This window comes from Moschus berezovskii, chromosome 6 (assembly GCF_049115385.1).
Source record: "Moschus berezovskii isolate FMDL1 chromosome 6, NW_MosBer_1.0, whole genome shotgun sequence".
NCBI lineage: Eukaryota > Metazoa > Chordata > Mammalia > Artiodactyla > Moschidae > Moschus > Moschus berezovskii.
Genome location: NC_142465.1, coordinates 120,132,627 through 120,193,574, shown reverse-complemented (window position 1 = coordinate 120,193,574; position 60,948 = coordinate 120,132,627). Strand labels below are relative to the sequence as shown.

Genomic DNA, 60,948 nt, shown 5'->3' with positions numbered 1-60,948 from the left:
CAACTCGGGGTGAGAAGACGGCCATCGGGGATCACGGGCCGGGGGTGGCCGGCCCGGACTGACGACTTCACCCCCGGCCCTCAGTTTCCCAGCGCGGCCCCTCGGCACCGAGTGAGTGGGTGGCCCTGCGGGAGGCTGGAGGCCGTGAGCGCCCCGTGGGGGGTGAGCAGGCGCGTGCCGCTGGGCCTCTGCCCAGCCTGGTTTGGGTATCAAGGCTGAACTTTCTGCTGCCTGCCCTGCCCCCCTCCCCAAACAGGGCACTCACTTGGCCATGGCCTGGAGGGTGGCTGTGCCACGCTGCCCCTGGGTCCCTGGGGGACACTGGTGAAGGTGCCCATCTGCAGTGAACCACTCGCCCCGGCCAGGAGCAGGCTGGGCAGCAGGCCCAGGGCCAAGGTCACACAGAGCAGCTCAGGCTGTGGGTGAGACAGGCCGCCAGGCCCCCGTGGGCTTCAGGACTCTCGGTTCCTGGCCTGAAAAATGGACGGACAAGAGCAGTGCCCACCTGGCAGCTGCCGGAGGTGCCCCTGGGGGTTCTGTGGAGCCCCGAGTGGCCAGAGAGAAGCAGGATGACCAGCAGCACGCCCCCCCGCCCCCCCGGAGGTTATGGCCAGGGCCGTGCTGGCCTGGCCTCCAGGGCATGCTCCCTGCCCCCTGGCCACTGCACAGGGCTGAGTGCTCCGACAGGTGCAGGGGCACAGACAGGAAGTTCCTGAATCCTCTGCAGGTCAAGGTCACTCACTGCAAGGGCCCTCATGAAGCCCGCGTCCTCCCAGCACTGATCTCAGCATCCGTCCCAGGAGCAGCAGCTCAGCTCTGCCCACCAAGCCACTGCCGCCCCCCACCCACCCCCCGGGGCCGGCTCCCCCCGGGCCAGGGAGCACACACAGCCAGGGCTCGCTGAGCCTTTGTGACTCAGTGCTGGGGAAGGGGAGAGAGATTCCCATGGTGAGGGGATGGGGGCAAGGCCTGGCCTCCACCTTTGCGGTGGAGCCGGCTGGACGAGCGGGACACAGGAGGAAAGCAGTCCCCAGAAACGGGGGCTGAGCCCTCGGGGTGCCCTCTGAACCAGCCCCACCTGACGCTGGTCCAGTTCTCAGATTTTTTCTTACATAAGATGGTAAGTCCCTCTCTGGGCCTAAGCTGGTTTGGCGTGGGTTTCTGTCACCTGCAACTAAATCTTCCGGATTAATTCTGAGACTGACTCTAGAAAGGACCTGCACTTTAGGACATGAGGGGCCCCGGCTCCCACAGGGAGTCCCTGGCCCTTCCACCCCAGTAGCATATCCCATGGCAACTCCCACAGGCCCCCACTGCACACGGATACAGTGAGTCCCCTACATACAGACCTTCCAATTGTGAACACGTGTCTGTGCGCCCAGTTCTGTCCGGCGTGAGGGAAGCAGCAACTCGCCCTCCATCTCCTGTTGCCGATGGCCCTTCAGCTCCACCACCTCCCACCTCCCACCATCTCCCTGCTCTGGTCAGCAGCTCCTTTTGCCTGTTCACTTGATGCCAGCCCCTGTATGCCGGCTGTTGTACTGGACTACTGTACTTTTCAGGGTACTGTACTAATTGATTAAAAGCGTATTTTTTTGTGTTTTTTTTATGTCTTATTTGTGTGAAAAGCATTATAAACCTATTACAGTATAGCATTCTGGAGTACGAAAGGGCAGCTCGCTCCAGTGTACTTGCCGGGACAATCGCATGGACGGAGGAGCCTGGCGGGCTACAGTTCATGGGATCTCAGAGTTGGATACAACTGAGTGACTGAGCATGCACGCACACGGTACAGTCCTCTGTACCTGATTGTGTTAGTTGGGTACCTAAGCTAACTTTGTTGGACTTTCAAACCAACTGGACTCAGAATGGAACTTGTTTGTATATAGCAGATTACTGCACAGTCAGGGTGTGAACGCGGGGCTTCTCATTCCTTTCCCTACTTTGTAGCTGGCAAACTCCTATTCATCCTACAAAACCCCACTCAGGACATATCTGAACCAGGAGGCCGTGAACTCTCCCCCGATCCGCCTCTGCTCTGTGGCCCTCCCTCCTTCCCTGTGCCTCCAAGGCCCTCACGTAGTCCCCCTAATCCTCACGCACAGTCAGTGCCTGCTCCGAGTCTGTCTCCCAGCTGGAAAGGACTGAACCCCCAGGTGGATCCTTCAAGGTGATACACATTCCGTCCGGCTGGTCTGCCACTGATGCTGCCCTGGCCCCTGAACCTCTCCCCCTCCACCGTCAGCTATCCACAGCTGCTCGAGGAGGTCTGGTTCAGGTGTGGAGGCACAGAGGAAAGGCGGCTTCCAGGAAGACTCCCTGGAGGGGAAAGAGGCTGGACTCCTGCCTCCAGGACTGGCTGGTGGAGGCAAGGCTGGGCACGCCCAGGTTTGTGCAAGTCTGCCTGGGCCCGGGGTGCTCCTGAATGGGTGTCTTCCAGGCCCTGGGAGGCTCGGGCAGGCTTCTCATGGAGATGGATGGAAAACAATAACACCTACAGGAGGGTCAAATGACAAGACGGTGCCAGGTATCCATGGTTGGTGATTAACAGAAGCTGGGGTGGGAGCCATGACGGAGGCCCAGGGGAGGTGACGGGGACAAGCGGCAGCAGGAGGGGCGTCAAAGGCCGGGGCCCACCATGAGAAGGGCTGTGCCGTGCGCTCTGGGGGGCAATGGCCTCCTGCGGCTGGAGGGAGGCTGGCAGGGTAGGGTTGCTCCTGCCGGGAGTGAGCCTCCCAGAGAAGGGGAGATCAAGTCGAGGTTGTGAACCAGGCAGGGGAGGACTGGGGAATGTCTGGCCCCGGCAGTTTGCTCTCTCTGGGTGGCTGGTCCTGTGCTGGATTTGACAGTGGCCTGACCTTCTCCTGTTCAAGACCAACATGTTCAGCCCCAGTGAGGCTGCCCAACCTATAGCCTCCCAGACAAGGCTGTCCTCTAAGCACCAGTCTCGACTGGAACGGTTGAGCCCACTGGGCCTGGCCTGCCTCCCAGCCTGCTCCCGTGGGGCCAGGCCAGCAGCTGCCCACGCCCTCTGCCAATGGGGCAATCTCACCTGCTGGGCCGCCTGCCTCTCACTGGGTTGTGGGTCAGCCAGGCTAAAGAGCCCGTGGCTCCCATGCCCACGTGTACCCGGCTCCTATCAGCTGCCAGGGGTGGTGCCTGCCCACAGCCCGGGGGTGGTACCTGCCCACTTGTCAGCGCTGTTCCCATGCTCCCTGCCCGCCTGGCCAGGAGTCTGTCCTGTGAGCCCAGAGTTTTAGGCGGGGAACCTCCCTGTGGCTGACTGATACCCCCAGGTCTCTCTTGGGGGTGGGACTCCCTGAGGGTCTAGGAGGGTGGTGAATGCCCCAGGGCCACTGAGCAGGGACCACGCTGATAAAATGGTGTTGACAGTCCACCATCCCTGTGAATGGGCTCATAGGGTGCAGAGGGGATTGAGGAAGGCCCCTGTCCTCAGGGAGACATGCTGTGTGACCCCGGACACGGTGCTGACCTCTCTGGGCCCAGGGCACAGGGATGGGACACCTGACTCAGCTCCTGTGGGGGGATCAGATGAGACTGCCACTCCCCACCCCCCCAGGCAAGTGATGGCAGCAGGGCTTTCATCTGGGGTCCTCTGAAGCCTAGCCCCTGCTGCATGTGACCTCGTGACCTCCGCCACGCAGCTTTCTGAGGCCTGGCACAGGCGGCACCCTCCACTTTGGAGGGCGACCCTGCTGGGGACCCCCCACTTGCAAACTCTGGCCCACAGCAGGTGGCCAGGGCAGAGGGGAAGGGGTGCCATGGTTTTTTTCTGTTTTGCAGATGGGGAAACTGAGGCTCAGAGAGGCAGAGGTGTGGGCTCCCGTGACAGAGCTGAGGGCGAGGGCAGACAGATGCCGGGTCGGACCCCAGCCCAGGGTTTGGACAGGGCAAGGGCAGCTGTCCTGCTGGTGGCGGGAAGGGGGCTGTCCCCCACCTCCCTACAGCCAATGAAGCAAGACACTCATCCAGGGAGTGTGAGGGGAGAAGAGGCCTGGCCTTCCGCGGGGGCGGCCAGTCTGAGGAAGGACCCACCTGCCCCTCTTCCCCCTTGCTCTGGACCCCGCAGGCTGCCAGGGACAGGAATCGGGTGTTGGGGGGTTGGGTGGCGAGCGTCTGCAGGACCACCCCCCACTTCCCCAGCCAGAACTGCGCTATTTGTCGGATGTGGAGCGCCACCTGGTGGACACCTCAGGCCTCGCCCATCCCACGTCGTCCTCTAGTCACTAAGTCGAGTCTGACTCCTTGAGACCCCATGGACTGTGGCCCGCCAGGCTCCTCTGTCCACAGGATTCTCCAGGTCAGAATACTGGAGTGGGTAGCCATTCCCTTCTCCAGGGGATCTTCCCAACCCAGGGATCGAACCCAGGTCTCCTCTTTGCCAGCTGAGCTACCCGGGAAGCCCCCAAGCTCCTCTGTCCATGGCATTCTCCAGGCAAGAATACTGGAGTAGGTTGCCATGCTCTCCTCCAGGGTAATCTTCCTGACCCAGGGATCGAACCCAAGGCTCCTGAACTGCAGGCAGATTCTTGACCGACTGAGCTAGTAGGGAAGCCCATCCCACACAGCTGAAAAAACAGCCGGGACCTTCAAGTTCATGCCTCCTCATGCAAGAACCTACTTGCTGGAAAAGACCCTGATGCTGGGAAAGACTGAGGGCAGGAGGAGAAGGGGGCGACAGAGGATGAGATGGCTGGATGGCATCACCAACTCAATGCACATGAGTTTGAGTGAACTCCGGGGGTTGGTGATGGACAGGGAGGCCTGGAGTGCTGCAGTCCATGGGGTCGCAGAGAGTCGGACACGACTGACTGAACAGCAGCATCATGCAGATGGGGGAACTGGGGCTCGCGGGGGGCCAGGAGCTCTGTGGGTCCCTCAGGGAGGCAGAGCTCGGGACACGGGTCTAGTGGTCATTTCTCTCTGGTTGTGCTCAGGTCTATGTATGTATGAAAGTTGCTCTGTCGTGTCTCTTTGTGACTCCATGGACTGTAACCCGCCAGGCTTCTCTGTCCATGGGATTCTCCGGGCCAGAATACTAGAATGGGTAACCGTTCCCTTCTCCCAACCCAGGGATCGAACTCACGTTGCAAGCGGATTCTTTACCAACTGAGCCACCGGGAAGCCTTGGTTGTGCTTAGGGCTAAAGTGGCTTTATACACATGGGGACCCAGGCCCAGGGCGTCTGAGACTCAAGTCACGGTTGGCTTGGCCACCCCTGCCAGGGGGTCAAGTCTGTCTGCCCTGGCCAAGCGAGAACCCGCCCTGCTGCGCTCATCACCCTTCTCAGACCCCATTGCTGGCTGAGATCTTGGGTTAACACCCTGAAGTGACTTAGCAGCAGCAGCAGCAGCAACTCCTGACCACACTCCTAGTTCATGGCCACACCCCTAGCTCGTGGCCACACCCCCTAGCTCGTGGCCACACCCCCTAGCTCGTGGCCACACCCCCTAGCTCGTGGCCACACCCCCTAGCTCGTGGCCACACCCCCTAGTTCGTGGCCACACCCCCTAGTTCGTGGCCGCAGGTGGATGGGACTGGCTCGGCCTGGTCCTGAGGCTCACCTGGCGTGGTCGCCTGCTTGCCTGGCACCTGAGTGGCTGCCTGGACTCCATCAGGACCAGTCCCTCCCTAAGAACAGAGCACCAGGATCATCATTTCCTGTCCTGCCTTGGTGGCCCTTCTCAGGGCTCACTGCCCAGCTCAATCCTGTTCTGGGACCCCGTGGGCCTGGGTCCTTGGGGACCCTCCTCTGACCCCCACCCTGTCCTGCACTGTTCCCGCGGGAGCAGAGTGTGAGGAGCGTGCCCTGACCCTGAGGGCCCAGGAAGCCCAGGAGTCTCTCTCAGGTGCCCCTGGGCAGGGTGTGTAGAGCAGGTGGGGCACAGGACCTGGGCTGGCCGCACAGGCCTGTCTTCCTGCAGGGCAGACCTCCAGCCCACGTGGGGTCCCGAAGGTCAGTCCCTGGAGCATGTCCAAAACCTCATGCTCCGGGTCCTAACAGGGTTCCGGTTCAGGTTGGTCCTGGGCTCTTGTTTCAGTAGCTGTTCACACATCAAGCTGCAGAGGCCTGGGCCTCCCCTCCTGCCCACCATCTGTGCCCTGGTCAAGCCGCTGGCCCCTCTGGTGTCACCTCCCCATGTGTCTCAAACCTGCCACTTCAGTGCTCTCCTGGTCACCACCACAGGCCAGGTACAACTGCTTCAGCCTGAGCCCAGGGGCCACCACCGCCCAGAGTTCTGCCTCCAAGAGGTCCTCTCCCCTCAGTGGGGCACCTCTGGCAAATGCAGAGCAGCCAGGCCACACTCCTGTACTGTGGGACAGCCAGTGGTGTGACTCGACCAGCGAGGCTGCTGTGGTCAGGCCTGTCTGGGAAACGGTGAGGTAAACCGAGTCTGAGAGGTCTGTCTCCTCTCTGCAGGCCTTATCGGAGCCTTTAATGGGCTCACTTCAGTGTGACTCCAAGAGAGGACACTGACAGCAGCAGCTCTGAGTTCAAGAGCATCTCGAGCCCTTTACAAGGGACAGCCAGCCCCCTCTCTCAGCCTAGGTCCTTAGGACCCCCAGGGACTGCCCACCTGCCCCACCGCCTCTCCTGCCAGTTTCCCTCATGGCACCGGGCTCCACTCCACCAGACTCTGTGCTCACTAATCTGTCCTTTCAGTGGGCATTTATTGCACAACCACTGTGTGCCACCAGGCAGGCATCCCTGGTGGCCCAGCAGTAAAGAATCTGCCTGCAATACAGGAGACACAGGTTCGATCCCTGGGTCAGGAAGATCCCCTGGAGAAGGAAACGGCAACCCACTCCAGTACTCTTGCCTGAAGAATCCCATAGACAGAGGAGCCTGGTGGGCTACAGTCCAAGGGGTTGGGGTTGCAAAGAGTTGGACGTGACCGAGAGATTAAGCACACATGTGCACCCGACACTAGACCAAGTGCTGGGGATAAGGCAGGGACGAGATGACACAGGTCCCTGGAGCTCAGCCTCGTGGGGCTGGGGTCGGCCCACACGCAGGTATATAAGGGACACGGGGTAGGGGCAGGTAGAGCTTAGAGCTGCAGGGAGCAGCCCCGGGACGTCAGCTGGGTCTGGCAGCCCTCCCGTGGACATGAACAGTTTCACGGAACACCAACACCCACGGGGTGATCACGGAACACAGACAGCAGCGTGGACCTCGTCCAGGCCACAGAAACGTTCGGACCTCCCCCCTTCCCGGCTGCAGGAGCGGCCGCTGCTTCCGGGGAGAAGCGCAGTCCCCGCCCCCTCCTGTCGCGGTCACGCCCCTTCCTGAGAGCAGCCAATTGGAAGCGAGCTGGCCTCCCCCGGCCCCGCCCAGCAACCCGGGCTCCTGGTGTTGAGAAGCGGCGGGACTGCCTCGTGGCCGAGACCACTGAACCTCTTGGCCCACCACGGGAAGCCCCGGTTTGCTTTGACAGCTCAGTGGGGACAAGAAAAGTGGGTAGTGGGGAGAGAAAACGGAGGCACGGGGAGCGAGTGTGGCGCCGTTGGCCCGGGTGGGTGTCGGGGAAGGCCTGGGGTGTCTGCGGGAGGGAGGCTGTGGGGTGCCCCGTGCCCCGAGCAGCGCTGGACCCTCGCCGCCTCATCCCGTGGGGTCCGCCTGCTCCGCCCACCTGGCTGGTGTTTGTGGTCCAGGGACCCCCCAGTACCTGCAAGGGCCGCTCTGCTTGTCCTCAGTCTGGGTGAGGAGATGGGTTCAGAGAGGGCCTGGGTCACACAGCTGGGGTGTGGCCGAGAGGGTTAAGGTGAGGCCCCTCTGCGGGGTGGTCTCCTGAGCCTGTGTTCTTTCTGCCACACCCTGGGCCCCCTCCCTGGCAGCAGGGGCTGCTGGGCTGAATGCCTATGGCCCAGAGGGCTGGTAGGTACCTGGCTGACTCCTTGGTGCCATGCATGGCCTGCCCCTGGGGTGCCTCCATCTGGGGGTGACCACAGACCACCTGGAGGGTGCCTCCCCCATCCCCAACCCCACCAGGGCTCCTGCTGGCTTCTGCCCTAGCCTCAGCCCCAAACACTGGGTGGTGGGCCATCTGGCTGGACCCTCAGGTGCTGGGTTCCTGGGCCACTGGTGACTTCCTCGCTCCTGGAACGATCCTGCCCCCACCTGCCCCCACACTCCAGGGGGCTGTGCCCACTCCGACCTTTGGGCAGCCTCCTGCAGGTGCCTTTTCCTCCCGCAAGGACCCCCACCCCCTAGACTGGCTCCATCGCCCTTCCTCTTCCACGCCTGCCCTTCAGGGGGTACCTGTCCTCCTCCCCCCAGCCCCACACCCCGCACCCCCTCCAGACCCCACCCCAGAACACTCCCCCCAGCCCCACACCCCGAACCCCGTCCAGCCCCCACCCCAGAACACTCCCCCCAGCCCCACACCCAGAACCCCCTTCCCAGCCCCCACCCCAGAACACTCCCCCCCAGCCCCACACCCCGCACATCCTCCAGCCCCCACACCCCGTACCCCCTCCAGGCCCCACCCCAGAACACTCCCCCAACCCCACACCCCGCACCCCCTCCAGCCCCCACCCCAGAACACTCCCCCCAGCCCCACACCCAGAACCCCCTTCCCAGCCCCCACCCCAGAACACTCCCCCCAGCCCCACACCCCGCACCCCCTTCCCAGCCCCTACCTCAGAACACTCCCCCGCAGCCCCACACCCTGAACCCCCTCCAGCCCCCACCCCAGAACACTCTCCCGAGCCCCACACCCCGAACCCCCTCTAGCCCCCACCCCAGAACACTCCCCCCAGCCCCACACCCCAAACCCCCTCCAGCACCCACCCCAGAACACTCCCCCAGCCCCACAAACCGCACCCCCTTCCCAGCCCCCACCCCAGAACACTCCCCCCAGCCCCACACCCCGCACCCTCTCCAGGCCCCACCTCAGAACACTCCCTCCAGCTCCACACCCTGAACCCCCTCCAGCCCCCACCCCAGAACACTCCCCCAAGCCCCACACCCCGCACCCCCTCCAGGCCCCACCCCAGAACACTCCCCCAGCCCCACACCCCAAACCCCCCATAGAGATGCCTTTGCGCAACCCCTTCCTCCCTGCCCTCTGTCCCCTCATCCTGCCTCTCCGACACCCCCAGGCCTTCACCTCTCTCCATCAGCTGCCACCTGGGCCCCGATGCCTTCAGTCCACAGGCCAGCTGCTCGGGCCTCCCTGCGGTGCGTGGGGGACAGAACATCCACATGAACCAGGGGCCATGATCTTATCCGTTGCCCCAAGAGAGGTGTGGGAGATGGGTGCTGGGGGAGGCCCCATGATGTGGGGGGCAGGGAGGGGAGAGGGGAAGGAGGGGGGTCAAGGAGGAGGTGAGGTCCTCTCCAGGATGGGATGGCCTTTTGTGTTGGCTCCCCGGAGACCTCAGTGGTCAGCACGCCTTGCTCACCACGCTGCACTGCCCCACCTGCCTGGGGCTTGGCTGCGGGATTGACACCCAGGATTTGGGAAGAAGGCAGAGCGCTGGGGTCCAGGCCCACCTGGAGCAGGCCCCACCACCTTTAAGCCCGGGTCAAGTCCGCGGGGAGAGGGAGCCACTTCCTTCTGAGGGGCAGGTGTCCGCTGTGTAGGCGGCCACGTTGCTCTTGTTAAAGTGGGCCCTCGTGTGCAAGGCAGATGGCAGAGGACCTTGGGTGGGCCCTGGGCCGGGTCTGCTTCCCTGGCCACAGGGAAGGGAGTCCAGAATTCCACCCACCCCTTCTCTGCACCCCATCCTCTCACCAGGGGCAGGAGGACACGCCAGGGTGGCAGGACAGCTGCAGGGCTGCCTGGGGTACACAGGCCAGCTCTGTCTGGCCCCTGTGTGGCCTGGGGACCACTGAGTTTCTCTGCCCATGAAATGGGCTCAGGACTGCAGTCCCCTGCCTAAGAACCAGACATCGCCCCAGCACACGGCGTCCCCAGTGGGGACTGACTTGGGAGTATTTACGCCAGTGGCTGGAGCCTTCCACTCCCATCCCTGGGAGACTCACCCCTGCCATGGAGACCTGGTCGCCATGGAGATGTGCAGGAACTGGGGCCATCTTTGCAGCAGGCAACCCAAGAGGTCCTGGGGGCACTGGGGCCAGAGGCACTTGGTGCTGCCAGGGCAGATGATGAACTTGGGCCACCAAGTAGGAAGCCGGGAAGAAGACAGCCTTGGGTTCAAGAACAGCTGAGGCCGCGGTGGGGTTGGAGCCCCTTGAGCAGACCAGGCCTGAAGGCCCTCTCCTCCTGGCCCATCTAAGACCTCCAGATGTCCAGGCTCTGACATGTAACTGTAGCTGGTGCCACCCCTGCCTCTTCTAGAGAGACTAGCTGAGCTCAGCCCCTTCACCCAACTGACGCTGGGACTCGCCTAGGCCCCCAGGCCCCCCCAAGCCCACCCTGGACCCTCAGACCCTGCCTGATCCGGAAGGTACAACACGGCGGAAACCCATCTCTGCTAAATGACACCAATGGGCATGAAGTTTCTCCAGGTCCTACGGCAAGAGCCAGACCCTGCCCTCCCCTCTCAGCCTGGCGTCTGAGGCCTCCACGTCAGGCCCCTCTGCCGGGGTCGCCCCTATCATGGGGTCTTCATCCTCCCAGGCACGGGGACTGCCTCCCTTCCTGCAGAAAGAGCGGCCTCAGGCCCGCAGGCGGTGCCTGGAGACAGGGTGACAGATATGGCAGGTGGCCCTGCCCCTCACAGGGGTGCTGCGGGTGTGGCCGTGAGGCAGGGGTGCTAACGGGCAGGATGCTACCAGCTGGGTCACCTGGGGCCATGCAGGGGTGCAGCCGCCCAGGGTGAGGGGGAGCGGGGAGGGGTGGGGCGGTGAATGCTGCCCAGTCATTCGTCCGCAGGAAGCTCTCCTGGGGCCCGCCCCCACGAGCTGACCTTGAACCCCAGGCTTCTGGCCCCCGCTGGGGTCAGCCCCTTCCACAGCCTCGGGCCGCAGCGGTGGAGGGCACGCGGCCGGCCGCCATGGCTTCTCCCGCCACGGTGTCGCTGTCGGGGACGCTCAGTGTGATGGCAGGGGCCGCCCCATGGGGCCCAGCCCGCCCTCCGGCCGCCAGGGAAGGGGGGACCGAGGGGGCTGAGAGCAGGGCTGGGCCCAGGGCCAGGGAGGCGGCCGGGCCACGGAGCTGAAGGAGGCGCTCAGCCTCTCGGGGCGGAGGCCACGGCTCGCAGGCAAGGCCCAGGCTGGCTGGGGGGGTGGGGGTCGGGGCCGGGGGAAGGGGTGCTTCCTCCATAAACTGATTACAGAACACGTCTTAGGACCCGGCGGCATAAAGACGCATGTGCTCCAAGCTGGTTTCATTGCTGTGGATGCCATGTGTTAAATGGTATGTATTATTGCACACAGTCACTACATATATCGTATATTAAGTGTAATATATAGTCAGTATCATTGTATTCCTTTTTTCTTCGAATTTGAAACGGAATTGAAGTGAGACTTTCCGTTGTCAGGAACAGTATGTGGGCCTTGGCGCGGTGCCCACCCTGCCGATGGACAGGCTAGCTGTGCCCGGTGACCCTGAGAGTCCCCTGAGATGCTGGAACCTTGTCAACTCACCCGAGTCACCTCAGCCCTGGGGACGGCCTGGTCACTCCGTGCCCACATGGCCAGGCGGGCCTTCGCTCAGTTCTGGTCTGTAGGGTCTAAACGCTGGACTGGCTCTGCCATCATCTCTCCCAGGGGGTCCAAGGTCAGCGGTGGCCCCTGTGAACCTTAAGGCCCATGGTCTCTCAAAGCCCCCCCACCTTGGACACCCCAGAAGTCCCTCAAGTCCTTCTGATGAGTCGCCTCCCAGGAAGGGCAGGAATGCAGAGACCTGTCGTCGGCAGGACACAGCTGCACTTAGTGGCCTGTCGCAGCAGGCAGAGGTCCGAGGGAGGCCTGGCTTCTGTACACTTGGGGACGGGATCACCTCCGGGGTCGTGGTCTCTCGCTGTCCCCCAGCACTCACCCACATCTCTGAACATGGTCCTGGCCTGCCCCGGGGGGCGGGGGTGCTGACAGTCTGGGGGCCCCCAGCCTGCTCTCCACCCTGCTCACCTGCTGGCCCACGATGGGCCAGGAGCCACTCCCTGGTTAGGCAGCAGGTGGCAGCAGGCGCCCAGCTTCGGACCAGGGCTCAGGGCTGGCCCCCAGCTCCCTCGCTCCCCCACCCACCTCCACTACCCCAGCTGAGCGGTCTCAACTGCTAGCTCCTTCTATCCATCAAACAGCCCCTACGAAGTGGGATGGGGTAACTGAGGCTTGGTGAGCAGAGCAGCTGCCCAGGCCTCTGCGCCTGAAGCCGGGCCCTTTCTGCCACCTCCCAGGGCCTCCCAGACAAAGTAGCTGCTTTGTCCACCCTGACTGCATCCAGTTTGTTTTGGGATTCAACTGCTTCCACATATTACTGTTGACCAGGTGGTTAGGTACCATCCTTCCCCATGCCCCTTGGGCCCACATCTGGGGCCCTGTTGGTCTCTGAGGTCGGCCAGTTGGTGACAGAGGAGAGGCTGGAAGTCGGTTGACTGGAAGGTAGAGAAAGTTGCAGGGTGAACCAGGTGTCACCTCCTCCAGGAAGCCACCCCCGATTGCAGTTCTGGGTCCAGGGCTCTTCAGGGTTCTTCTAGCACCTGGGCTGCCATCATCTTGGCGCTGACCACCATAGGTGGCTGTTGTGTGTCTGGCCTGCTCCCTACCAGGCCGTGAGCTCTGACTGCAGGGCCAGACACAGCGAGAGCGTCAGGGGGGTATCCATGGTCACAGTCAGCTCAGAGAGACATGGGCTCCCGTGGCCAAAGGTGGTGCTGGGCTGTGGACATTCAGAGGACAGGGGCTGTGTATTCAGCGCCATGACAGGCGGGGACGAGTCCAAGTGGGGGTCCAGCACCCAGAAGGGCAGAGCAGCGCTCCAAGCAGCTCTGAGGTCTTGCCGTGGGAGTGGGGATGGAGAGACAGAGTGTCCAGGGAACACAATGGCCAGATTCTGCCGCTGACTGACCCAGGGTGACAAAAAGGAGGTGGGCAATGCCTCCCCTTGATGACCCACACAGCCAGCAAACTGCAAACTCCTACACAGGCATCAAGACCCAGCTCATATGGCCCCTGCTTTAGAAAGCCCTCCCTGCCCCTTGGGGGTCCCTGCTGTGGGTTCCCACCCTGACCCACAGGGCAACCGCAGCTCCGCAAGGGCAGACAGGCCACAGACGGGTGTCGGGGTGCTGGCCTCACAGGTGTGGCCATGCAGGGCTGGGGGCCTGCAGGACCCGGACAGGAGGCTCAGGATGGGTGGGGGGCTGGGGCTGAGATGGCAGACTGGGACCATCATCATGGCTGGGGAGGGGGACAGGGGTCCCTCCACAGCCCCAGGCTGCTGCACTCGGGCTGAGGGGGTGCCAGGCTCAGCCCACCTCTCCCCTCTCCGGGACCCTGGCCGTGTCAGGAGCCTCCTCTGGCCTCATCACAGGGTCCCTGTCCCAGACCCTGCCCAGGATCAGCCCGAACCCTGTCTGTCCTGCAGCCGGGGGCCCCTGGGGGCTGCAAAATTGTCCTGTCTGCACATCCTGTGCCGTAGGCAGGAGCCAGCCCGCAGGGCGTTGTGGGGTGACAGGGGGCTGCTCCAGCCGTGGGCACAAGGGCGGGGAGTGAACCCAGGCATGGCAGCCCCTCCCCAAGGGTACTCTGGGTGAGGGCGATGGGTCTCTTCAACTCCTGGACTGGCGTGGGGACAGGCCTGTAGCAGCCGCTGGCAGAGAGCCTGAGACGTCAGCAGAAACTGGGTGAACACTGGGAAGGCAGTCAGCCCGGAGATGGACCCCTGACATTAAGGGCTACTCTGGAAACTGTCCTGAGGGCGCTGGGGACCTCCGGGATCCAGTCAGGCACCAGGTCTGAGGTGGCGTCGGGGGCCGGGCCCTGGACTGTGCTCTCAGCGGCTGACAGGGTCCACACCACCTACAGGGGCCCCTGCGGGGGTCTCTCCACCAATGTGGGGGCCCGGGGATGCCTCTGGAGCCCAGGTCCCACAGCTTGTGCTCAAACGGGGTGTGAGGGGTGGGGGCTGGGGTCCAGGACTGCACCCACCAGGAGGGCCTGAAGGCGGCTGGGATGGCAGACGAGGTGTGCTGACCCCCTAGCAGCCTGGAGGTGGCCCCCCAGTCGGGCCAGACCCACGCCCCCAACACCAACACGCACGCCCTCCAGCGCCCAGCCCCCGGGCTCCCAGAACGAACAGGGCCGACTCCATTTCCACGTTGAACAACTTTATTGAGCTCCGGGTGTGCACGCCGCAGCCTCCCGCCCGCCTGGCCACCCAGTCGCCTACTCCGCGCGGGGGCAGACCCTCCGTGGGACGTCACTGGGCCCCTCAAGGAAGGCAGTAGGTTGTATAGTTATCTTCCGAGGGGGCAACATCACTACCCTGAAACCACACAACCTACTACCTCACCCCGCCGGCACCCGGGTGTGGGAGGGTCCACCGTCCGCCACCTGCCCAGCCCCGCCCCTCCTGGCAGCCCACGGCCCTGGAGCCGTGGAGGGCCTGGCGGGCACCGGGCAGGAGGGCCACGCCGACGGCACCACGGCTCCCCCGCGGCATCCAGCCTGCCTGTGGGCACAGGGAGCGGGCACAGGCCCCGCGGGGCCGCTGTGGGCTGGAGAACGCGCCTCTTGCTTCCTGCCCGTGACAGGGGAGCCCCGGCCCACTCCCTCCACTGACCGGAGGCCTGGCGCTGAGCTGGGCGGGCTGGCCACGCGAGAAACGGGCAGATGGAAGCTGGCCCCGTGGGCCGCCCTGGGGCGCAGTCGTCCCACCCCGGCCGAGTCTCGGCTGGCCCCGGGGCTGCTCCTCTCAGCGTCCAGGGGCTGCCGCGGCCTGGACTGGGGGCCGCCCACGAGCCCCATGAGGGGGACTGGGCGAGGGTCAGGCGGCACGGCCGGCGTGAGGGGAGGGGATTGGACACCTCACACGGTACCACCCTCAACCCTCACCTGCCCAGTTTCACAGATGAGGAAACGGAAGCTCAGAGAGGTCACACAGCACCGCCCCACCCTCAGAGGCCACCGCCCTGCCCCATCTGCCCGCCCCCCGCCCCCCCAAGCCAGGGTCCTGGGTGCTGGCCGCTGTCGGTATTACAGCCACTTCAGGAAAGACAGTAGATTGTATAGTTATCCCATAGCAGGGCAGAGCCCCAAACTATACAACCTACTACCTCACCCCAAAGGGCCGTCAGTCAGTCTCCGCGTCTGGGCTGGGCGGACTTGGTGGCTCCCGGGAGGCGGCGGCGGAGGAGAGAGGCGGGGGCAGGAGCTCGGGGTGGCGCTGGAGGCTGAGGGCCCGGGGCCCTGGCAGGCGGGTCAGCAGGGGTCTGCGCACCCAGGGAGCTGCCCTGCAGGAGGAGACCGCTAACCAGGGAGGGGAGGGAGAGAGGGAGGAGAGGGGACTCGGATGGAGGGAAGAGGGCCGCGGGGCTCTCAGCAGAGGCTCGCAGGTGACGGGGTGGCTCCCACCTGCACAGGAGACAGGAGAGGCCATGGTGTCCCCAGGCGACCTGCGCTGGAGATGCTGGGAGGAAGACTGGCGTTTGTTAGAGATCAGCCTGTGCCCACCACGCCTTCTCATGGCACCGCCACCCGTGATCCTGCCTCCACCCACTGGACTGGGGGCACTCCCTCCCCAGGAGCCTGGTCCTGCCATCAGGGTGACCCAGGCTTCCCCGCCGGGCAGAGACTCTAGAATGTTCACTCCTTCCAGAAGGGAACCTGGCTCTTAGGGAAGGGTGTCTGGGCTGGAGCCACAGACACAGGGCCCGGCGCCCAAGCCTGAGGCCCACACAGGTCACGTGACCATCACGAGGCCACACCACCGATGGGTGGCAGGGCAGAATGCAGGTCATTCTGCTTTCTGCCTGGTAACCCCTCTGCCTTGTAACTGGTACCGCTGGACAAGAACTCTGAGCCATCAGACGCCCCTCACCTCCTCCCACACCCCTTCCTAGTAGGCTGCCTCCTCCAGGCAGGCACCAGGCTGCTCCGTGCCATGTGGTCTTCACAGGCCTGGTGAAGCCGGAGCACTGATCCCGGTGGGCCCCGGGCAGGGGAAGGGCCTGCCCTCTGGCTCGCCCAAGCTTGGCCTTGCTCAGTATCGCAGGGGATGTCTCATACCCAGGCCCAATAAATAGTGCAGTAGCTGCTTTCCGAACAACCCCGAGGTGTATGAAGTCAGTGCCAGGGCCCTCAGCCAGGGATGAGGACGTCAGCACCCACACCGTGCTGTCCACCCAGAGGACGAGACTGAGGTGCAGTCACCGGGGCGTGGAGCCGGGAACACCCCAACACCTGGCTGGCCTGTGGTCACAGCTGTCCTGTCTCTCCTCGAGGCCCCGGAGGGGAATCTGCATGAGAGGGTCTCAGGGTCCCGCCCACTGTCTCTGCATGAACTCCCTGCTGGCAGTCAGGACCAGGGAGTCCCCAAGGACAGAGCCAGCCTGCCTCTAAGGACAGGGGTTGCAGAGAGGGTAACCAAGGGTCCTCCCTGACGGCTGAGGTCACAGGGCATCACAGACACAGCCCTGACCGCATCCCTCCCTGTTAAACAATCCTCCCGCCGTGGCTCCTTACTTCCCAGCATCAGGACGGCCGGAGGGACGTGCACAGTCAGCTGTGCTGTCCCGTGCCCTGGGACAGTCACCACACCGAGGCCAGGGTGGGCTGGTGTCCCGCAGCACAGGGGCCTCCTGGGGGTCCCGGCTGGGCTCCCCACGAGGAACGCTGGCCTCAGGCAGACACTCCCATCTCAGCACCACTTCTTGACCTGTTGGGGTTTAGAAAAAAAGACACAAGCGTCAGACCTTGTGCAAGAGGTGCAGCCAAGCCTGAGCTCTGGCCGCTGCTCCGCGCCTCCTCCCTGGACTCTCCCACCCACCTCCTGCAGATCCCGTGTCTCAGTCCAGCCTGTCTCACTACGGCCCCGCACCTGGGGACACGCCCCGTGGGAAGGCCTGGAGAGAGCGGCCGCTCTGGCTGCCCTGTGCCCGACGACCCCGGGTGGGGAATGAGCAAGACCCAGGCCTCATCCGTGAGTGGCCAGGACCACTGGCATTCCCATGCTGGGTGGCCAGACCTTCCAGGGGGGCGGCCAGGAGAGAAGGGATGGGTGCTGCCCTCCTGTGTGTCAGGCCCTTTGTGGGACCCAGGAGGAGGAGCCAAACTCCCCAATTCACAGAGGAGGCTCTCGACAACGAAGTTGCAAAAGTGAAGCCTCAGATCGTCCCAAGAGCGGAAACGCTGGGGAGGGGGCACCCAGGACTGGGTCTGAGGCCTCAGCTGGGGCTCACTTAGCAAATCACGGCCCCACCTGGCTCCAGCCTGCTTGGCCAGCTAGAGGGCCTCTGAGCCTAAGCTGGGGCCGCTGGACTCGGAGCCAGACCCACTGGGGTCTGTCCAGCCCTGTCATGTGCCAACCACGGAGCCTAGGTGTTCCCGGCCACTAACAGGGATGGAGGATCGGCCCACCAGGCTGCGGGGCTGCTGTCCTGCCCCCTGTCCCTCCATGCTCCCAGAGGCCCGACGTCCATCAGCCACCTGGGCTCATATCTCTGTGCCCCGCCCGGCCCGGCCCCCACTACTTCCCCCTCCAGCCTCCAGAGCAGAAGAGCGCCCTGGGCAGTCCTCCCCACACTGCCGCGCGCCTCCTGGCCTTTCCCCTGGCCTCTCCTGAGCCAGGAGTGACTGCCCCGTTGCCCATGAAGACTCTGCGCTCCTCACACACGTTCCCCTCGCTTACTGCCCCTCGGGAGGCCTGCGGGGGGGTGGGGCTCCCCAGTGAATTCTCACTCTGTCCTGGCTCTGGGACCTGGCCTTGCCCTCCTGGGCCCCAGGTCTCACATCTGGACACCCAGACTTGCGGCAGGCATGCAGCTGACTCAAGCGGTGCCCGTGAAGGTGCCCCCAGACGATGGGGACTTCCTCTTTCCACGAAGGCTGGGCGGGCTCCCGCACGGCAGCCCAGCTAAAGGCCTCTCCAGGTGGGCAAGAGGCAGGCGTATCCCCAGCAGGGTTCCCCAAACTCAGGCTCTGCCTGCCCACCAGGGAACTGCTCCCACACAGCCTGGCTCTTTCTTGAGCCAACGACCCAGGTTTGGTGGGAAGGAAGGAGGGCTGACCCAGGACTGAGGCCCAATCGTGAAGACGTTTTAGAGCTGGCGGGGGCAGGCCTCGATTCCGAGTGTCAGGAGGCATGCTTTGCTCGCCCCACTGCCCCACCGTCCTAAAAGTGACCACGGGTCCAGCCCAGGGAGGGTCAGCAGAGACCTCCCCTCTTCCAGCGGGGTGGCAGGGGTCTGAGACCTCCTAAGGGACCATTCCTGGTCAGCCTGGACGGGGGTGGCTGCAGGAACAGTCACTGTGCCAGGAAAGGGGCTCCCTGGGCAGGGCCGCGGGAGCAAGTGGTCAGCAGCTGCCCTGCCATCTGCCACCGCCGGCCCAGCCCCAGGCCCCAGCGTCGGCCCGCGGGCAGGGCGCCGGGCAGGGAGGAGCCAGGCCAATCGGGGACAGGTGTGTGGGAGGCCTCGGTGGGCAGGTGGCCCTTTCAGGGCCGGGCGGATGTCTGGAGCGAGCAAGGCAGACAGACGGTGTCACCCCGCAGTCACCTCGGGCTTGGCTTGGGGCCACTGGGAGCCTACTCCCCTCCCAGTGGCGGCCCCCCCACCGCCACCCCGATTAGGTTTCTCCCCATAAAGCAGCCAGTGTTTCTGTTCGGCAAGCCATGCCAACAATGGAGTCTGGGAGAAAGACGTGGGGGGTGGCATCCGGGGGCCCAGTCTCCCTACAAACATGGCCCATAAAGTTAACGAGACGTGCGCCCGGCAGAGGCCGGCTGGGGCCGGGCAGAGGCTGGGCAGAGCTGGGCACACACTTGAAAGGGGCACCAAACCTCAGGAATTGAAAGTTGCAATGTAAAATTTTAATGCAAAAAGGCCCCTGGCGTAAGAAGGACAAACTTATGGCGGAGCAGAGGCTTACTGACTTCTGTTTGAGCTCAGCTGAGTGCAGGGCCCAGTAGCTTCAATGGCCCAAGAGCACCTCTGGGGGCCGAGGAATAAAAACTAGACCTGGAACCCGGCCTTCTGACCCCGGCTCTTCCCACAGCCCTGCATACAGCCCGGTGGTGCCATGCAGGTGGAGAACTGGCGCCCACAGACACTGGAACGCCTGCCTTTCTTCTCAGGGAGGAGGGGGCCCTCTCATTGGTACCCTTCCTGCCCAGTCCCCCTGAAACAGACGCCTTGTGCTCTGGGTCAAGGTCTCCCATCCCCGGAAGTCTGTGCCCTGCCCTGGCTGCCTGCTCTCCTGTCTTCCTCCAAGCTTGTAGCTGAGAGGGGGCACACATGGGAAATGTCCACTCCCCAGGGAAGGGGCCAGACATGCACCAGGGACCGAGGGTCACTGCCCACAGAGGTGTGAGTTCGAAAGCCCCCAGGAAGTCCTAGCATGGGAAGCTGGGGGTTTCCTCCTGGCCGGGAGGCTAAAGCTGCAATGAGATCCAGCCCTGCTCTGCAGACACCCCTGCATTCACGGGGGCCATGGGCACGAGCCGGGGACAGATGGCTTTGGGAGCTGCCCGGCCACAGTTCTGTCCCCTGCTCTGGCCTCTACCAGCTACGGGCCTCAGGCAAGTCAGTCAGCACCTCTGGCCTCAGCTGGTTGCTTGGTAAGTGGGGCAAGGATGCCAGCCAGGGCTGTCGGGAGGGAGGTCTAGGTGCCCGTACCCAGAGGCGGGGCAATCACCGGGGAAGCTGCTCCTCACCGCGGAGGGTCTGCTCAGAGTCCAAAGGGAACGGCAGCCAGGAGCCAGAGCCTTCTCCCTACCCGGTGGGTGCCTCCGTCTGGCGTTTAACCATTAGGCAATCGTTTTAACCTCAAAGGCGTGTATTTATCTGAAAATATTCTCAGTCTCAGCCGCAGTCTGGGTCACAAGGCAAGGAGAGGGAAGAAGGGGGTGGGTGGGGGACCAGATGCAACCACATCATTAAAAATGCCCGGCGTGAAACCGCGCCCCGGGGACAGCCCCACCTGGCCACAGCCCCTCAAGAAGTGCCTCCTGCTTGCCAGGGCTCCCTGCACTCCCCCGGGAGGCTCCGGGCCTGGCCGGGTGTGGCACCACCCCGTCCTTGGCTGGGTTTCCCAAGCGGGCAGTGGGAGGGCGCAGTGCGCAAACGCCACTCAATGGTGACAGAATGTCCTCTCCGGGAATCGCGAGAAGCGGGGATCCAGGGAAAACCCGGGGGGCTGTGTGCCCAACAGCCGACCCAGCCTGGAGGCCCTGGTGGGGCCACAGGTGTCCAGGGACGCCGCCCCACCGCTCCCGAGACCCTGGGGTGCGCTTGGCTACGTGCGTGCTGCCCGGCGAGGGCCTAGCCTTGGCCAGCCAGGGACCACCGGCCAGCGCTCGGCCCTGGGGCCGCCCGGCACGCCCCGTATGCCAGAGAAAGAGAAAAGCCCCTGCAACGTGCGCGCCCGGCCTCTTTTCCCGGATACGTCTCTGCGCCTCTCCGGGAAGCACGCGGACTGCCGTCGGGGGCCCTCTTCGCGGGGTCCTGCGGGCGGGCGCGGAGGCCCGGCGGCTCCCCGTCCCCACCGCCGCCCCGGCCGTGGGGCCCCTGGACGCCGCGAGGCTGCCCTCACACGGCCGCCGCCTCCGCCCGGATCGCCGGCGCTGACTCGGGGGGCGGCGCAGGCTCAGAGAGTCGAGAGCGGGGTGCGGAAGGAGACCGGAGAACTCTGTCTCTGGAAGGGAGAGGCCCCAGCTCGGTGCGGGGCGCGGGGTCTCAGGGTCTGGGCTCCGGGGAGCCGGGGTCTCAGGGTCTGGGCTCCGGGGTCTCAGGGTCTGGGCTCCGGGGAGCCGGGGTCTCAGGGTCTGGACTCCAGGGGTCTCAGGGTCTGGGCTCCGGGCCCCAGGGGCGCCGAGGCTGTGCGGCCCAGGCCGCGGGGAGCGCCCCTCCTCCAGGAAGCAGCCGCCTCGGCCTCCCCAGGGCGGGCGGCGCCGGTCCGACGGAAGCCGGGCTGGGGCCGCCCAGGCGGGAAGGCGGGCGACTCTGCGGCCCGGGCGCCGCCGGCCTCCCCCGCGCGGCCCACACGGCCCTGCCCCTGCGCGCGGCGTGTCCGCGGCCGCTCCCCGCAGCGCCGTCATGTCCGGCCCGCTCCGCGGCCCCGCTGCTGCGAGGGCGCCCCTCAGGCTCGGCCTTCCCGCCCGCCGCTCCGGGGCGCTGGCGTCGCCGCCTGCTCGGCGGGCCGGCCCGGGGCGGCGCGGGGCCGGCAGGGTCGGGGCTCCAGACGCCTCGCCAGGACGCCGCCGCTGCCAAGCCCGGGGCGGCCTCCGCCTGGCTCTCGCAATGGCGGGCCGGCGTCCACGTCGTGCGGCTCTGGGAAGACAGAGGCGGCGGCGCGGAGGGCAGGGCGCCCGCGGCGGGAGGCGGCCGTCCACTTAGGAAGCAGCGCTGGCCGCGTGGGCCGGGCAGCGCCCGCTCCAGAACCTTCCTTGAGCCCGAGCTCCCGGTCACCCGGCTGCCTGAGGCCCCACTGCCCCGTCAGGGGGGTCTGGGCGGCCCCCAGGATGGATGCCTCACGGGGCCTGGGTCCTCGCCGGCCTGAGGTCGGGGCAGCCTCTGACCAAGTGGTCTGAGGGGCTCTCCTGCCTTCTAGGGACACCCCGGCACAGCCACCCCACCGTGATCCAGGCTGGCAGCTCCTGCCTGTCCAGTGCAGGGGCAGCTGCCAAGAAACACCCTAGGGGTGCGTGGCCACAGCTCTCCTGACATCCTACAGCACTGAGACCCTGCCTGAGCCAGGCAGAGCCGCCCACAACAGCCCCGGCCTCCTCTGGCGCCTCAAGACTCCTGTCCTGCTTGCCTGACTCACATCCCTTCTGGGGAGCCCCCTCCCCACTTCCGCTGGACAAGCAGCACATCTCTCTCACCCCGTCAGCCAGTGCCTGGTTCAGAACCCCAGAGGGAAGGCAGAGACCAGCAACCCTGCTCTGGGAGCCATGAGTCCGGCCATTGCCACTCCTCCCTGCTCCTGCAGAGGGAAAACTCAGGATGGAGACCAATCTCACTTTAAAGACGGTAGACAGGTTCAGGGGGTGCCAGTGCATGGACCTGGCTGCAGCCAGCAGGGAGCCCTTGAAAAGCAACTGACTCAGGGGAGACGCTACTCACATATCTGGGGGTACACCCAGGCCTGGTGCTCTGATGGAGATGGGCAGGGGCAGGGCCTGTGTCCAGGTCTGGGTCCTGGGCAGCGCCCTGGCCTCTTTCCCTGCCCACCCTGGTACCCCACCCACGCTGGGCGGCAGGCAGGAGCCACGTGGGGCCCAGTCAGTACCCCTAATGGCCAATTTTCTGCAGTGAATTGTCCCTGTTCTCCCTGACACCCTGGGGACCTGTGGATAGAGGCCGCCCCACTGGCTCTTTAGGGGTTTGCATGGATGTGGGTCCGTGGGACACACAGGCCTGCTTGGTGGGCCCAGTACCCCATGGCAGAGCCATGGTGAGAAGCTGTACCTGCTGAGCCTGAGATTGTCGGGTGCCTGGGGTCACAGCCTGGGGAAAGGGTACCTCAGCGACCCCTGCCCCAGGGGTATTCCAGATCCTCGAGGTTCTCCTGGCCCATGGTGCCCCCTGAGAGGATCTGGGTGTCCCTGAGCTATGCCAGGCCTTATGGAGTCTCGGGGTGGGGTGGCCCAAAGCCAACGGGGTACAGAAGCAGGGCGTGTGCCCCACACACACCCAGGGGCGTGCCCTCACTGCCTCCTGCGTGTCTGCCAGGCCTTAGGGGTCGGTCCCAGGGGCACATTGGTGCCCCAGCTGGGTGCTGGACACAGCTCTCAGGGCCGTGTCTCCGCTGGGAGCCTGGGGGATTCCACAGGGAGTGCCCAAGAGAGGGCCCGTAGTGGACAGCCGTGAGCGGATCCCGCAGGCCCGTCTCCCCGGTGACGGCCTGGTGGTCCCCAGTCCTTCTCTCTGGTGTCCTTCCCTGGGTCTGGCCTGCTCTCTGCCTCCAGCCCTTTGGTCTCTCCTTTGCTCTCGTTACACTCCCGTCAGGTCTCTTTTTCCCTCGTCCCTGATGTCCCCCCTGGGGGCCTCCCCCCTCCCTGGCCTCGGGCAGCGGCTGGCTCAGGCCCTGCGTGCAGACACAAAAGCCCTGGGGCGGCGTCTGCGGAGTCTGGCGGGCAGGCGACACCTGCAAACGTGCGAGGCCCAGAGGGCAGAGGGGTCCTGGGCCCTCTCCAGGCAGACCTGGGAGGCAGGCCTGTCCCAGGCCGTGGCACCAGGCAGGGGGAAGGGAGAGGCTGACAGTCTGGCCCTGACCCTCACGGACCCCATGACCCTCTAGGAGGCTGGCAGCCGCCAAGGGGGCCCGACAGTCTGCAGTGCAGGCTGGCTCCTGGGAGGGGCAGGGTGTGGCCAGGGGGCCCCACGAACTCGGAGCACGACAGCTCCATCAGGGCACGGGGCCAGGGGTGGGCCGCAACGTCCTCACATGCCGAGCCCCCGAACTCTGCCCAGCGGTTACAGGTCCCCAGCTCGCGGCCCAGGCCCTCCTGCAGCGGCTGTCTCCTTGCAAAAGGGGCTTCATCCACCTTACATGCCAGGACCAGCCGGAAACACGCCCCAAGTCGAGCTGCCTTGGAGACCCCATAATCACCCTGGACCCTCGGCCACAGAAAGAGGTTGGTGGGAGGGCAGAGCTGAGGGGGCGCGCACCCCCAGCTGAACCCGAGCACGTGAGCAAGAACTGCCTGTCCGACCCTGTGACAGCCCCCCCACACATACACACGTGCGTGTGCCACACGTCTGTGTGCTCTCAGACACACCCAGCCCAGGGTGGGGCCGGGACGGAGCGGGTAGGGAGCTCTGATTTTCAACATTAAAACACTGCCTGACCTGAGGGGGGCACAGTCATCCAAGCTCCAGGCGTCAGCTGAGGATCAAGGCATCCGGGCGGAGGGATGAGGCCTGGGAGGAGAGAGAGATGCTGGTTAAGCCGTGGGAAAGCGCACACCCTACGTCTGCACACTGTTGGCTTCAGCCCTCCCCAAGATCGCGCCCCAAGACCCCACAGCACCCAGCACAGCTCAGGGGCACCCAGAGCCTCTTGGGGGACAGCACGGGCCAGGAGAACCTCGGGGGCCTGAATTTCTGTTCCAGTGATGTACAGACAGATCCACAACCAGCATGAAGCTGCTGAGACTCTGAGGCCTCAGAGAGGTCACCTCTCCCCACTCAGCCACCTCCAGCAGAGTCCTTACCCGGAGGGCCGCCTCCACGCCCTTCCCAAGCCTGTGAAACTGACCCAAAGCCCGTGGTCAGTAACCAGCAGGCCTGGGTTCCTAGGCCACCGAATCCCTCCTGGCTGCCTCACAGGTGCTGCCAACAAACCCGAGCCACCTGGAGCTGAGGCTACTGCCAAGTCCCCATTCTGCACAGGGCAGTGGTGGCTCTCCCCTGCCTCATGCTTTCCCTCCCGGCAGAGGGCGCCCGGCTGGGGAGTTCTTTCAGTGGATCGTGAAAAAGTGGAAGTGTTAGTCGCTCTGTTTGTGTCCAACTTTTTGTGACCCTGGGGACTGTAGCCCGCCAGGCTCCTCTGTCCATGCAATTCTCCAGGCAAGAATCCTAGAATGGGTTGCCATGCCCTCCTCCAGGGGACATTCCTGACTCGGATCGAACCCAGGTCTCCTGCGTTGCAGGCAGATTCTTTACCATCTGAGCCACCTGAGAAGTCCTTCAGTGGATCATAAACTCCTGCAAAGACTGGTTTCCACCCCCAGCCTCCTTGCTGAAGCCACGGGTGCGCTGGGGTTCACTCTGAACTCCCAAATGCCACTAGGAGGTGTTCCTGCCCAAGTCTTACGGAAGGGTAAACCCAGACTCAGGGCTCCAGAGAGGCCTGTCAGGCCGAACAGCTTGTGGGAGGTGGTCTGGGGGCTGCAGGCGCTGACAGCACAGGGTGGTCTCGGGAATCTCTGCACCAGCAACCCCAGTGGGGGAGGTGGCAGGCGGCCTCCCTGATCCTGTCTGCTTTGAGGATTCCGGCCAGTGCCACGGTTGTGCCACAGGGCAGGTGCGGGACTTGGCGGGACCACCGCAGACAGCAATCAGCTGCTGTACTCCCCAGCTCCTGGTGGTGAGGCGGGCACCCCTGGGGAGTCTGGGCAGGGTGGGCCCAGCTGGCTGCCAGTTGGGGCCTGCAAGGAAGGACTGGTGCTGGGGTCACCCAAGACCGGTCAGGCCGCTCACCTCCTGGGCTGCCCTGCTAGCCAGACACGGGGCAAAGACAAGCCACATGGTCCTGGAGTGTCTTCTGAAGGCCACGACAGGCGTCCAGTGTCCTGGAGGTGCTCTCGGACCAGCCATGTTCTAGAAACAAAGTGAGCGAGGCGTCAGCCCCACAGGTCTGGAGGCTCACAGCCCAAGCACAGAGAGGCTCAGCGGGCCTCTGCCCGTGCCCTCGTCCACCCCACGCCGTCTGGCACTGCACCTGCAGACCGCCCAGCCCTCTACACGCTGCCGAGGAGGCGCCTCCACACCCAGATCGGGGACCTTAGAGGCAGAGGACCGCACAAAAACCACCCCCGACAGTCTGACCACCCCCACTGTCGTCCTGGTGCCGGACTCGCGCTCAAAAACAAACCCACCCACTGCTCCCTCACAGCCCAGCCGCGCACATCCTCCAGAGCCCGCAGAGGAAGGAGGCTGGCGGGACTCGAGGCGCCTGCTCCTGGCAGAGCAAGCTTGCCGTGTCATGGAGCCCCACCCTCTTCACTCTGGCCCTGCCCTGGCACCCAGGGCCAGTTCTCCTGCCATCAGAGGCCTAATTCCTACCCATTCTGGAGGTCACCTTCTCCAGGGGGGCTTCCTGGGTCAGGAGCAATAGGGTCAGCTCTAGCAATAGGCTGGGGTCCCTTGAAATCAGCTCACAGATGCTCTTGCTACCTGTCCCCCCAGGCTCCAGCTCCTGAGCCTGGTAGAGACCACCTCTTAGCAGCTGTGTAGTCTGCACACCTAGCATGGTGCCCACACCCAGGAGGCCTGGAAATGCCCCCACAGAATTTATTTTCTTGAGCTCCAAAATCACCGCAGATGGTGACAGCAGTCATGAAATTAAAAAGCACTTGCTCCCCGGAAGAAAACCTACGACAAAGCTAGACAAGCTTATTAAGAAGCAGAGTCATCACTCTGCCGACAAAGGCCCGTCTAGTCAAAGCTGTGGTTTCTCCAGTGGTCACATATGGGAGTTGGACTATAAAGAAGGCTGAGCACCGAAGAACTAATGCTTTCAAACTGTGGTGTTGGAGAAGACTCTTTTTTTTTTTCAGTGAGCAAGGCCCAAAACTTTATTTTCCAGTGCTGCTTTTATTTTTTTTGGAGAAGACTCTTGAGAGTCCCTTGGACAGCATGGAGATCCAACCAGTCAATCCTAAGGAAGTCAATGAATGTTCACTGGAAGGACTGATGCTGAAGCTCTACTACTTTGGCACCTGATGTGAAAGAGCCAACTCAATGGAAAAGCCCCTGATGCTGGGAAAGATTGAGGGCGTGAGGAGAAGGGGACAACAGAGGATGCGATGGTTGGTTGGCATCACTGACTCAGCGGACATGAGTTTGAGCAAGCTCCAGAGTCGGTGACGGACAGGGAGGCCTGGCGTGCCGCAGTCCATGGGGTCGCAGAGAATCTTAGCAACTGCACACTACCACCCTCAGAACCATGCCTGCCACCTTGGAATAGAAGGTGCAGATGTGACTTTATGTCCTTCCCGAAGGCGCCAGTACAGGGACACCCTGGGATGACTGTCCAGGCACCCCAAGACCCAGAAGGCTGGGCAGAGACCCAGAAGCCGGCACTCGGCTGACAGCAGCCCAGGCCCAGCCTTCTGCTCCCACCCGGCCTGGGCTCGGGCCGCAGGAGGCACATGGCGCTCCCAGAGCAGGGATGGCTCATCCCCTGTGACAACAAAAAGGCAAACCCAAACGGAGGTCTAGCCCGCCACGACTGGGCGTTCTGCTGGGCCTTGAGCTTCAGGCCAGGCCAGGGACAGACACCTAGGCCTCTCCTTTCTGGCGTCTCTGACCCGGGCCCAGTGGGAGACTGTGGCCGGGACGGCGGCAGGTCAGGGCGCCCAGTCCCCAGGAGCATGCTGCTCCCACAGAACTGGTCCTCTTGGGGGGCGTGCCCTGTCAGCTGAGGGCCAGGGCCATGCTCCCTGTGGAGAGGTGAGAGCTGTGTGGGCATGGGCAGCTCAGCGCCCTCCTCTGCAGCAGTGCCCCTGGCTCTGACTTTCACGGGACACGCGTGGGACGCTAAGGCCCTCAGGGTCCACAGGGGACCTGGCGGCGGCTTCCCTGGGATGTGCCCGGGTCTTACGATGCCTCAGAGGCTGTGCCCCTCTCTGGAGGCAGAGATGGGGCCCTGGGAGCCCACCACCCATGACCTACACGTGGCACAGGCGCAGGACCCGCGTCACCTGGCGCTGGTTCTCGTTCTGCCTCCTGCTCGCTCGCTGCCGAGGCTCTCACGGCCCCCGTCTCCCCGGCTGTCGGACGGGGCGACCAGGTCTGCGCCCCGGAGCCCCGAGCAGATTCCGAGAGAAGCAGGGGGCCAGGTGGTCAGCCCAGGCCTGGCTGCCGCCGCCTGCGTGGGTCGCCGGCCTCAAGCCCACCACTGTCCTGGTGGTTTCAATACGTGTGTGGCTGGGCCGGGTTGTGGCACGCAGGATCTGCCACCTTCGCTGCAGCACGCAGGGTCTTTAGCAGCGGCCATGCGGGATCTGGTTCCCTGACCAGGGATCAAATCTTGCACTGGGAGCACGGAGTCTGAGCCACTGGACCAGCAGGGGTGTCCCCACTGTCCTATTTATGGGAGCGGGTAGCACCTACCCCCGCCTCCAGAAGGGACAGCCCTCCCTGCCGGCCCCCCAGCAGGATGGGCTGAACGAACCCCCACTGCGGTGAGGAAATCCATCTGATGGCCTCTCCTGTGCGGCCCCTGGGCTGGAGGGACTCCAACGCCCCCCCAGAGTGACCGGGCAGCAGCTCTGGGCCCCCACAGGAGAGCCCACAGGTCAAGGACCCTCTGTCAGCTCGGGGAGCTGACAGCAACGCACCCAGTCTTCTCTCTGGATAGCGAGTGCGACCGGCCAGCGCCCGGAGGACCACCGTGGACCATTAGGAATGCCCGTGGGCCCAGCGGCCGAGACCCTGGTTTTTGTAAACAGCCCAGGTCATATTCTCTGTGGATGAAGTTGGACTTCCAGGGCACAAGAGCAGGGACGTGAAATGGCACAAGGCCGGCTTCAGCAGAAGGGAACCAGCCAGAGGCGGGTGCCGGCCGCCCACGCCCGCTCCGCACACCCGGGGCTGGTTCCCACCCGAGGGCGAGGGAGCTCCTGCCACAGGCCCGTGGGCCCTGGCTGGATGGCTGAGCATCGCAGGAGCCGCACGCGGCCACGGCCAGAAACCTCAAGGGGACAGCCGCCCACCGGATCATCCTGGCACCAGGACACCCCGTCACAGCAGCATTTACAGGAGGCCCTCCCTCTGGGAACTCAGCACCCCTGAATCCTTTCGCCCACGGAACCACCAGGCTGCCTGACCACCGGGCTCCCCAGTCTGGCGCTCTGCACACAGAGGTGCCAGGCAGCGCCACCGCTCTCAGGCTGCAATCCTCACCCTCTGCTGCTCCCAGTCCCGTGTTCCCAGGTTACACCCATGGCATGTCACCTGCTCTCGGAGCCTTTAAAGCTATCCTGGGAGTGCAGAGTGCCCCTGGGGACGGCCGAAGCCTCTCCCAATGGGCTGGCCCACACACTGAGCTAGAAGGGTGGCCAGGGGCCTCGGCCTGTCTCAGGGTCACGAGTAAACCCCAAGCTGAGGTCTCTTGGGGACACAAGCCCCGTTTTGTGCCTGTCTCCTCGTGCTGTGACTCCAGGCACAGGACTGCCCTCTCTGGTCCAGCTTCCTCCCCAACAATATGCTCACAGTCGGCTCCCCCTCTCAGCCCCAGACTCCCACAGGGGCCCGCGGCACTTGGAGCCCCTGCCCCTTGGAAGCATCGCTCGGGGGGCAGGTCCTCTGTCCAGAGACAGTCTTGTCCTCTGGAAGCTCCTGGCCCATGGAGGCCGGCGGAGCCTGCTGGCACCAGCACCCGGCCCAGCAGGGTGCCGGGAGGCTCACCCCGCCCCACCCCAGCCCCGAACACCCCTGGATACTGGCACACTCCTGCGTTCATCCACAGGGGGCCAGGGGCCACGGGGCTCCATCTCAGCTCTGTGCTTGCCACCCTGGACAGGCCCCTTCGCCTCCCCGGGCCTCCAGCTCCTCACCCATGACAAAGGGGCAGCGATGCAGTGCTCCCCGCCTAGGATTTACCCAGCAGACCAGAGACTGGGCAGAGTGTGTCCGCCCCCCGTGGGGCTCAGCGGACGGTGGCACCCACTGCTGACCCTCCATATGATTTCCAGGCCACAGACGACCACTCTGGTGCCTGCAGCCTCTCGTCTGACAGCTGGCTGACCCGCCAGGGCCCAGACCCAGGGCACACAGCGGCCCGCAGCATCCGACCCGGCCCCTCTCAGAGGTCACGTGTGGGAGAAACATCCTTCCTGGAAACGCCAAGTGCTAACGAACCGTGGGCAGAGGTGCCGCGGGCACCCTGGGTGGTGCCGTGCCAGGATTCAAGCCCTCGGAGGGGCCTGAGACAGGGCGGGAGGGGTCAGAGGTCGGCAGGCGAGCCTGTGGGCCATGTCCTCCAGCACCGACCCACCCCCAGGGGTGCTCCCAGATGCACAGACTGGGGGTGTGTGCCCCACTCTGCCGCCCCACTGTGGCCGAGACAGCTCCAGGAGGGCCTCGGGGGGCTGAAGGCTCCCAGGGCAGGCAGTGTGGGCAGGGTGCCGGTGAGCGCAGGCTTCTAAGACACAGCATCTGGGGGCAGAGGTGCCAGTCTGGGTGAGAAGCCGCAGCTCCAGAGTCAATCAGGGCCACAGACAACCTGCTGGGCTGTGAATCCTGGCCTCTCAAGGCCTCCTTTCTGTATCTTCAGCAGCAGCTATTTACACCTACCGTCTGAAGCTGACGTCTGTCTGAACAAATGAATGTGGAGCTCCCGAGAGCCTGGCAGGCGCACAGTGGGTCTGCCCGAAGACCGGCGGCGGCGGCAGGCTCGTCACCGAGTTGGTCTGGGGGGAAGCCGGCCTCCCCCAGGCTCGCATCTTGGGTGGGGTTTACTGCAGCGGAGGATGGTACCTGGAACAGCAGAGTAAGAGCCCAGTTCTAGCGAGACAGCAAAACAGTCATGCACGTCCTAGAGATTCCTTCCAGGCTTCAGACTCAGAACACCATGAACACATGTTCAGGCATCAGGATGGGCTCTGCTTGGAGCCACGGCCCCGCCACCCTGGCGGCAGGCGGGGGGGGACCCCATGTCAGAGCATCCCCTCCCAGCAAGTCGCTTCCGCTCATTTTAAATGGACAGGCGCCGGGACGACGGTGCTGCCCCCACCGTGACCACCAGTGCCCTGGGGAATGTTTTCCTTCGAGGGAGAACACACAGGGAGAATCTCGGCGGGTCAGTTTCACTCTGGTAGTTAATTTCGTAATTCAAAATAATTTTTTCTTCAGTTACAAAAGGAATAGATGCTCACGAAACATGATTTTGGGGAACAAAGGAGAGAGAGGCAACGAACATTTTGCATCCTCCGTGAACCCAGCACACGGCAGGCCTTCGCCCACCCTTGAGGACCCGCAGCCATTCTGGAGGCAAGTGCACGTGGCCATAAACCCTGGTGTGTCCTCCCGCAGGCTGCAGACCCTGCCACCCGTGGCCTCGTCACGACTGCTCAACCCACACAGCCAAGCCCAGAAGGACGGCTGGGCCCATTTCTCACCTTTGTAAGAGCTGTGAATGAGGATGAATACCTCTTATCTTTATGCATAAACCTTCCCTTGCTCCCCCGGGGAGACCCCTAGAAGTGGGGTCCCAGTTCAAAGCCCAAGGGTACTCTCACGTCTACCCCAAATCTGGCCCATCAGAACCTTCCAGAGACCCACCTGATGTCACAGGTGCACGTCAAAACGATGGTGCTGCAGGGGTAGAACAGGCCCACTGCGGGGCAGGGACCGGCCGGCCCACGACCTTGCCACAGGCTGCCGACAGAGCCGGGAGGCCACTGAGGCCCCTGCCCGCTTGTCAGTGATCTACCCAGGGCGTGCTTTTATTTTTTATTTCCTTTTATAAATGTATTTCATTTCGTATTTATTTGGCTGAGCTGTGCAGCGCGTGGGGATCTAGCTCCCTGGCCAAGAATCAAACCCGCACCTCCTGCACAGGGGCACGGAGCCTTATGCCTTGGACCACCAGGAAGTCCCCGCAAGGCACACTTTTAAATGGCCTAAATGGAAGCTGCCCCAGACCCTCCACAGCTGGACAAAGATGCCCCAGAAGGGTGATGGGCGCTGACACCCACGTTCACCACAATCCGTGGAGGTGAACAGTGGTAACAACAGGCTGTGGCAAGTCCCCACCGAGGGGCGGCAAGCCCAGGGCTGACCTGTCAGGAACCAGCCGCTGCAGGGAGAGGGGAGGCCAGAGGGTCCCGCACCTTGTCGTCACCCCCTGGAGGGGACCCCTGGGAGCTGTGACAATGTGGGGGCAGGAGCAGGTAGGAGATCTGTGAGTCAGAAATATCTCACTTAAATAGAATGTGCGGAGGGCCCCCCGCCCATGACACCCAACAGACTGACGGATCCTGCCTCTCACGCCCAGTGGTGGGCAGGAGTGGGCCCCACGGTGCCCACGGGCAGCTGGACTTGCTGGTCTTCCCGGATGGGACCCCCGGAGGCCGCGTGGTCCTCCCGGCCTGGCGTCCCCCACCATCCACGCTCTCAGGCCGTTCCTCAGGCGTCACAGAACCATCTGTGACGAGGTGTGGCTCCACGGGTCCTGGATTCGTCCTAAAAGGGAATGTGTCTGGTGGAGGTGGAAGAAGAAATAAACTCTTTCCGCTTGTTTCCAGGGGAGCCTAGACTCTTGGCCGCCACAGTGAGCCGCTGGCTTGTGCCCGGTGCAGAGCCTGGGGAGTCAGCATCCAGCCTTCTCTTCTTCTGTTTTGGTCTCCGGATTCCATTTCGTTCATTCATGAAACGTTCCCCAAGAGCCTGCCCTGTGCCAGGCTGGTGATTTTGGCCCATCCTTCCCGAAGCGCCCAGTCTCCCAGGGCAAGGCGTCTGTGAGCGGTGAGCATGTGGAGAGCAGGGAGGGCCTCCAGGAGGAGGCAATTCTGCCCCGCAGTCTGGAGAGGTGGGGGATGGCGCCATGGAGGGGGCAGGACAGGTTGCTGGGGGCCTCTCGAGTCCCACGAACGGGACACTGGACTGCAGCCAGGAGTTGGAGGCAAGCCTGCAGGATGGGCACCGGGGCAGAGGACCACGCTGCGATGGTCTGCTCCTGGGTGGGCAAGACAATGGATACCGTCTGGCGGCAAGGAGGAGGGTGTCCAGGAAATGCTGGAAGCCAGCAGAGCTGGAAGGGCAGTCCGGGTGTGGTGGGAAGGGGAGTCGAGGATGACGAGGCAGGGCAGCAGCTGCGGGGACATCCCCCAAGAATTTTAGGAGGGAGAGGAGACGGGTGTGATCACAGCAGAGGAAAGTCCCCGTGGAAGCCACCCAAGGTCAGGCCCAACATGGAGCCCTGTCCAGGCAGCCCGGCATCTCTCGTCTAGTTATAAAGCAGTCCCAGATCCATGCCAGGAAATGCACCTTCTTTCTTCTGCCCGACGCTGTGGTCTGGGCTGTCCCCCTCCTGTGGGCCTCCCCCACTCTGACCAGCCACCTTTCTGATGGGCCGCTTCCCAGGCCCCGAATGCAGCTGTGGGCAGAGGGTTGGTTCTGAGGTCTACGACACTGGCTGGTCTGGCTTGGGTGCCACCATTTAGCTCTGCAAAGAGGGCTCACCCTCCAGACCTCAGTTCTGGCTGGTGGCACATCAAGGTTCCGTGAGGCCGCCCCAATAACCAACGTCAGGGCCCAGCTTGCAGAGGGACTTCGAGCATGGGTGCTGGGCGGTGTCTGGGGGTCTCCGGGCTCAGGAAGGGGAGCAGCTGAGATGGGAGATGGCAGTGCAGCCAGCCAGGCGAGCCTGCCGTGAATCACCGCACCAGGCTTTATAATTATCTGGGCACTTAGGCTCCTCTTTCTTTTCCTCCCTCTTCCCTGGGGAAATTTCCTCTGTCTCTTCCATCATCCCCGGCTCCCTGTGTGTCTAAATCAACCTTAGCCCAGGCAGCAGGCTGCTCCTCCAAGCTCACTCCCTCGGCCTACTTTACTGGCGAGTGCGGGCTGGGACTACTGGGGTGCCATCTTTGCTCAAACTGAAGCTCCATTCCCACCCTGGACAGAAAACAGAAGGCGCTACCCCCTACCCTTTAAGCTGCAGTGACCATGTCCCCAGGGCCCATGGGCTGCTTCTCCCGCCCCCACGATCTGTCAGCAAACCCAGGCAGCCTCGGGCAGGGGGTTCCACAGTCCCTCAGCTCAGACGACGAAGAGGAAATACCAACATGCTGGCGACCCAGGGCCTTCTGGCAGCGGGTTCCGGGTGACCTTGAGGAAGGTCAGCCTGTCTCCACTCTCCCTGGAGCCGCGCCGGGTGAGGGTCAGCCCCTCCGTGGGTCTGTAACAGCCAGGGACGTGAGCCTGCTCGCTCTTGACGAGGGTGTGGGGTGGGTGCTGTTCTGATGCCATCTCCCGTGCATATCCAGCCTTGACCCCGAGTCTCACCGAATTTCCACACGAACCCGGCACGTGGGTGTTGTGTGGGCTCAGTCACTCAGTCGTGTCCGACTCTGTGACCCTATCGAGCGTAGCCCGCCAGGCTCCTCTGTCCACGGAATTCTCCAGGCAAGAATACTTAGGTTGCCATTCCCTTCACCAGGGCATCTTTCCGACCCAGGGATTGAACCTGTGTCTCCTGTATTGCAGGCGGATTCTTTACTGCTGAGCCAGCAGGGAAGCCCAACCCCTAAGTAACTTAAATATGTATTAATTTTTTTAACATCATCCTTGAGAAGTAGAGAAGGGGGATAAAAAAAAGAAGCAAATGTAGGGAAAAATACGGGAAACCTATTGAAAATCTGTCCGTTTTACAGATGAGGACACAGAGGCCCAGGGGGCAAAGCAGTCTGCCCAGACCGCCCGGAAACTGCTCCCCGCCGCCCCCAAGGCTCTGCTCCCCGTCATGAGCTTAAAAGTGTCCCCCGTAGAGCAGTGAGAGGGACCAAGCAGGGGCCAGCCCCCGAGGTAGCTGGGACACATCACAAGAAGCAAGTGGGTGCAGAGGGGTCTCAAGGGACGAGCCAAAGCACCTGTGGGCAGAAACGTCCCCAAGACACCACCCACCGTCTCCTGTGAGAGGAGGAGGTGAGGAGGCCAGGGCCTCCACCAGGGCACCGGGTGGGGCCTGGGGCAGCAGCCACGGAGCAGCCCTGGGCGAGCTCTTCACAGGTACTGGAGCACCGCCGCTCCCCCGGGCCCCTCACCGGGCTCCCTGGAGGAAGAGCCGGCTGGGTTTCTTCATAAAGCTGGATCGCATTTTCTGCCCACATTTCTGACCTCCGGAAACCTCTCGGGTAGTTTTCCAGAGCCCTTTGGATTCCATCAGGGGCACGGTGCATGCCTCTGCTCACTGCGTTCACAGCCAGACCGCTGGGCACCCGGCAGATGCCAGGAGGAGCCTAGCGGGCACAGCTGCACAGGCCCCTGGCCGCCCGCAGCCCAGCTGGGCCTCCCTGTCACGGGTCCGTGGGCTCTGGCTGGCTCTCAGCCTCTCAAATTTGATCTCCGGTCAAATTCCATGGCTCCTTCCTTTTTAAAAAATAAATAAATAAATAAATCCCTCTTTGAAAACAAACAAAAATCCCAGAACAGACTCCAGAAGCACTGGCCCTGCTGCAGCTTCATCTTCTCGTTCTTTCCCTTTCCTTTTTGGCATCGCAAGGAACTGGAGGAACACTTCAACCCTGTCATTTCACAGAGGGGCAAACTGAGGCCCAGAGGGGAAAGGGGCCCCTTCGAGGTCCCCTGGTGACTCCCTGGCACAGCTGGGGCGGGAACCCGGGGTCCCCGGCTCAGGTCCAGCGTCTGAGCCCCAGCAGCTGCTGGCCCCGTGGGAGAGGAGGCGGGGTCTGAGCCTGTTAGGACGAGAACCGCCGCGGCCCTGGGCAGGGCTCCGGGCACTCACCCCACAGAGGGATGCCCGCCAGGACAGGCAGGCCCGGGCCGCCGGGCCTCCTGGCACAGGAGAGGCCAGCACTCGGTAAATGCAGAAAGAAGCCCCTGTCGGGGTGAGGGGGAGCCCTGACCTTCAGGGGCAAGCCTCGAGGAAAGCAGGCTGGCTCTAATGGAAACCAGTCCAAGGGCCAAAGGCAGCAGGACCCCCTCCCCGCGGTTTCCATGGGGACAGAGCCGGGAGGTGGAGTCCTGGCAGGCTCTCGGCAGCAGATGTGGCCTGTGCAGGGCTGGCGCGGGGCGGCGGGAGGGGCGGCGCCGGGCGGCAGGGCTCTGGGACGTGGCAGGCCTGGGCGGGACTCGCGCACAAGCCTGGGGCCACGGGTCTGCCACCTCCAGGAGGCCACCCGGATTCCTCCCACCCCGGGGCGATTGCACTGGCCACTCCAGCCTAAGTTTCTGCTCCTCGCCTGGCTGGGCCCACCCACCTCCTACACCATCTCAGCCCAGGCTTCAAGGAGGGCGCCCGTGTTTGCTGAGACACGGGCTCTGGGGACAGACCCCCCCAGTCATGGTTCTAGCCCTCCAGTCAATGGGCGGGTGCTCCACAAGGTCTGCCCCACCTGGTCCCTGGACAGTGCCACCGGTCCCCTTCCTGCGCCCCGAGCTGGCCCCTGACCACTCTGCAAGGTGCCCTGGAGAATCAAGTGGGTGCTGAGCCACCCTGGGACACAAGGAAGCTGCGGGGTCGCTGGCAGAGCACTAGGGCGGCAGCCACTCGGATGGGGACTGAGTAGCAGGGTCTCTGACACCGGACAGAGCCGCCGTTCACTTGCAGAGAGATGGTTTCCATGAGCTCATCCCCCCACACCCCCGCACTCAGCGCTCCCCCCAACCCCTGTCCTGCCCTTGCCTGCAGGAGCCCTCCACACTGGGACCCGGGGCAGGCTGTGGGGCATGCAGGCCCCAGCTGTGCCAGCGACACCCTGCTACTGACCGATCTGGGAACCCCAAGATCAGGTGGGCGCGTCTCCATGGGAGAGACTCAGGGTTCCTCAGACGTCCAGTGGTGCCTGCAACAAGCCCCACAGAGAAACACCCCGGGCCCCTGGTCTATACCACAGGCTCCCGGTATGATGGAAGGGTCTGGGTTTGGCACAAAGCAGAAAGGACCATCTTGAGAATGCTGGAGTCTGCAAAACGGTCTTGCCTGTTTGGGGGTTTTACGGCATCTCCCAGAGGTTCGACTCGCGGTTGTCCGAGTGTTAAAATCTCAATCACCTCGGCCTACAGCCTCACTCTTTCCCGCTCTGGGCCGGGGGGCACCGAGACGGAGGGTGGCCACGGCCCCTCCTCCTGCCCCTCGCTGACGTGCTGTGCATCGTCCACGCCAGGCCAGCAAATGGCACAGAGGCCTGAAGCCTCATCCAGCAGGGCTCTCGGGGGCAACGTCAGTCCAACCAGCGGGCCTGAGATCTTAGAGAAATGGCAGCTCAGGCAGAGACAGGACCTCCTGGTGACTGGCACCTGGGGAGAGCCCCCCAAGGTTGGCATCCGTGAGAGGGACCCCGTGCCTGGTTGTCTCCAGCCAGCCAGGGGAGACGCTGGGTGCTGCAGTCAGGGACCCGGGTTTGAGGGCAGGCTCTGTCGCCTGCTAGCCGTGTGACTCTGGGCATGTTCCTTGGCCTCGGTGAGCCTCAAGTTTTCTCAGACTCACCTTCCACGAGGCATTAACACCCACCTTCCACGAGGGCAGGGAGGGGGCATCCTGTTTGTGCCCTATCCTGGCACCAGAACAGCACTAGCTCCTGCTGGCTCTGATTGGATGTTGAAACAAGACGAAATCGAACAGATTACATTTAAAAAATAGATGTTTAAAAGAAGCAGATTAAAGTACTCGGCCCTAGGGAGTTCTCTGGTGGTCCAGTGGTTAGGACTCTGCACCTCACGGCGGGGGACATGGGTTCAATCCCTGGCTGGGGAACTAAGATCCCGCAAGCTGGGTGGAGTGGCCAAAAAATACCGAAACTTTAAAAACAAAAAAAGAAACAAGGACTTGACCTTGGGCCTGGCGCTCAGTAGGTCCATGAAGGTCAGCTCCCCCCAACCCTAGGGAGCTCACTCCTATTTGCAAACTCAGACAAGCACTGGCCTCCCGTGTGGGGGAGACAAGGGTGGACCCCGACCCTCAAAGCAGAGGATCTCTGCCACTCGAGTCCCACTCCCACGGGTCCTGCCCCAGCCTTCCTCACCCACCCTCCCCGGCAGCTGGACGCACCTGACCTTCGTGGCACGGCCGAGGCTGTGGGCCATGGTGGCCTGCCAGGCTGCCAGGCCCAGGAGCCACTACCCGGAGGCTGCTTCGCTGGGCCTCCCCTGGGCACTGGTCACAGGCTGGGCAGGAATACCAGGACCGGAGCGGAGACCCTCGAGGCCCACGCCCCTACCCACCCATCAGGGCCGAGCCTCCCAAGGGCTGGTGCAGGGCGACTTACGAGTGCATGTTCGCAGCAACAAAGGCGCCGGCTGAGCACACCCTGTCCGCACCGCTGGGCGCCCGCCACGGCCGCTGGAAGCCTCTGGCGCCACATCGGAGGCACTGCTGGCCTGGACCTGGCATGGTGGGCCCGGGTGGGACCCCTCGTCCCTTCGAGTTCAAGGCAGCAGCACGCCCGGGAGGCTCGGGCAGGCAAGAGTGGCGGGAACTGGCCGCCCGCCTCTGGGATCCCTCCACCCACGGCAGCCGGAAGCGCGGGCACACCCACCGCAGGAATCCCCGGGCAGGGCCAGCGCCCAGGAAACTGGGCCAGAGGTTCCTGTGTGCGCTGCAGCAGCCGGACCCCCAGAGCTCCCCCGCTCCCAGCTCCCTTCAAGGCCCCAGAGAGTCACAGGCACCAGAGGCGAGCCTCCTCCAGGGACTCCCCAAAACCTGCTCCTGTTCAGGGCAGGTGACACGGCCTGCCTCCACAAGAAACCTGTGGGTAGGACTCACCCTCTGCCTCCGGGTGGGGAAACTGAGGCTGAAAGGGGCAGGTGGCCCCCCAAACAGCCAGGCCCCACGCTCCTCCCACAAGGCTGCAGCCTGGGATGAAAAAGGCTGGCCTCTGGCTTCCAGGCAAGACCCCCGCTTGCTGCCTCTGACCACTCCCCCAGGCCGACGCTGTCTCCCCCACTTTAGAGCTGAGAGAACTGAGGCCTGGCAGCGAAAACTGTTCTTATTGAGGCCTTTTCTGCTTGAAGGCGGGTTGGGGGTTCACAGCATCTTATCAGATCCTGCCCTCCAGTCTCCGCTGTGTTCCTGGTGGAGAAACGGTTTGCCTGGGCTCCTGGGTGTGTGCTCAGGCCCCAAGCCCAGAATACAGGTGCATGCACACACGGGAACACATGCACGCACAGGCACACACATGCACACACATGCAGACCTGCATGGAAGGTTGGCCCTGCCACCCGCTTCCCGGAGGAGGGCGCTGGCTGGAGGACGCGCGCCCCCTGGGCCACCTGGCCGCTCCCGCCCTCGGATGCCTTCCCAGGCCCCGTCCTGGGCCTGCCCCGCCGCCATTTCCTCTCCTGGGCTGGAGGCCCGATGCCAGTCCTCTGGGTCTGCAAATGGCCGGCGTCCGGGATGGCCTGCCGCTCCGAGGAGACTGTGAGTGCCTGACCCGGGCCCAGAGCGCGGCCAGCCCAGCCACTCGCCTTCCTTCACTCACTAGCGTCCAGCACCTGGGGCCTGTCCACCCAGGACCGGGAGAACAGCCCATCCACTGGGCAGCGAACACCCAGCCAGGCATCTTCCAGGGTGGCCCAGAGACCTGGACCCCCGTGTGCATGCACACACATCACAGTCCCACCGAGGCACGCACACACAGGTCCAGGGGCGACAAGAGCCACACTGGGCCACCATATAGACACGGATGCCACACCATCACTTAACGCAGAAGGCACCCAGGCTCTGGAGGCCCACAGGCCTGTGTTCACATCCACCCCAACCCGCATCATCCAGCTGCCCCTCTAAGGCTCATCCCCTGCAGAAATGGCACTGGTGACCCTGCTATGCAGGCACTTCTGAGACTCAGGAACAACCTAAGAAGGAACAGAATGTATGGGGTGCTCTCTGTGAAAAGTGTTGAGGCAAGCGCTGTATCTGTATTACTGAGGCAGGGACACTTACTGCCCCCATTTTACAGATGAGGAAACTGAGGCCACAAAGAGGGGAAATACCTCGCCCTTGATCTTGATCAGCAGAGCCAGCAAATCAAAAGGACTCAACCTGAACCCTGGCCATGAGTTCCGGAGCTCATGATCTCTGCCACCCTCCTCTCCCAGGCGGGAAGAAGCCTGGCGTGGAGCATGCAGCGGAGCATCGTCATGGCAACAATGCCCACCACCACCGTCCATGCTCTAACGCCATCCTTCTGAGGCTCTGACCCCGGTATCGGGATGTCTTGTTGTGCCTCATCTTTGAGAAACCCAGACCAGCGCCACATTCACGGCGGCTGATACTAAACCCAGTTCTGATGCCCTCTGCAAAGACCAACATAGGAAAGGAGAAAGTGGTTAAAAAAAAACAAAACAAAACAAACCCGAGAGCGCAGCTGCTGCAGAAAGCAGCTCACAAACCACTCTGGTAAATTTCATCAACATCTCACTCTTCCTATTATTCCCCCACATCTCTGCCAACAGGTACGTTCCTTCAAACAAACAAGCCCCAACAAAGCGCTCCTGCTGACGAACGGAACGGTGTCAGGAGAATTCGGGACACGGCAGAGGAAGCACCCCGATCTCACCAAACATGGCACGCACTTGGGCGAGCTGCTCTCGGTCAGGAAGAGCCTCCGAGGCTGCAGAGCCCAAATCCAGAGTTCAGACGCGCAGAAGCGAACATTTAAAGATAAGGAGGAGCTGGGGAAAAAGAGCCCTCAGAACCGATTACATCATAATGCGAGCAAATTCACAAAATAAACAGTTATCATCATTTGCAAATTATCGTGGCTGTAAAACTGCTCTGCCCTCACGTGTGTTGATAGGGACCAATAAATTCTGCGCTTTATCTTGGTGAGATAATTTTTTTTTAAGTTTATAGCTACTCTTTGTAGGTTACCTGTTGAATTTTTTTTTTAGCTTGGATTTAGATGTATCTTTAGACCACGTGAAATATTTAGCATCTGGTTTTTTAGAAGCTTCTCAAAATAATTTTTATGAATGTCTACATAGAATAGCGAAAGGTTTAATTCCTTTCCTATAGAAATTACAAAGATATTAAAAAGTCCCAAACCCCATAATTTTTAATATAAATTACTGTTAGGCTGTTGGTGATGCAAAAAAAAGATAAGAATTGGTAATGAAAATATCTGAGGTCCTTTGACATAGGGTATTTGGAGTCTTAAAAAGGTGCAGATGAAGACCAAATTTTAAATTGAATTTTAATAAGATGATGGTTGTTCTGCTACCAAATGTTTCAGGGGATCAGAGGATCATTTAATAAGACTGCTTTGATGTACAAAGGCAACTTGTTTATTTTGACCTCAGTTCTTCGAAATTGTCGACTCCACAATTGAAATATGCTGTGTGTTCCAACAAGGACCCGGCAGTCATAATGACAGACCAGCCCATCTGTGCTGTGAGAATGTATAATTTCAGTCTATAGTGGAATTTATATAGAAGCGATGATGGGAAAACTGCTATGTGTGGTACTTTCTTAAAAAAAAAAAATACTGCTGAGAAGTACTGGGTGCCATGGAGAATGCTGATATTTTTGCCTCATTAAAACAACAACAAAAATGATTCTGTGGAAATTTACTGATCTGGGAGAGGTACAGTGTTATTACCCTAATTAAAAAATGAAGATGATAATTGATCACATATTACTATCCCAACTATACAAGGTGCAGGCTGGGAAATGGTTATTCATATACATTAAAACCATCAGATGAACGTAATCTCGGTGGAAAATACCAATTTAGAATGAAAATGCTCATTCATGAAAATTAATTGATTTTATGCTACTTTCGCTACCTTGTCCAAAAAGAAGATGAGTTAACAATCAGGAAATTTGACTATCACTCTAGGATTTAGAATTAAAACCTTATTCATCTACATTTAATTATAAGAAAATTATAATTTTATCATATAAAAATTTAAAAAAATGAGTGGGCAGCTATTAAAAGTATAAATTCTCTAAAAATAATCAACAATCCTCTCCAGTAACCCTCCAGCCAACCTCTCTGTACTGTGGACTCTTTTGCCTCTAGAATTTGTTACACTGTTTTTTTCCGATTACTTTTATTTTGTCACCAGTGTTTTATTTAGTGCTTGCTAAATATTTGGGTGGAATGATCTTCCAGCTTGCAGCAGCAGAATGTGGCTGTCACAATCAGGAAAATGTTTTAATTATCTCTGCTCCGTGCGCCTGTCTCTGCAGCCCCAAATCCTCCAGGAGCGACTGCTGTCGGATCTCAGAACAAAAGCAGCCGCAGACACTTCTCGCGTGTGCCGAGCTCCGTTTCAGTATTTGGTGGTGTCTGCTCCGGCCGGCTGCTCAGGCCTGCACAAACAGGACCCCCACGCCTCAGAACCAGGAAAACAAAAACGCATTCACGTGGGAATTTTCCTCTCAGTTGCAATTTAGAACTTTGGGGGCCTGATTTTCCATTTCCCATAAATCAAGACCCTGGCTGCTGCCCCTCCAACGTGGGGAAACCAGGCTGTGTCTGCGGGCGCTTTTGTCAGCCTGCCAGAGGGTGGAGGAGAGCTCAGAGCTGAACTCGGCAAAGCCCACCTTCTAAATGAAAAGGTTCCGGGCCCGAAAGAGAGACTCAGATGGGCATAGGACCCAGCTCCCAGATGGCAGGAGCAGTGTGGTCCGAGAGCTCAGAGGTCTTCCAGGACTCACTCCCCAGCCCACTGGCCAGGGCTCAGACCCTGGACAGTTGGGATGTCTCGGTCACAGCTCTGCCAGTCGGGGACCAGGGCAGGATCGGGGCACAGGCAGGCCTTGGGACCACTCAGGGCTCCAGAGGGTCGAGCGAGTGGACGGGCCCACGTGCACCCCACGAGCCGTCCACGGGCAGGATAGATAGGAGCCGGCACAGCAATGTCAGCTGGAACCCCTGGCTTAGATAAGTGCTTAGAAACAAAGCCCAAAACAACCTATGAGATCTTCCCACACTAAGCTAAGAGCTGAAAACAGCTTCCTTTTCTTGCCCTCCCCAAAAATAAAATAAAATAAAAGGGAGAAAGAAACTGGATCGCTAAACTCTGGATATGGCAGCATTAAAGACGCCGGACAAAATGAAAGGGCCTCTGTTTCTCAAGGCAGAATCCAGCCTCCCGTGTGCCCGCCTGGCCCTGCCTGCCGAGGAGTTGGCTGGGGAGACTGTGGATGTTTCTGATGTTTTTTCCCTTTGCCACTCCTGGTGTGGCCAAAAATTAAAATAATAATCACAACAATAGTGAGATGTCCCCCCTCCAAAAAAATAAACCTAAAACCTGTACAACTGGGCATGAAAGAGGAAGGCCGTGCCTATTAATACCTCCCGAAACATTCGTTCAAATTATAATTGAACATGCAGCTACTGTGAAATAACAAACATTCATTTTTATTGTGATTTCGAACGCCCTGTAGCTTCGGATCTTAAAAATAAATGGGTTTGGCTTCTGCCTCTTCCCTGCAGTTTTTGGAAGGGTTTACTTCACTGAAGATGGTGGGGGTGGGGGGGGTGGGGATCTGAAATAGAATTTTGAATTTCGGGTAACCAATTAGAGAGAAGCAAACCTAACAGGCACAAGATGGCAGAGCCCCCGGCTTGTCTCCAGCTCGGAGAGGACTGAAGAGGAGGGAGACTTACCGGGCGCAGGCGGACGGGGAGCTGCTGCAAAGCAAGGCAGTGAAGACGGCGGCCGTCGCCCCGGCCAGGCACCGCGGCAGGCAGAGGAGGGCCGGGCCCGCTGGCTGGGGGGCCAGCCCCGGGTGCCAGCCCTCTCGGGCGACGGGCCCTCAGGCACCTCGCCTGTGGCCACCAGCGTCCATCGGGCCCCTTGGTCCCGGCCGGAGCCTCGGCCACCCCGGCAACCCGGAGCCAGGGCCACCGGGAGCCAAGGGGCGCTGGGGAGGCCCCGCTGCCAGCCCAGGAGGACGAGGAAAATGCTACTTTTGTCTCTGCTCTCATCTGGCACTAGCTGCCGGGGAGGGGGCCAGAGGCGGCCGCTGCAGCTCGGCCCCGCCCACCGGGAATTTTTGAAAGATGCTCGTGGGTGCCGGGAGGGTGGCAGACGTGGCAGAGGCGGCTGGGCCGGACCCCCAAACCCGTCGCTGGGGCGGGCGGGGGCCGGGGGGCCGGCCCAGCGGGAGAGGGAGGAGGCCGCCGCGGCGTCTGGCCACTCGCAGCCGGCCCGGGAGGACGCGGGGGGCCGGGCTGGCCCGGGCGCCAGCCCTCCCCGTGGACAGGCGGCGCGGCCCCGGGCGCCATGTTGCGGGCGGCCCGCCTGGCTGGCCGGCGCGGGGGATAGAGGCCGCATTGTTCCCGGCCGGGGGGGCAGGCGGCAGCCAGCCCCCAGCCAGGCTCCCCGGGGGCCCCCCAGAGCAAGCCCCCTCTAGCCGATGCCCCCGGAGCCGCGCCACCGCCCCGAACCCCAGCCCTGGGTCCCAGCGGCCACCGAGCCCCAGGCAAGCCACGCGGCCTCTCCCAGCCTCAGTTTCCCCATTGGTACCCGGGCTGGGGTCTCGGCTCCGGCCACTCGGGGCTGCCGTGATGACACAGTGAGGGACGCTCAGCCTGGCCATGATGAGGGCCCGTCACCACACCCAACCCCGACCGCCACAAACCCACCGGTCTCACCCAGGCAAAGCCAGCACAGACAGGAACGGCCACCTGTGCCGGGTCAGTGGGCCTGAGGCTCTAGCAGGGGCGCTTCCACCTGGAAATTTATCAGACCCAGCGGCCTCTTCTGTGGGTACCGGGCCGCTTCCGCGTGGCCGGCTGGTCCACCCAGCTCTCTCCTTTGGACCTTTCTGTGGCCCGGAACTGAGGCAATGACCACCTGGCTGTCCCCCTGCAGGGTGGGCCACCAAGCTGTGCATGTGGGCAAGGTGTCCGGGCAAGCAAAGCCAGCTCCGGGGGCAGAAGGGACGGCATGCAGAGACCGAGGCCGGGCTGCCACGGCCGGAGTTTGCTCAGGGCCCCCCGGGCGGCTCCCCTGGCTTCCAGGCCTTTCCGTGGACGGAGCTCCCGCTGCACCCTGGCTGCCTGGAGTGTGTTTTGTTTCCATACTGCTTTATGGCTGCACAGAGCCGGCCATGCCCGGGGCACAGGCACAAGAGGGGGAGCGAGAAGGAAGCGGCGGGAGGGGCCCGTGGGCCCTTGGGCTCCAGGCTCACGCACGCAGCCACGTGACTAGCTCACCAGCTGATGCCAGAGACAAAGCAGGTAGGATTCCAATGCCACGCGCCTGACCAGGAACGCCGGGAATTCCATTCCAGGAACTGCGTGGCACGGCTGCCAACAGCCTGGGCCTGGCAGGAGAGGGTCCCCCAGGCTCCGTGGGGAAAGCCACGGAAAACTGCAGGCGGTCGGGGGCGGGGTGGGGGGCCGCCCCAACAAGACAGAGGCGGCAGATTAGGGCACCCCTCCCCCACCTGGCATACACAACACCCCCAGAAGTGCCCAGCTGGCCACCCAGGAGATCAAGGCCTCTGTCCCCAAGGCCTGCAGGTCTGCGTGGGGCTCGAGACCCAAGAAGCAGCCAGGCCTGAACCAGGCCCTTCCGGGAGGGAGCCCAGCGCCACGAGGTTTGGCAGCATTGCCGCCATGCTGCGGTCAGAATCACCCACACGCCCTTCTCCTCCCGGGAGCCTGGGGAGGGCCCCGCAGCTGACATGCACGCCCTCGGACACACTCAGGACACATGTGTGGCCCTGCAGGCCAACACCTGCGTGTCCGATGCCTGCTCACGCCTGTGTGGAGCCCAGGGTTGTGACGTGATGTGCAGCCCACCAGAGCATCTCCTACAGTTAAAACATATGGAGGACTGAAGCCCCGGCTCCATCATTTCATTATAATTTAAAATGTAATTATAAAAGGCTGATTTGAATGTAAATATCGCTCTTAAACACATGAAAGGCGAATCTAGATTTAAGAGCCCCAAATCAGCAGGTAATATTTCAGCTAAACTTCCTAACCATCTCAAATCCGAGAATTAAAGGAAGGGTGATTCACCGATAAACCTGGCCCCAGCATCGGAAACCAAAGGCAGCAAGCAGAGACAACATGCTTCCCGCCGCCCCCCATCTTAAGGGGAAATGCTATTACTCCAAAAACAGAGAGAAAATCTGGGCTTTGCTCTGTAAGTCCCGTGCACACATTTTCTAACCACAACTACCAGGCTCATTTAGCGATAATAACCATCGCCTCTGCTGGTCACATCTCTGCTCAGAAAACCTCTTAGCCACTGATTACAACAGTGGGCCCGGCCAGCCGATTTACCCATCCACAGGATTTCTGAGCAGTCCCTAAAGGCAAGATTCCTGAATCCAGAGTCTTGAAACAACGCAATTCCATCCAAAATTTCACAGGTAGACTTTGCAGCCCTTTACTTGCAAAACCCCTCTCCAAAAAAATAAAGTAAATAAAATCTGTGTTTTAGTGTTGTCCTGCCTCATGGGAAGGGATTTCAGTCTCTACCATTTTATCAACTCCAAGCAAGGGCTCGGAGCCTGTTATAGGTGCCCCCTTCCCCCGCCCCCACGCCCACCCAAAGAGAGCTCTCTTCATTACATTTTTTTTGGAGGGGGGGTTAATGCAGAAGGTGAAACAGACCCCACTTAAGAGGTTCCAGGATTTTTTTAAAAGATGTAACAGCAGGTTTTTTGGGTTTTTCTTAAAAAAAAAAAACACCTCATTTTTGAAGCCAGATAATATAATTTGCCAACAGTCTTTTGGGTAAAGAGGAAACCCTGCTGCTTACCCTGATGGGGGCCACTCCCTCTCTTGCCCTCCACCCACCAGACTGAGGACCCCTTAAGCAGGTAGGGGTCTGGGCCAATGGCCCACCACGGCCTTCCAACGCCCCCCACACCCTACACCAGGAAAACTGGTGCCCCAATGTTCCCGTCACAAGTCCCAGCCTGATCCACTCCTCCTGGGGTCCCTAACGTGAGCCTGGGATCTGGGCCTTGCTTCCCAGGGTGCCTTCCTAGCTGTGGCGAAGCTGGACCTTGATCAGGAACCTGGGTCAGCAACGTGAGCCCCACTTGAGCCACAAGGCAGGGAAAGCGGGGGTGGCTCAAGAGCAGGCCTCCGAGTAAAAATCTGTTCATCCTGTTAGTTCAGAGACCGTCCATCCGCCAGGAACCCTGGGCCAGGCCTGTGAAGGTGTTGAGGGGCCTATGTGTGGCTTCGCCAATTCAGGCCAGACTCTCTGATAAGCTGCTGGCAGATTTCAAGTTCATCGGACAACGCGACTTGGGGAGGAGTGTGGGACGCCGGAGAGTCACAAATACTGTCCAAGACTGGCTCTTGGTGGCTTTCTTTCCACCCCCGCCCCCGTGAGGACCCTTCTTCCTCCAGGCCACTTCCGTCCTGCCACCCACCCCCCAGCAGACAACGGCCAACCAGGCCTGGCCCCAGTGAGGCTCCGTCCAGCCCACAGTCCAAAACCTGACTACCTTTCCGCTATGTGCCAACATGCCCCTGCAAGCGGCCTTTCAGAAGAAATCACAGAGGGAGAGAAAATAAACTTGTGGAAGTTTAAACTCTACTCAATAAAGAAAGCCAGACATTCCCACTGAAATTCCCCAAGACTCACAGGTCAGAGGACTCTTTCTTTTTTCCTTTTCTGTACATCTCGGCCCTGACTCAGTCCTCAGGGCCTGCGATACGGAGCCACTGGGACACCGGTCAGCCCTGAAAATAAATATTTCATATAAAAGGTCCATTGTCTTTGCTCAGAGACAACTGTTGCTTTTTCTCTCTTCTCGGCTCCGTAACATCAGCAAGCAGGGCCGATGCCATCTGGGGTTCTTTCTTGCTCCGACAAGATGTTTTGAGAAAGGGCAATCTTGCTGGGTCTTCCTGGATGATCAGCTAAGAGATAAAGCTCTCTTAAAGCAAGCATCTTGGTAAAGGCACGTTCATATCGGGTCAAAGAACAATTAGCTTGTCAGAGTGATGAAGCCCCATCAAACTGCCAAACTGAATTGCAGGCAAGGATGACCAGCGGCTGGCACGGGCACCCTGAATGCCTGGGTCAGGACCTCTTGCCCTTGTCTCTCCCCGGTCAGCCCCCAGGAGTCGGCTCCCCGGTGAATGCCATCCTTGAGGAGGTTCCACTCCTAAAAGGTGCCTAGGACGGGGCACCTCCTCCGCGAGCACGTGCCTAAGCCAAGTCTCCATGAGGAGGAAAGCGCTGGCTCGGAAGCTCCTGGTAATCCACCTTGAAATCACCGAGGTTCACTTTCACTACCACCTGGGCAGAGCTGGGGGGGAGGTGGTGTGTCGTGAACGCCCAGGTGTCCTTTCCAATGAAACCAAAACTACCTTCCCTATTTCTTAGAAGCTCAAAAGTAACTAGCAATAAAAATGGAGATTACCATTTACAACAAAAACAATTACAACGACAGCCATTTACGGCGTCCCTGTCACATGCCCCAACTGGGGTTTGTGGAAATAACCTCGTCCGAACCTTCCCAAGGACCCTCGGGAGTCTGAGCTTTCATTCCTGCTTGAGAGCATGGGCTGCAATCCCGGGAGGGGACAGGACTTGTCCAGGGTCCCACGGCGAGCCAGGGGCAGGGGGCCGGATTGGAGGGGCCCAGCCATGAGCTAGGACACCCGCACTTGGCAGGATTACTGCAGGGGTAGCTCTGTGCTCTCTAAACACACAGAAACGCCCTCCCAGCCTGAGAACAGCCAGGCGTGATGGTTTTAAGAGGTCTCCTTGCCTGGTCCATGGGACCTCCTTCCTTCCCCGAGCGCTGTCCCTCACTGAGGTCACACGTTGGTCACCCTGGACACCAGGGAACACCCACCCACCCAGGCAGAGAGCCCGTCAGGGTGGGCAGAGCCCTTGAGCCCCTCCCTGGGCCCCACAGGACGCCTTCCCATCAGGCCTCGTCCACGCCGGGATGAAGATGGGAGTGAGACCCATTCACGGCATTGGCCACAGCTGGGTGCAAACTCCAGGGACCCGAACGTCCCCACTGTGGCAAAGCTCCCCGCTGGTCCCGTTGAGCAGGGCAAGATGCTGTCTGTACCTGTTTAGGTGGCAGGAGAGACCGGACTATGGGCGGGGGCTAGTCACCACCCACTGCCCGTAGTGTGCAGCTGGCCCCACCTGCACCCTGGAGACCACCCGGGCCAGAATCGGGGGGCCTCAAGTGGCCAGAGGTAGGGCATGGCAAAGACTCAGTGCAGTCCAGGGGGCACCCTGGGCCTGGCCCTGGTTGTAAACAAAAACAGGAGCACCAGGGCCACCCTCCCGCCAGTCCGCCGCAGTCCTTAAGACCCTGTCCCCTGCTCAGCACATTCTTCCCCCGAAACCCCGTGAGAACAACCAGGCCGGCGCCAGTTCCATTTTCCGAACTTTATGTCACGTACACATCCTCAAAGATGCATTTTCTCTGGATGAGACCGCCCCGCGTGCTGAGAAGACCTCCCCGTGTGGTGAGAAGACCTCCCCACATGGTGAGAAGCCCCTGGCTGGGACTCAGGTCTCCATAAGGAGTCTCCAGGGTATTGGGCTGGCCCTAAGGACAAGGACAAAGGCAGGACAGGACGGCGTGGTGCCGAAGCAGGGCCTCCCTCCACAGGGCCGGCCCAGCTCTTGGCTGTGGCCTCTCAGCCCCAATGCATCCCCTGTGCTGGGGGCTCATGTGGAGCGGACGCTGGGCCCCTGGAGCCAGATGAACAGTAGTTCCCCGCTGAATGGCCCTGGGGGTGCCTCTTCTGATGCTCAGGCCTCTCCGTGCTCCCGGTGTCTGGCCCGTGGGCTCTCAGAGGGAGCAATCAACGCTCCTTGTTTTGGGGTCTGCTTTAATCCCAGGGGATCCCCAACAGTCTAAGCAGAATGCCCCACCATGCCTGCCCATCATGCGCTACACTACGGGTCATCTGTGGACCCAGGAAAATGTCTCCTGCATTTTACAAGCAAGGCCCCAGCGGAACCCGGGCTTTTTGTAATTACTAACCCGTCACTGCCAACACCACGGCCAGCGTCAGCTCCTGGCCAGAGGGGCAAGCCACCCTCCATTTCTGAGATCACTCCCCAGTGTCTCTCCCTGCGTTTCAAGTCTGCGAACTGCCTCTGATAAAGTCATAAAGACAAATTCAAAACAGGGCACCAGGGTGAGGGGCAATGGCCTAGCTCAGAAGATGGCCAGGATGGCTCTACAGTAGTTCACATAAGCAAACCTTCAGCCTCGGGGCCAGCTGGGCAGGACCTTACTGAAACTGTCCCTTCGTTCCTCTGGGTTCTCCTCTGGAAACCAGGCAGCCCTGGGAGAGGGAAGCATGAGGCAGGCCTGGGATACCCAGGGCTCTGTCCACATTCCCGGAAAACGGCCTCCGAGTGCCAGCTCAGAGCTCTGGGGTGTTATGGAAACAGGTCCCCCCCATTATTTTGTGGTCAAAGCACCCTGCAAGGTTGTCCAAACCACATCAATAAGATGAGGCAAAATAAAGGGGAAATCGCACCTGTAATACGATCATATTAAAAAGCGGGTTTAATCTCCCAGTTATGGGTTTCACTTTAACAGGGTAGGTAACACGCAAGTACAAACGTGCTTTTTAAAAATCCCAAACGGCTAAAACCAACGAACTAAAATAAAATGAACATAGTGCTGGCCTACAGAGGCTGCCGTGGCCTCTGAAGCCCAACTTTGAAGAAATTAATTTCAGCGTTACCTTAAAACCCTGTAATTACGGCAAACATGCATTCCTTCACCCCTTTCTTGCTCCCCACAAATTCCCCAGGGCTGCGGTCTGGGCCCGTGTGTGACCCATCTATAAAGAGGGATTTATTATGAAATGTTATGAGTTGTTTTCGTTTTATGCCACCATAAACAACAGCATCCACACATGGGGCTTTCACTTCAAGGGCCAAGAACGGCCAGTCCTTGACCCAGGGCCGCCCTAAACCAGCTCTCCATAAATGCCTGACCAGCAAGGAAAAAAAAAAAAGAAAAAGAAGAAAAAGAAGCACTGATGGTTTAGGAAGTGAATGAAACATTTCAGTTTTTTCAAGAAAGGGCTGTGGCTTCCAAACAACCTTTCGGAACACATCTGATCTAAAAACTGTTGTTTTCTCTTTTCCTCGTGTTCTATTTAGGAGGCCTACTATTTGACGTGTTCAACCAAATTCTCTCTGGCAAATGGCCGGCACACATCTGAGATTAAAAGCTGTATTTCACAAATTCCAAGTTCCAGAATTTTAATGACGGCCATGGAGTTGCTGCAAGCTGGTGCGGCTTCGGGTCCAAGATCAACCTTCCTTCCCAGGTCCCCGGGTCTGCGGAAGGCCTGCCCTACAAAAGGGCTCTTCTTAGAAATCCCTTCATCAATATTTAAATATTCACTAAGTAGCGAAAGTGAGAAATGCACTTACCGTCCTCAATAGTCGCCTTGAACCCGATCGAGCCTGGGGCGCGCTGGTCTGCAGCTCTGCCCTTGCCGGAGGATCGCGCTCGGACGCAGCCGGCGCTGCGCTATCGCGCCCACGGCTGCACAGGCCCTGGCCCATCGGTCCGAGTCCTGGCTTCCAAAATGATTCTCCTCTTCACGTGGCGAAAGGGGCAGAGAGCAAAGCGGTGCCATCTCCCACAACTCTTCCCAGGGCAGGACAGCTCCGGGACGGCGCGGGAGAAGCGCACGGCCAGGCCCCACTCCCCGGGTCCCGCACCGCGCCTCCGACCGCGCCGCTCGTCCTCTTCTCGCTCGGGCTTCCCGGGTTGAACGACTGGACCAACCCGCAGAGTGACCCGCAGGACACGGTCTCCACGTCCGCGACCTGCGCCGCGAGGGACCTTTGTCCGGGGCGAAAACGAAAGCGCGCGGGGCCGGGGGCGCCCACGCCCTGCCGCGGAGGTCCGCGCCAGCGCGCCCCGCGACTTTCTCCAAGTTCACGTGCATCCCGGGGCGGGCGGGCGAGCGCCGTGGGCCCGAACTTCCAGCGCCCGGCCGTCGGGCGCGCTGCGGGACGCGGGCGGTCACCGGACGGCCCGGGGCGCAGGCCCGGGGCACAATGGGAGCCGGCCGGCCGGCGGACCGGCGGGCGAGCGCGGGGACAGCGCAGGCTCGGCCTCCGCGCGGCCGCTCATCGAGCGCGGCCGGGGCGCCGAATGCCGCGGCGGCGGCGGCGGCGACTGGGCACAGACGCGCCGCGCGCCCGGTGCATGCTAATGGCCGGCGGCCGCGCCATGAATTATTCAGCAGCGGCGCGGAGAGGGCGAGCGCGGCGCGGAGGGCGGCCGGGCCCGCGTGTCCCCCGCCGCCGCGAAGCCGCCGCGGCGACTTCCCAAACTTTCCCCGATCGGCACCGAGGATGCGGCCCCCGCGGCGCCTCCGTCCCCGCCCGAGCGCGCCGGCCGCGCTTCCCCCGTTGCCGCCTATTTTATGTCTTTTGTCTCGGAGTTGGCACCTGTCCCAGAGAGCGCGTTTCCCTGCCCACCCCTTCGCCGCCGGATCAGGGCGGGGGAGGGGGTCCGGGGGACCTGGAGAGGAGAGGACGGGCGGGGGGAGCGAGGCGCCTACGGCCCCGCAGCCTGGGGGAGACCGCCCGGGGGCGGGGGCGGCCGTGCAGCGCTCCCGGGCGCCCCAGTTCCGCGGGGAGATCAGGGCTTCGGCTGTGCCCGGAATACCAACAAGGCCTCCCGGGGCCCCCGGCCGTGCCCGCTGCGGGCAAGGACCCGGCGCCGCCCCTCCCCGACTCCCCCTCCGCCGCGCACCCTCCTCCCGGGCGCAGCGCGCGCGGGCGGGGCGGGCGGCGCGAGCCGCGGATTCGCCGCCCGGGCCCCGCGCCTCGCCCCGCAGCCTCGCGTGCGCGCCCCCGCGGGCACGCCGCCCCGGGGGCTCCCCGCCCGCGCGGTCCCGCGGGGCTGGGGGCACCGCGTCGCGAGGACTCATCAGCCCTCGGCTTCGCCCCCTGCGGCCCGTAAGCCCGGGCCCCGGCCTGCCCCCGCCGCCCTGGCACCGAGGCGGCGGCCGGAGCGCGCTCGGCGGCTGCGCTCCGAGGCGCCGGCTGCCATGATTGCGGGCAGCGGAGCGCGCGCGCGCACGCTCGGGCCCGGCTTGGGGACCCGGGGCGGACCGACGGTCCCTGGCCTGACCGCAGCCCAGCGCGCGCGGCGGAGTGGCGGCTAGACCTCCGGCCTCCTCCCTGCCAGGCTAGGGCTCGCCGCGGAGCTCTAGACGAAGCTCCAGGACAGGGCTTGGGATCGCGGGTGGCAGCGGGCTTCCCCCAGGGTACGGTGCGCACCAGGAGGAGCCCGCGGCGGCTTGTCCCGACCCTGCCTGCGGGGCTGCGGGAGAGGCGCGGGGTCCAGTGGGGTGGGAGACGGAGTGCAGGGGATCTGGTGCCACGGAGGGGGCAGCGCGCTGTGCCCAGAGATGGGGGCCGCAAGGTGCCTGGCACAGGGGGGCCCTCATGGTGCCCGGGAAAGGCATGAAATGGGCGGGGGCACCGTGCCCGGAGCCGCTGCCCAGCTCCAACCTCTCTCTCTTCCTTCCCCGCAGAAACAACTTCCTGCCACCCCCCGACACCCCCCTCCGGCCCAGGGTGCAGGAACTGCGGGGAGAAGTTTTAGGCCGCAGCTTTGCTATCTGGGGCCCGGACGACGACGCTGCTGTCCCCGGGCCGCGCGGTTCATGCCCGAGCCCTCTGCCGCAGTTGCGAGCGGACCGAGGCTCCAGGGACCGGACCCTGGTTAGAATGACAAGAAGTCCACAGCTGCCTTTTTTTTTTTTTGCCTGCTCCGTAGGGGCGCCTGAGTGATTCCTGGCGCTTGGGTACGCCGACGCGGGGTCGCCTTGCCTGGACCCCATCCCCCTACCGGGGCATGCCCTCTCTCAGAGCCAAATGGACCTGGTTGTCCGCAGTGCCCGCGACAGGGGCCCGAGAGAAACGAGGCCTCCTGGGCCCCATCCCAGTGTCTCTCTGTGCCTGTCTCTTCCCCCACCCCCCCAGCCCAGCCGGCCTTGGCATTCTAACCAGTGTCCCTTGACGTCACATCTCGCCATCTCTGTCAACCAATTAAAACTTGCCCGTTGTCATAAAAATATATATACTTTTTATGCCATTGGTAAATTCAAAAGTTCCTCTTGCGCCCTGCTTCCCAGGAAACTTCATTCCACACTGGACTGCCCAGGCAGGGGGTACCCGCCATGGTGCCAGGCTGGGCTGGGGCAGGCAGAGCAGCTCAGGCCAGGGCCTCCCTTGCCCACTGACCCACCTTGGAGGCTCCCTAGGTCCACCCTGACCTTGGCGTTGAATCGTGCTAGACACACACACGTGACTGCCACCAACATATGACAGATACGATGTGGGGAGGAGGAAGGGAAGGAGGGTGGGGGAATAGGATGGATTAAGAAACCTTCCAAAATTACTTTCTTATGTGTTAGAATCTTCCTAATGGCTTCTTTGTAGGGACAGACATTCCACCCCCCCACTCTCCACCCCCTACCCCCGGCCATGAGAAAATTCAGTTTTAAAGAGTGGAGTGGAAATGTTTTCTGGTTAATCTTTTCACCGAAACCCTGACCAACTTTCACTTTCTACGGCTGCTAACACCAAGAGAGAGGGCCCAAGCTGGGGTGCTTCCACAATGGGGTGGGTTTCGCTCCTGCCCCGACGAAGGTCCGGGGTGACCCTTCCCAGCTTCCAGGGCTGTGGGGTCCCCTTGGGAAGCACAGGAATTCTGTGTTCCCCTTCCTCAGAAAAGGACTCCCAGCAGCCGTAGCCACGTTCCAACAAGACGGCAGGAAAAACCAATCTCTCCTTAGCTCAGTCCTTTATAATTTTCTCCACTGTGACAGTTCCCAGCCCTGACCAGGACATATGGGGGAAGAGGACACATTGCCCCGAGATGAGTACTGCAGGGCGGCCCCCACAAGCCACACAGACCCTGCCATCACCCCCTCCTGCTCTGGCCACACCAAGGAAGAACCCAACCACTAACTGCCATTATAAATTCCCCCTTTTCCCATCTTTACTGTATGGTTCAACTACTTTATAAAAAACATATTAAAGACATTTTGTGGTTTAGCAACTTTGGGGACTCTAGAACAACAGAAATGCCTCTGAGACCAGGCTGGATACAGAGATCTAAACACTGGACGTACCGGGCCCTTTTAATACCAAATCTCTGTTTTTCCAAAATAATGAGCAAGCTTGGTAAGGACCAAATGGAGATTTTGAAAATAAATATCTGGTGACTCTTCTCACAGAAAACCATTCCCAAGTGCAAAACTCCAGAAAGGCTTCATACCTTTGAGATAAATTCACACACACACAAATGCATTCAACCACCACACTGTAATCTATTTATAATCACTTTTCTAACACTACAAATATTACAACTAATGTGATATATGTTGTGTGATTAAATGGGTGGATTAAAACACTGAGTTTAAAAAGCCACAAAGAAAGAGATTATCTTCCATTATGCCACTTCCAACTCTTGTTCCATTGGCACAAATACCGATTTGACAACTGTATCATTCTGAAGGCAATGACTAAATGCCAAGATATTAGCTTTGTAATTTTCACCTGAAATCACTGTATAATTGTACTGGCTTGCTAACCTTTTTATTAGCTGATTTTTTTTTTTCTTGCTCTCACACACAGTAATAAGTTAATTTTTCCTCCTCCAAATTTTTATTTGGTAAAACAAGAAATTGGATGAGTCAGAATAATATTCAAGAACACACACTTTTTTATCCTTTCTATACTTGGCAAGGATTTACATATAATTTGGTTGCAAATTCAGAAATCAAATTCTGCTTTACGTAAGGAAAATAATAGCACTCAGGTTGTTCTGTTGGGTATTTTTCAGGTTTCAGGTTTGTAAAGTCTTTTTCCAACTGACTATCATATTGTATTATTCAAAGTAAATCAATTTTTTAAAGGGCGCTCACATTAACAAAAAGGAAACGTGGAAATTGACTTTGTTGGACGAATATTCTGATGAACAGCTTTCTTGGAGGAAGAACTTGGTCTCTGCCTGTGGGCCCCACCATGCCCGCGGTCAGATATTTGAAAAATAAGTCATAGGAAGGCTCTCGCTATACCAGGATGTTTATAGTATCAGCCTTATACAGTTATTTTTTCCTGATTTCTCCCAAGATTTGCCTAATGGGAATGCGGCCGGCCACTTCCTGCTGTGCCCCAGCACAGCTTTCAGCCACAGTCCAGCCTCACAAGGCCGGGGCACTTGAGTTTAGTTTCCCTGTTCTTAACCTAGCGACGCTTAATAGTTTAAAATTTTCGGTGTCCAAAGCATTAGGAGGACTTGGTAAACAGATGCATTTAATCTAATTAAAGTAAGCAGGATGGAGTGTGAGTGAAAACTTACATGTTCACTTGGGTTTTAGACATTCGACTTGCCCACCCCAAGACTCTGATGCTTTAAAAACTAGCCCAGTAAACCGGAGGTGGCCAGTTTGTGGCAGTTCGTGGGTAAGATGCCACCCTTTCAGTCGTCCCAGACAAACTGTCCTTTTGAGCAGCCTCTGAGGAACTTTGGGTGCCGTGCGGAAAAACAGTCCAGGCTCACGATTTTATTTTTTCATTTTGCCTTTGTCACAAAGTAGTTCGTAGGTTTGGGATTCCATTTTGATCCATCTATTTCGTAATAACTTGTACCCTTGCTTTCTGAAGCCTTCATTTTAACTCTCAATTATTTACCCACAAACCTATTAGCATCAGTTTACCTTGGGTAAGCTTTTTTTTCTTTTTCTTACAGAGAGGGGACAGAAGCCTTCAGGTGAGTAAAACAGTTTCTACGATCTCAGGGTGGTTAAGGAAAAGTGAGCGAGTATCCACAGAAAGGATTCTTTCCTTCCAAACGTAAAGAAGCACTTTTCAGAACTTTTGCTTTAGGTTACTTGGTTTTTGAGTTAACGAACATTAGGAAGGAAACTCTGGCCATGGGACAAGCATATCTGAGGGACAAAGCATAGGGTAGGATGCTGCATTGGTAGCCAACCCTCGTCCCCACAGAAAAAGCATGCTGGCAGGGCATTTCTATGCTTTCTTTCTTTAAAAAAAAAATATACACACATACAAAGAACAGACTCAGTGTGCCCGCTTCTGACAGTGATTAGCAGACTGACGGGTGGAGCTCCACACCATGCAGTCACCTGTCTGGTTAGAAACCTTCTGTGAGTGACTGTTTTATCGTATTAAACACACTTTGGAAGTCTACATGTTCACGTTCCATGTTACTTGTTTGTGTATATCAAAAAAGTCTATTAACCCCGAGGGCATTCTTTAAGGAGTTAATATTTTTCAATTAAAAGGAGAGCATCCAACAACTAGAAGTCTAAAATAAATGTGTGTTCGATCATGGGTATAAATATGTGAACATACTGTATATAATACATATGTGTTAGTATGAGAAACTTCCCCTTACCAGTGAGGAATTACAATGCATATTTACCACTCCAAAATAGTAAGAAGCACAAATCAGAAAATACAAATTAAAGAAGATGGGCCAGTATCTCTGGTTATATATGCATGTATCAAATGCCAAAGCTATATTCCTGGCTTCATATGAGGAATGAGAAAAAGCACAGTGCAAACTAAATTTTTAAAAACATCAAAATTACCTTTCAAAAAGATGTGGGTGATGAATTTATGTATTTAGGTTGCTCAATTCTGCAATTTCTAAAATGGAATCATCATAAACTGGGAAATTAACATTTTTATAAAGAATTTATTGTGCAGCACATAGCAAATTTTTTTTAAGCAATTAAAGATATATTAGAATTTGAACTGTAACAGTTTCTGGTAGAAGGAGGTACTAATTTCCACAAAAACTAAAAAAATCTGAAAAGAATTTCACTCCCTCAGTTTTCAAGGAATGCCTTCCTTTCATGGTTGAAAAGTATCAATTTTTTGGAAGTATTTTTTATATCTTATCAATTCTTTATAGGAGTCTGATAGTCATTATTAATCATTATTCTTTCAAAATTATATCTAAGCAGAATTGACAAATTAAGAATTGAAAGCAATTTTTAAAACTGTCAAATGTTTGGGGTTTTTTTAGTTTAAATAATGCTAAAATGCTAATGAAGATCAGTATGGAATTTTTTTTCTTCCCCACGGACAAAATGGGAATTTTAATATCATTTCTTAGTCCTTCAGTGAGCTAGATAAATTATAACCCCTCTAGAATAAAGAAAAAAAGGAAGGAAAAAACCCTGATTTAGAATTCAGATGGTTCACTGCTAAATTGCAAGGCATAGCAGGAACTTGTTTTTTAAATAAAGATTTCACAGATCACATCTTTAAAATGACTGCAACAAGACCTAAACTGCCTGCAAAATGAATCCATACAGAAAGAAGGACTTTTTAGGGAATGGGAGTGTCAATTAGAAATTGTTTGAAATTTGACCACACTGGTCTTATTTATTGAAATACTCCCTTTTTTAAAAAAAGAAAAAAAAAAGCTCTTACATGATTTCACACAACACAAGTACTTCACCTTATGCATAATGACAGTTTCATTTTCCTGACTATGTATAAATATTATAGTTCTTAGATCTGGTTAACAGAAAGATAAGGTTAAGGTTGGATTTTTCACATATGCCCTTTCTATAAAAAGTGAAAAAATGTCTCACCTAAATTTATCACTGCGAGACAAGATAATATTTAATGGCTGCAAAATAAAATACTAAAAAATAAAGCCAATACTTTTCTTCTGTTTTGTTTCTTGCTATTTATAGAGCAACTTTTGGTGTAATTCCCAATTTTAAAGAAACATGAAGTTCATTTTTTTTTAACCAAAAAAAAAAGAGATCATGTAAGCAATCAGACAGTGGATGACATTAGATGTGAAAATAAGGGTCTAAATTCTAAATAATTTTTACATGATGAACATATTTTTTTAGATATATTTGAAAATAACCAGAGATGTGGACAAGCGTTTTCACGGCTGTGCTTGGCTCCCAACGATGCTCAGAGAGAGGGACTTTCAACTACCGTCACTGCAGTTGCTCACGTTTCAGCCATTCACCCGTTTTTCAGCTCTGTATTCCAAACAAGCTACAAGATTCAGCTTCCAAAGTCCTTCCCAGACTCGGTGTCTGAGGGGAGGCAGTGGACGCGGGCGCGGCCACCTCCTCCTCCCGCTCACCTCTCTGAAATCGGCAGTCTCTCTCACACACATTTCTAGGAGAACCCCAAGGCTCACCGGGAAACTTCTTGCGCTGGGAAAAAACTTCTCAGCGCACACCTGGATCTAGAGATTCGGAAAAATTAACCAGCTGTAGCCAAAAGCCAGAACACTCAACCACCCGAACACAGCCTGCGAGAAACACAGAGCTCTTTGACGCGACAAGAAGACTTATAAATAAAATAGCCCCAAGGCAGACAGGCTGAGCGAGCCTCTCAAGACAGCCTGTCGGCGCCTCAAACTTGAATATTAGAACACTAAAACGCTGGCAGCATGAAGATACTATCCTGGGACGTGCGCGTGTGCATGCGCGCGTGTGGACTCCCATGCATGTGTGTGTGTCCACGTGTGCGTGTGTGTGTAGGGACAGAGGTTTTATGGCTCTTACGGCCTGAGGGCTCCCCTGAGATCCTGGTGGCCAGCGCCGAGCCCAGATGAAGGGCAGGCCCTACCTGTACTCTTTTGGGGATCACAACACGTGCAAACACCAAAAGCCAGTGAAAACATAACCTGCTGTAGGCATGAAGGACCGACCTCAGATATAGAAAAACTCCCTGCAATTAAAAAAAAAAATTGTGTTTTGTGAATTGGAAACCTGGCGTAGTCAGGACCAAAGAGCCAGGCCAGCTTCGGGCAGCGCGGCTAGGGCTCGGGGCCGGGGTGTGTTCTCCGGGCTGCATCTCCGAAGCCGGGTGAGCCTGATCCCGCAGGAGAGGAGGTCAGGCTGGGATTCAGGCCCCAAATATCACTACCCACGCCTGGCTGGGTGAGGCTGCAGACAGAGCCGTGGACTCTGAGATGAATGTACCCAGGCTCTTGGTAAACACCCCAGGAGGAGGAGGGTCTCCAAAGCATCAAGTCCAACCCTCCAAATTGGGGGCCATCTTGCTAGCAGGATCAAAGGCCTTGAGGGCACCAGGATGCTTCGTATCTTGTCCAGACTCTCCCCACGATCAGCCAACACCCGGTTCATATCACTGCACAGGGTTTTTGAGACATTTCGAATCAACAAAAGCACCCCAAGCGTTAGTCAGTGCCAGGCATCACAAACATTTTCAGAAAGTAACGACTCGCAGTGAAGATTTTTGCTAAGGCAGCAGGGATAGCATCTCGTGTGAGTGTGTAGCAAGCCTCTCATCATTTACACAGCAAGTTCCGAGCCCCGTCCCACGTGGTCCTCACAACCCGAGTGGCAGACGGAACAAGAATGACTGAACCTCCCTAAAGACGTGAGAAACTGAGGCCCAAGTGGCTGGAACAGTGACTCTGGCCCAGCGTCGCAGAGGCCACACACATTGCTTTGTTAGTTTTGCTCTCTCTTTTTTTTTTAACGGAAAACATCACCGCCACCCCTTTGCACTCATGCACGCTCAGGCTTTTTTTTAATATATATAGGTAAGAACAGTTCCCAGGAAAAACAAAGCTCCATTGAAATCTGGGTCCCAGGACTGCCTTTAACAGGCCAGCTTGGGGGATCTCCTGCCCCCCACAACCAGCTCTGGTCATCTGAGGCATCCACCCTTCCCAGCCAGGTGCATCACCCTCAAAGCTGGGCTGGACCAACCGACCTCCTGGTGTAAAATGGCACCCGAGCTGGGGCTGCCAGAGTCCTCGGAACAAAGCTGCCTCGCCTGAGCTGAGGGGTCAGAGTGGCCCCTGTCCACTGTCCCTTCTGTTGGGGTACCAGCACCCCACAACCAGGGACTCGCCCACCACGCAGCCAGGAAAGCGCCGAGCCCCCACTCAAGCCTTCCCTGGCTTTCGGCCCTCTGTGAGCCTGGCAGGTCCCGGCCCGTAGTCTCAATGTAAAAGGCCAAACGGGTGACGAGGATGGCCTGGGAGAACCTCAGAGCAAGCATCCCTCATGACCGGCTCCCCGTGGAGAGGCTCCGGGGACAGTTCTCTTCTGGAGGGCCAGCCAAGGTCCCGTGCCCAGATGCCAGCGGTCTGCAGGGGCACATGCGTTCCCATCTGACGGTTCCTGCTTCTCAGAAACAGGAAAGCACAGGGGATACTGCCACAGTTGGGGAGGGGCCAGGAAAACAAGGAAGGGGTAAAGAAAGGGAACCAGCTTATTTGGGAAACAGTTGGACTGAAGGTGATGCTAGCAGGGCCGGTCGCTACGGTGTTGCCCTCTCCAGCAGAGACCTGCACCACGGGGAGAAGCTTCCTCAAGCGCCTGCCTCCTCCAGGGCTCCTGGCACACACTGACCCCACCAGATCACCCTCAGGACAGCAGGTCTTCCCCAAAAGCCAATTTCTATCTCAGAATATTGCACCCCACAAAGGAC

At 59.9% G+C, this 60,948-nt stretch overlaps 1 protein-coding gene across 1 annotated transcript; it reads right to left on the bottom strand.

Moving 5' to 3' along the window:
* Nucleotides 1-11,614: 11,614 nt before the first annotated feature.
* Nucleotides 11,615-52,910, bottom strand: LOC148777751 (uncharacterized). Its single transcript, XM_088837060.1, has 6 exons — nt 52,661-52,910; nt 37,773-52,552; nt 30,118-30,300; nt 25,297-25,416; nt 23,944-24,015; nt 11,615-16,811 (listed from the first exon to the last, which is right to left on the bottom strand). Exons 1-2 carry the CDS (start codon nt 52,908-52,910, stop codon nt 50,877-50,879), a joined length of 1,926 nt encoding a protein of 641 aa, XP_088693186.1. The 3' UTR covers nt 11,615-16,811; nt 23,944-24,015; nt 25,297-25,416; nt 30,118-30,300; nt 37,773-50,876.
* Nucleotides 52,911-60,948: the final 8,038 nt, after the last annotated feature.

Bases quoted from the DNA above. Each gene is read 5' to 3' on its own strand.
- LOC148777751 (XM_088837060.1), bottom strand. From the start codon at position 52,910: ATGAGGGCCCCCCTGTGCCAGGCACCTTGCGGCCCCCATCTCTGGGCA. The intron at 52,553-52,660 runs GCGAGCCCTAGC...CGGGTCCCCAAG, and splicing joins GCTTCGTCTAGAGCTCCGCG to CCGGGCCCGAGCGTGCGCGC.